Source organism: Hemiscyllium ocellatum, chromosome 1 (assembly GCF_020745735.1).
Source record: "Hemiscyllium ocellatum isolate sHemOce1 chromosome 1, sHemOce1.pat.X.cur, whole genome shotgun sequence".
Taxonomy (NCBI): Eukaryota; Metazoa; Chordata; class Chondrichthyes; order Orectolobiformes; family Hemiscylliidae; genus Hemiscyllium; species Hemiscyllium ocellatum.
In genome coordinates this window covers 24,043,819-24,104,766 of record NC_083401.1, presented here as the reverse complement: position 1 = coordinate 24,104,766, position 60,948 = coordinate 24,043,819, and the positions used below count along the sequence as shown (strand labels likewise).

The 60,948-nt window shown below is 43.5% G+C and overlaps 1 protein-coding gene across 1 annotated transcript; it reads right to left on the bottom strand.

Moving 5' to 3' along the window:
- Positions 1 to 10,280: 10,280 nt before the first annotated feature.
- rpia (ribose 5-phosphate isomerase A (ribose 5-phosphate epimerase)) lies at positions 10,281 to 38,587 on the bottom strand. The gene is made up of 9 exons (XM_060828318.1): positions 38,364 to 38,587; positions 36,138 to 36,198; positions 30,669 to 30,724; positions 23,403 to 23,462; positions 17,420 to 17,484; positions 16,284 to 16,352; positions 15,936 to 16,077; positions 14,159 to 14,258; positions 10,281 to 11,726 (listed from the first exon to the last, which is right to left on the bottom strand). Exons 1-9 carry the CDS (start codon positions 38,538 to 38,540, stop codon positions 11,629 to 11,631), a joined length of 828 nt encoding a protein of 275 aa, XP_060684301.1. The 5' UTR covers positions 38,541 to 38,587; the 3' UTR covers positions 10,281 to 11,628.
- Between the last annotated feature and the right edge of the window lie 22,361 nt (positions 38,588 to 60,948).

Sequence of the window (60,948 nt, the reverse complement as noted above, 5' to 3'; positions counted from 1 at the left end):
TGCAGATGACAATGAAATTGGAGGTGTAGTGGACAGCGAAGAAGGTTACCTCAGAGTACAATCAGATCTTGATCAGATGGACCACATACACACACACACACTCCTATAGACATACACACTCCCACATGCACCCTGTCACAGACTTAGACCCCTCTTTACACACACACACATATATACTCTCTCTCACAGACACACACAACCCCCCCCCCCCCACCACCCTAGACACACACACATATGCACACATATATATGTTTGTGGGGTGAATTTGTACTTGCAGAGTTACATTGTACTTTGTTCAAAAATTGTATGAATCCATATAAGACTCTGTTAACTATTTTTTAGATTAGAATCAGTCTAAACATTATGACAACAGCACACAGGGAGCTAACACCTTCAGCACATTAGCTGATCTGACACCAATTGTTAAAGTTCCTCTGAGAATGTAACTTTTAAAAAACGTTTTGTGGTTTACAAATGAAAGAAGTGAAACTAACATGGTCATTCTAACAGATGAGAGAATTAACAAACAAACAAGGTCTTTTTCAATGTATAATTTCAGTTACATCACACTGTGAACGTTTGCTATAAATTCTATGTCTTACAATTGTGTACTCCACAACCACCTGATGAAGGAGCAGTGCTCTGAAAGCTCGTGCTTCCATTTAAACCTGTTGGACTATGACCTGGTCTCGTGTGATTTTTAACTGAGTCATTTGCCCTGCCTTATTTCCCAAACGTAGGTTAACTTATGCTCCTTCTCTAGTAGGTCCACATTCTGAATCAGAATATGTGCACATACACACTTAAAGGCCTCTCCTTCCGATCTCTGAACATTATGGTACTTCGGGCCTGTTCCGCCATTCAACAAGATCATCTGATTTTAACCAGAACTCTACCCCAACCCTCCGATAATCTTTCATCCCCTGGTAATTAAGAATCTCTGTCTTTGAAACATATATGGGGAGCCAGTGCAAACAGAGAGGGCCAAATGGCCTTCTTATATTTTATAACAATGTTGTGATTCTGTGGATAACGGGGCTATAGTTCCTATTCCTAGGGAGCTGAAAAGACTTAGACTGACTTCCTAGAGGACTGCAATTTTCATTTCCTTGTAAGACCAAGAAGATAGGGTAAGGGATGGGCTGGATGGAATGCTTCTTGGTATGGACCTGATGGGCCAAATGGCCGGTTTCCATGCTGTAGGAATGCTATGATTCTAAAAGGATTCTCTCTCTCTCAACTTAAATGCTGGAATTCAATCATGGTCAAAATGAATCAGACCTACAAAACCTTAACAAATCTGCAAAACTAAGGATCATGAAGGAACCATCAATTATTGGTAACCTCCACTCCAACAGCAGCAACAGTCAACATTTTTTTAATACTTTTATTTTGCCTCTCATTTCTGATGTGGGCCCTGTTACTAATCCTTCCCATGTTTAATAATTAATGAACTCATGCTGTTAACTCAAGAAAGCTTTGATGAACTGGCTCCTTTCAATATGTATATTAATTTAGGTCTTTCCACAAAGGAAAGGATTGTTTTCAAATTAAGCTTGTTGCAACCAACCAAACATGAGGATGGGCAAGTGAAGAAAAGGAGCCATTTCATCCCTTTTACCCAGAAGCTGAACATGGAAAGTACAAGCAGGAGTGGACCATTCAGCCCTTTGAGCCTACCCCGCTATTTAATATGATCACGGCTGATCATCCAACTCAGTCTCCTCTTCCTGCTTTTAACCCATACTCCTTGGTCCCTAACTTCTACTTGAAAGCATTCAATATTTTGGCTTCAGCCACTTATGGTGACAGTCATAGAGTCATCCATGACGGAAAAAAACCCTTCGGTCCAACTCATCCATTCTGACTAAATATCCAACACTGAACTAGTCTTATTTGCCTGCATTTGGGTCATATCCCTCCAAACCCTTCATATTCATATACACAACCAAATGCCTTTTAAATGTTGCAATTGTACCAGCCTCCACCACTTTCTCTGGTAGGTCATTCTATACACTCATCACTCATCACAGTTGCCCCTTGGATCCCTTTTAAATCTTTCCCCTCTTAAATTTATGCCCTCTAGTTTTGGACTCCCCTACCCCAGGGAAAAGATCTTGGCTATTTACCTTTTCTATGCCCCTCATTATTTTTTAAATCTATATAAGGTCACCTCTCAGCCACTGATGCTCCAGAGAACAAAAGCCCCAGCCTATCCTGCTACTCCATATAACTCAAAGTCTTCCAGTCCTGGCAATGCCATGGTCATGGATGGGGTGGCATGGTGGCTCAGTGGTCAGCACCGCTGCCTCACAGCACCAGCAACCTGAGTTTGATTCCAGCCTCACGTGACTGTCTGTGTGGAGTTTGTACATTCTCCCTGCGTCTGTGTGGGTTTCCTCCCACAATCCAGAAATGTGCAGGTTAGGTGAATTGGCTGTGGGTAAATTGCCCATCGTGTTCAGGGATGTGTAGGTTAGATGCCTGAAGAAGGGCTCATGCCCGAAACGTCGACTCTCCTGCTCCTTGGATGCTGCCTGACCTGCTGCGCTTTTCCAGCAACACATTTTCAACATTAGTCAGGGGTAAACGTAGAGTAATGGGTGGATTACTCTTCGTAGGGTCAGTCTGGACTTATTGGGCTGAATAGCCTGATTCCACACTGTAGGAATTCCATAAACATCCTATTAATTTATTTCTGCACCTTTTCCAGTTCAACAACATCCTTCCTGTCCAGATTGACTGTTTGATGTAATTTCTTCTCATTTCGGTCTGAAATGGGAAATCCAGTCTCCTTCAAGTACGGTTAGAATTTTGTTGATTCCATGAGACACCCCCACCCCTCATATTTCTAAACTCGAGTGAATATAACCTAACTTAACTGCAATCTCCCTTTGTGCATTAGTCCTGCCTCCCAGGAATCAGATTCTCAAACCTTTGCTGCACTCCTTCCAATAAAAAAAAATCCAGATCAGCAACATTCCTGCTAAACTATGCACAAGGTTTTGTATAGTATACAGCATGCATAATACCAGCAAGTATAAAAGAAAACTCATGCACACAATAGCAAAACCTGAAGGGGCATTTTCAGCATCAGTAATTGTCTTTCCTCTGCTTAGGAATTCTAGAACTGGGGGCACACTCTGAGAATTAGGACTAGACTGATCAGGAGAGATAGGTAAAAACAAGGTCTGCAGGTCTCTGATCAGGAGAGATGTTAGGAAGCACTTCTACACACAAAGGGTGATAGAGGTTTGGAACTCTCTTCATCAAACAACAGTTAATGCTTGTTCAGTTGTTAGTTTTAAAATTGAGATACATACATCTTTGTTAACCAAATGTATCAAGGGGTATGGGCCCTCTTTAAGATGGCAACGCCAGCACAGTAGATAGTGTTTGGGCTCCAATCACTCCAGGCAGACTACATCCTTCTCTCTTTCTCCTTTTTCTTCCTTTTTTGTTTCTTTTCTTCCTTTTTTGTTCTTATTATGATCTTCTGACTATCAGAGCAGCATTGGGGGAACATTGGCTACAGTGGTGACGGTGTCCAGAGTGGGAACTCCTGGCTGCGGTAGGCCCGGACTATGGACCTGGCGGGTCATCAGCCACAATGGTGACAGTGCCCAGAGCAGGCATTCTTGGCTGTGGTAGGCCCAGACTGTGGACTTGGTGGGCCACCAACTTGCGGGGGTGATGGTGCCTGGAGCGTGCATTCCTGGCTGCAGCAGGACTGGACTGTGGACTTGGCGGGCCATCAGCTGCTGTGATGACAGTGCTGGAGTGGGTGCTCCTGGCTGCAGTAGGACTGGACTGTGGACTTGGCGGGCCATCAGCTGCCGTGGTGATGGTGCTGGAGTGGGTACTCCCGGCTGTGGTAGGCCCAGAGTGTGGACTATTGACAGGATCTTCATTGCTGCATTCAGAACGAAGACTTATAGAGGCCCAGGCCACTTGCAGAGAACTTGCAGAAGTCCTGGAGCTGTGTGTGTAGACCCCTTCTACAGAAAATGAACTCTATTTATATAATTTCTTTATATTTTTGGTAACTCAAAATGATTCTGGATGGTAACACTTTGCACTTTGTATTCTATGACCTACCTATACTGCAGGCAAAACAAAACTTTTCACTGTACATAGGTACATTTACTGTGACAGTAATACATCAATCTTTTCATTGCATTTTTCTAGATACATGTGACAATAAATAACTCACTCACTCACTCGAAGATCGGTATATGAAGACGTCCACAGATCAGTTATGATCTCAGTGAATGGTGAAACAGACTCGAGGGGCTGAACGGCCTACTCCTATCCCTATGTTCCCTCACTGAGATTAGAGGCAGTATGAATGAGAAAATAATTTGCAGAATGTGGTTGTCTCTAGTTGCTTCTGTTGGTGTATTTACAATTGGTATATGCAGCGTGCAACATTTCAAACCCTCACCTCAAGATGCTCCTCAATCAGGTGAAGCGTTTAATGACAGAATGACCCAGAGAAATGTTGAGGTGTGCGCAGACTCCGTTCAAATGAGGGAAACAGTGACCACAGACTGTGTCATCCTGCTGTCCCACTGACCATTACATTCAAAGAGCTTGGGAAGTTTCACTGCGACTGTACAAGTTGCTGGTGAGACCAAATCTAGAGTACTGTGAAGATTTTTAATCTGCTTATTTAAGGAAAGATATTGTTTCATTGGAGGCAGTTCATTAGGATGATCCATATGGAGGGATTGTCTTCTGAGCAAAGGAGAAAGAGGACTCTACTCACTGGAGTTTAGAAGCATGAAGGTTGATCTCATTGAAACAGAAATGATTCTGAAAGGGCTTGACAGGGTCAATGCTAAGAGGATGTTTCTCTTCATAGAACAGTCTAAGGGACATTGTCTCAGAATGAAGGAGTGCTAACTTAAAGTTGAGATGAGGAGGATTTTCTTCCCTCAGACAGTTGAATGCTTTTGGAACTCTTTGCCACCGAGAGCTGTGGGGGAAGAGTCCTTGTGTATATTTAAGGCTGAGATGAATCGATTCATGATCAGTTGGGGAATCAAGGATTCAGAGGAAAATGCAGGAAACAGGACGGGAAACGTCAGATCAGCCAGATCCTGCTAAATGGCACACTTTTCGGAGTAACCTCGTTGTAACAGTGGGGAATAAATATCACATTCCTGGAACATCGATAATTGTAAATTGGGAATGTGTGTATGGAGGTTGGAAGGGGTTTTGACTTAGTTCAGCTCAGCACCCAAGCCTCTGACTCTGACAGAGTTCAGTCCCATTCCATAAATCTGATCAATTAGACTATGCTGACACATGGGTGCAGATGGAGAAAGTGCTTCGTGGTCAAACATAGTGATTTTTATTGGAGCTGTTAATCACAGGCCCTTTCACATGGACAATAACAAATCTCCAGGACAATTTGAAAAAGCGTGGAAACTCCAATGGATTTCTTGTCAATCTTTATTGTAATGGGCGATCTGGTCATAATTATCACATTAATGTCCGTGAGATATAAATTAGGAGCAGGTCGTTTGAACTCTCCCATGCCTGAGGCTCCAGTATTCAATAAAGTCCCCATAATTCCAGAGGACTCATAGGGCTGTTCTCTCTCGTGAGAGATGACAGCTGGTGGTTTATCTGAAGGTTCACCATGCCTCAGGCAAAGGGAGAGCTTGAGAAGGAGCGTACTTTATAGAAACCTCAGGTAGGTGCAGGAATTGAACCCATGTTGTTGGCATCACTCTGTATGACTCTATGACAATCCAGCCAAGTGCACCAACTGATTAAGGCTGATCCAGTTGGGATCTCAATTCTACATTCCTTACCTAACCCCAGTCACCACTGACGTCCTCATTCCTAATGAAGGACTTATGCCCGAAACGTCAACTCTCCTGCCCCTCAGATACTGCCTAACCTGCTGTGCTTTTACAGTGCCACCCTTTTCGACACTGACACTCCAGCATCTGCAGTCCTCACTTTCTCCCAAAAACTCTTCCTACCTCTACCTTAATAACATTCAATGACTCAAAGTTTGGGAGAAGATTTGTAGCTCGGGTGCTCGTTGTTGTGGTTCTGTTCGCCGAGCTGGGAGTTTTTGTTGCAAATGTTTCGTCCCCTTTCTAGGTGACATCCTCAGAGCTTGGGAGCCTCCTGTGAAGCACTTCTGTGCTGTTTCCTCCAGCATTTATAGTGGCCAATATACCGGCCACTGCAGCGGACAGCAACTGACAACCGGAAGCGACAGAGACAAGCCATTATAAATGCCGGAAGAAGCGCTTCACAGGAGGCTCCCAAGCACTGAGGATGTCATCTAGAAAGGGGACGAAACGTTTGCAAGAAAAACTCCCAGCTCGGTGAACAGAACCACAACAATTAATGACTCCCCATCCACCAGTCTCTGGTGAACAGATTATTGCTGTATTGCATTTGTTCATAATAAAATGGGCTTCACCAGCTAGATCAGCACTTATCTAGCCCATTCCTAAATGCCCAGAGTTGATTTAATCATGTTGCTGTAGATCTGAAGATGGCAGATTTCCTGCCCTGAAATGATATTAGTGAATGAGGTGGGGTGGGGGTGGGGGGGTTCACAACCACTGGCAGTGATTACGTGGTCATCATTACTTTACCTGTTAGTTCCAGATTTGCACTTTTTAAAAACATTGAACCTTCCCTCCATCAGCATCATTCACCACTCGTCAGAAACTGAAGCAGTCTATGTTGAAATAAAGCAAGACCTGGAGAACACCGAGGCTTGGCCGCAAATGCGGCAAGTAACACTCATGCCATATAAATGCCAGGCTATAACTATCTCCAATAAGAAATAAAAACAATCTAACCACCACCTCTTAACCTTCAATGGGGTTATCATTACTGAATCTGACCCCCAATCAACATTCTGGGGGTTACCAGTAATCTAAAACTCAAATGGACTCACCCCAAAAAGTTCACCTTCTTAAGGGCAACACTGTAAAAATTGTTCATTCAGAGGATGAGGCTAGGCCAGCATTTATTTCCCATCCCAGAGGGCAGTTGCTGCCATGTAAACCATGTTACTTAGATTAGATTACTTACAGTGTGGAAACAGGCCTTTCGGCCCAACAAGTCCACACCGACCCGCCGAAGCGCAACCCACCCATACCCCTACGTTTACCCCTTACCTAACGGGCAATTTAGAATGGCCAACTCACCTGACCCGCACATCTTTGGACTGTGGGAGGAAACCGGAGCATCCAGAGGAAACCCACGCAGACACGGGGAGAACGTGCAAACTCCACACAGTCTGTTGCCTGAGTCGGGAATTGAACCCGGGTCTCAGGCGCTGTGAGGCAGCAGTGCTAACCACTGTGCCACCGTGCCGCCCATATTGCTGTGGGTCCAGAGGTCAGACCAGGCAAGGATGGCAATTTCCAGCCCTAAAGGGTATTAGCAAACCAAATGGGTTTTATGTGGCAAACAACAATGGATTCATGGTTATCATTTGACTCTTAATTCCAGATTTTAATTAAATTTAAATCCCACCATCTGCCATGGTGCGATTTGAAACCAAGATCTTCCAACATTACCTGCGTCTCTGGATTAATCATCAAAACAGGTGTGGCAGTGGAATAACACAGTGGGTCAGGCAGCATCTGAGGAGCAGGAGAGTCGAAGCTTCGGGCATAAGCCCTTCATCAGGGATTTGGGGTGGTAGAGGCCCAAGGGGGGGCTGAGAGGAGGGACGTGGGGCTGCTGCCCCTCAGATACTGCCTGACCTGCTGTGCTTTTCCAGTGCCACACTTTTTAACTGATCTCCAGCATCTGCAATCCTCGCTTTCGCTCTGGATTAATAGTCTAGCGATAATACCACTAGGCTATAGCCTGCCCTAGGAGTGGGCAATAAATGCTACCATAGCCAATGATATTCATGTCCTGTGAATGGATTTTTAAAAAGAAAATTCACCATCTGTCACGGTGAGATTCAAACTCATCTCCCCAGAAAATTATTAATCTTACCAATACTGGCATTGACAAATACATCTGCATTCTGGATTAGTGGTGCTGGAAAAGCACAGCAGTTCAGGCAGCATCCAAGGAGCAGTAAAATCGACATTTTGGGCAAAAGCCTTTCATCAGGAATAAAGGCAGAGTGCCTGAAGGTTGGAGAGTATCTCTCCAAGTGGTAGTGCAAGTAGGTGAGCAGATACAGTGGATCATGTCAGTAGGAAAAGGGGTGCAGGGAAACATTTCAGCATCCATTGCAGGAAGGAGGCTTGGTCTGGTCTTCATGGGGTGGGGGCAGTTGTTTTAGTTAGTGTTGTGGAGAAAATATAGAGAAGCACCAGGAGATGCAGAGAGTTCTTCAAGAAGTAGGTCTTTTATTTGCAAAACAAAAAACCCTGACACTGAGAAAGCTGATTCCCGAATGCCCACAAACCTCAGGGTCCATGGATTTTTATATCTTTTCTCATCATGTTTCTGTTATCAGCATGTCCAACTATATTAATCAAAGTACCTCATTCTAGCTACACAATACACCAGTGATGTTAGTTCCCATTATCTCTTTAGTTGTACTTTCTACTTGATGTTATTCTAATGTCATGGTTAGATATTTATTATCACTTCTGCTAGTGATCTTTCATTGCAGACTAACCTATCATGATAGATATTCAGGTATTCCATCTATTACAATAGCCTCCTGTCTCAAGCTGATTCTACTATTAATTAGATATTTTAACGTCATGTCCCAAATATTTACAGTCCCAATCCTGTCCTAATAACTTAACAGAGAAACTTGCTTTATTACTTGTACTATCACATCTCACCATAGTGACCTTTCAGCCTTAACCTTACTCTGCTAATTGGAGTAAGAATGTTCCACTATGGTTATCCCATCCTGCCTCCACAGAACACAGGTTGCTAGTAGTCTTCATGCTTTAACCCTTCCCATGCTTTCATGCTCTTTATTTTCCATATTAGCCAGAAGTTCGATCAGGTTTTAATCCTGTGACTTTTCCTGGCTAGTGATTAAGCAGGTCAGAATCCGCGAGGTCTTCAATTCTAACCCAGAATTCAGGGCTTTCGATGAGGATTCCAAATGCTGGGTTATCACCCATCGAACTTCAAAGAGGTCCCACCAAACACTGTTCAAAGCAAGTTCATTCACCTCTCTCTCTCTCACCCACACACTGTCTGGACAGGAAAAGATCTGGGAATGAAAGGAACTCAACAATATATGACTCATTGCAGAATAGGATTGAATGGAAATTATCCCAGTCACAGCAATGACAGGACCAACATTTCCTCCACCCCCCCACCCTGCTCAGTCTCAGGGTAAGGGTACAACTGGAAAACCCAATACTTATTGCCCATGTGAGCTCTCTCGATAAGATGGTAATGAGAGTTTACCTTTGAATGTTTGCAGTGCATAGAAGAACTCCTATAGAATTCCACCATACTGATATTAGATTAATAACACAAATATATGAAATAGGAGATGTAGACCATTCTGCCCATCAAGCATGCTCTGCCATTGAATGAGGTCTCTTTGTGATTTAAATTTCACATTGCCATCTAGCTCAACTATCCTTGATTTCCTTGCTCAACCTCGAATCTATTTATGCCTACCTTATATTAAAAAAATCACATCCCACCACAATGGAGTCATAGAGATGTACAACACAGAAACAGACTCTTTGGTCCAACTCGTCCATGCTGACCAGATATCCTAAACTGATTTAGTCCCACCTGCCAGCATTTGGCCCATATCCCTCCAAACCCTTCCTATTCATATACCCATCCAGATGCCTCTTAAAATGTTGCAATTGTACCAGCCTCCTCCACTTCCTCTGGCAGCTCATTCCACACACGCACCACCCTCTGAGAAAATATTGCCCTTAGGTCCCTTTAAACATTTCCCATTTTACCCTAACCCTATGCCCTCTAGTTCTGGACTCCCCCACTCAAAGGAAAAGAACTTACTTGTTTATCCTTGCCATGCCCCTCATGATTTTATAAACCTCTATAGGGTCACTCCTCAGTCTCCAACATTCCAGAGTAAACAGCCCCAGCCTGTTCAGCCTCTCCCTATAGCTCAAATCCTCCAACCCTGGCAACATCCTTGTGAATATTTTCTGAATCCTTTCAAGTTTCACAACATCCTTCCGATAGGAAGGAGACCAGAATTGCACGCAATATTCCAAACATGGCCTAACCAACATTCCATACAGCCGCAATATTAACTCAACTACTTAAAAAAATTTTAAAACCACACTCTAGAAATAAATGGCCAACACCACAAAATACCAGGTGAACAGGATCACATTCTTTTTATTTGACGTATAAACAATTTATTTGACTATCCAGTTAAAAGTGTTGCACCAAAATAAAATATCCATGCAAATTGTCACAAAAAGATGTAGAACTCTAAGATAACATACATGTATATATATTTTTTTAATTACTCGGTAAAATGTGAAACCTCAGAGAACACACCAATCATAAAGTTGTTCGAGGCCAAGTGTTGCAACACAATGTTTCACATAGAGCATGAAGGTGATTGGCTTTTTAAGGCAGTCACATGACCAAGTTGATTCGGCTCAGGGATAATAGTAGAAATTCCCATCAATGTCTGAAAGTACCAAATAAAGGACCAGCAAATGCTGATGCCAAACATGCAAGTGTGCACCTGGGCTTTTACTGGACTGGAGTGCACATTTTCTAACAGCACTGTAGGTGTACATACTTCACATGCACTGTTATTGTCCAATGCAGCAACTAACCACCATCTTCTCAAGGGCCATGAGAGATGGGTCATAGATACTGGCCATGCCAATAATGCCCACATTCAGTGGAAGGATACCAAATAACTTCATGGGACTAGGATGAACTAAAGTTGTCGCCCCATTATCAGAATCCCTCTCTTACATAAAGAAAATAGGTTAACTTCCCATTCTTCAGACTCTTGTATAGAGGTGATGACGCACAGAATTGCCCGGATCGTCAGAGAGATCATGGAGAATGGAGGACCACAACAAAAGTTAAAGAGTCTTGTCCCATATTACTACTGCATCTCCCCACCACCAACACATGATCACCTTCCTGGCCCACCCAGTAACCTTGATCTGCGAGTAGAGCTTGAAACAGGTTGCTAGAGGTGCTGCAAATGTGTTGCTGGTCAAAGCACAGCAGGCCAGGCAGCATCTCAGGAATAGAGAATTCGACGTTTCGAGCATAAGCCCTTCATCAGGAATAAGGTGCACAGACCCATACACAGTTCACTGTACTTCACATACAGTTAATATCTGAACTAATTATTCCATAATGATATAGTCAAAAGCAAAGGGAAAACCTATTAGGACTCTGGATTTCACAGTCAAGAAGTTAACTGCCTGGTCACTTCAAGGAGAGCTGCCAGGAATTGATATAATGCCTGAACCATAACCAATTCCTCATCCCTCAAATATAAAGGCAGATATTATTCATTACATGAGCCAAGACTTGACCCATGCCTATTTTCTTTAATATAAAAACAAATAATAGAACAATATTTTTCTGTTTAAAAAAGTGTTAATAAGGTATTTGGCAGAACAATTGATTTAAGGCAAGGTGATCTTCGCAAGTACAGGAAGCCCCAGCTCCCCTCACTCCTCATCATTGAGAGTCTCTGTCTCGGAAACAGACAGATCCATCTTCCAAGCCAAAGTACACCCTTTCTGCCATGCCGATGAATAACCCCGTCTCGACCACTCCTGCAGGGGGACAGAGCACGTAGAAGTTAGAAGCATTTCACAGACATTTCAGGACCTTATTCTCTTCCTTCATAAAGATGTTTCAGGATATGAGCTAGCATTTATTGTCCATCCCTTCAAGAAGAGGGTGGTAAGTTACCTTCCTGAACCACGTGTGGTCATCAGACCCACAGTTTGGGAGGGAATTCCACGATTTCGACACTGGGACAGTGGAGATGATCTTGAAGGTAATGGACACTCCAATGCATCTTCTACCCTTTACCCTCAACTCTCGAAGGAAATTGGAAATCCTACAATGCGTGCCAACAACCAGTCGCTCAAAAGTAGTCTAGATAATGCAAGTTATTTATCTAAATTTGAGCATAAGCAACCAGCTGAACCAACTGGACAGCATCCCAGTTAAATCCCCTCACCTTCCAACGTCTCCACATTGGGTTCAGGTTCGTCAGACTGCCACAAAACTCAGACAGGTTCACTATGAGGAAAGGAAATCTGCCGCCTTTATGCAAGCTAGTGACTCAAATCCCACACCAATGTCAACCCTTAACTGTTCTTTGAAATGGTCTAGAAAGATGCTCAATCGCATCAACTCATGGAGCAATAACCAGGGTGACACTCCAATCCTGAGAATTGATACAAACGTAACTGAGTTTGCTGGACTCTAAATTAATATAGATTAACCACAAAACAGGGGTGGCAACCATTTAGAAGATGCAATTAGTTTGGATGTGGTAGCACAGTGGTTAAGGTATTTGAGTAGTGATCTGGAGGCCAGGGTAAAAACTCCAGAGACAAGTTCTAATACCTCCACTGCAGCTTGAGGCAGCACGGCAGGGTGGGGGTGGGGGTGGGGGTGGGAAGGGGGGGTGAGATTTAAATGCAATTAAGAAAGAAATCTGGAATCAATCTCAATAACAAAATGACTCAATTGTCAATAATTGAATGACAAATTCCTTTCAGAGAATGAAATCGGACTCCCTTACTCCTGGAGGGCCTACATGTGACTCCAGACTCTCAGTAAGGTGGTTGACCCTTAACAGGTCAATCAGTTCACTGGGGCTTCAGGGATGAGTGACTATTGTTGACCTTACATCCCAACAATAATAGAAAGAAAAATGTCAGTATCTGCTAAGAACTGATACAGAAACAGACACAGTAGCGCACTTAGACCGAGAAAGAATGAACATGCAAAATAAAGCCACAAAAATTTATACACGAAAAAGTAGGAGATGGTTAGCATACAAAAAGAAGGAAGAAAATATGCATACAAATAACAGAGGGGGAAATAGTTCACAATAATCCTCCAGATCCAGATCAACCATTTGCCTCAAACAAACAATCAGAATCACCTAATATACAAGAGGCCTGAATATGTAGCATTGCTGACTGTACATTACCTACACTTGTCCCATGTTCCCACACTAGGCCCATAGCCTTCAATGTTATGGCATTTGAAGTGCTCGCTCAAGTACTTTTTAAAGATTCTGAGGTTTCCTGCCTCAGCTACCCTCCCAGACAGTGCATTCCATCACCCGCTGGGTGAGAAAACTTTTCCTCAAACCCCTTTAAAACCTCTTGTCTCTCACTTTAAAAATTATTCCCCTTGTTACTGACCCTTTGACTAAAAGGAACAGTTGCTTCCTATCCACCCTGTCGGTGCCCTTCAATCTTATGCATCTCATTCAGATTCCCCCCTCAACCTTCTCTGCTCCAAAGAGAACAATCTGAGTTTATCTCACCTTTCCTTCGTAGCTGAAATGCTCCATCCCAGCCAATAGCTGGTGAATTTTCTTCTCACACAGAGTATAATCACATCTTTCCTACAGTGTGGTGACCAGAACTGCACACAACTCCAGCTTAACCAAGTTCTGAGCAACTCCAACATCACTGTCCTTCTCTTATAATCTATGCCACAGCTGATAAAGGCAAGCATCCCATATGCTTCACCTACCCAATTAATCTGTCTTGCCACCTTCCAGGATCTGTAGACAAGCACCCAAGTACATGCTGTTCCTCGGAGCTTCCCAGTGTCCTGAGTACTCATCAAGTACTCCATTGTCTTGTTTTTTTTTCTTCACCTCACATCTATGAGGGTTTAATTCCATCTGCCACCGATCTGACCAGCTTACACCTTCCTGTAACCAAACAGTTTCCTCCTCTCTGCCAACCAAAATCGGTGTCACCTGCAAACGTACTTAGCAATCCTCCCACATTCTCAACTCGAATTATTTATGAATCCCTCAAACAGTAAGGGACCCAGCACAGATTCCTGGGGTACACACACTGCTCCAGTCTTCAGTGTTTCTGTACATCGCTCAACTGTTACTAGCAGGCAGTTAACCACACTACTAAAACTCACTCTGAAAGTGACTGCAAACTGCTAAGCCATTAAAAGAGTGTATCTACACTTAGAATTTAAGCAATTTCCTTACCTGGAATCATTTTAATGCCAACATTCACCTTTCTCCAGTCAGAGACATTATTAAACTTCCAGTCCAGAATGAAATTCCCATTATCTGTCACCACTGGTCCCTAGGAAAAACCAAAATATTGAAACAGTTCAATTCTCTCAAGTCCTGGACATTGAAAACACAAAGAGCACACTCAAGATCCCTGGTTGGCACTTGTCATTTCACAAGACATTAACCAAGGCACAGGTGAGAATACCACCCAATGTGACCCTAAAGATGGGTGAAAATCCCAATGAAGCACAAAATCTAAGAATGACAGCAGTGCAGTGCTGGGGGTAGTGGTATACTCTGGATCAAATATTCATCTGAAGGTCCAGTTCATATGGAAATAAAAGATCCTATATCAGCGAGTAGAGGGTTCTATACTGCTGACCAAGTGATCTATGGAGATGTTTCACATTAAGACAGTGGTGCAGGGGATGAGCAATCCAGAAGCCTAAGCCAAATGTTCTGGACAGGAGATATGGGTTCACATCATAGCTGGTAGAACTTAAACTCAGAGATATGGAGCTAGCTTCAGTAATGGTGACCACGAACTTATTAACGTTTGTCGTACAAACTCATCTAGTTCACCAATGTCCTTCAGGAAGGAAATCTGCTATCCTCACTTTGTCTGGCTTGTATGGGACTCCAGACCTGCAGCAAATAGACAGAGTCTCAACCATCCTCCAAACAAAGTTAGAAATCACACAATACCAGGTTATAGTCCAACAGATTTAATTGGAAGTGTGCTTCCAATTACACCTGTTGGACTATAACCTGGTGTTGTGAGATTTTTAACTTTGTACACCCCAGTCCAACACCGGCATCTCCAAATCATCCTCCAAACAACCTGAGCAAGCCATTTTAAGGCATGTTTAATGGCAATTAGGGATGAGCAAGACATGCTGGCCATGCCAGTCGCATACAGTACAGAGCTGTACAGCACAGAAACAGACCAGTCAGTCCAACTCGCCCATGCCAACTAGATATTCTCTATTAATCTTGTCCCACTTGCCAGCATTTGGCCCATACCCCTCTAAACCCTTCCTATTCATTCTTGAGTATCATAGATATCAAGGGTTACAGGGAGAATAGGCTGAGAAAAACAGAGTTGAAAAATGTGGTGCTGGAAAAACACAGCAGGCCAGGCAGCATCCGAGGAGCAGGAGAATCGACGTTGTGGGCATAAGCCCTTCTTCAGGAGCCCTGCTCCTTGGATGCTGCCTGGCCTGCTGTATTTTTCCAGCACCACATTTTTCAACTCTGGTCTCCAGCATCTGCAGTCCTCACTTTCTCCTCCTCGAGAAAATTATCAGCCATGATTAAATGGTGGAGCAGACTCAATGGGCTGAATGGCCTAATTTTTGCTGCTATGTCTTATGGTCTCATATACACATTCAGATGCCTTTTAAATGTTACAATTGTATCAGCCTTAACCACTTCCTCTGGCAGCTCATTCCATACATGCACCACCCTCTGCGTGAAAAAGTTGCCCCTCGGGTCCCTTTCCCTTCTCACCTTAAATCTATGCCCTCTAGTTTTGAACTCCCCTAGCCTAGAGAAAAGTCCTTGACTATTCACCCAGCGCATGCCCTTCATGACTTTGTAAACTTCTACACATGTACCATTAAAGAAAAAAAAAGCTTAAACAAGACCTACTTCTCTTTAAAGAGAAAGATCCAAATACTAACGTGCCTGCTCTGATCTAGAAGAGAATTCTTGGTTTCGAGTGGGTTCGGCTAAGGTCTGTACTTACAGCTTTACTGACAGCCATTCGCAATTCTGCTTCCCCACCAAATTTAGCAGCAATTGCCTTGGTTACTGGCACATAAGCCATCGGGATGACCTCAATCGGAACGCCTTTTTTCCATTTTTCACCAAGGTTTTTGGAATCCTTCCTTGAAAAACAAAATTCGAAAGATGACATGGCACAAAACAAAAATCGGTGGAAACTACGTGAATTCAAACCACACTGGGGTTGAAAAGTCTTCACCTGAATCCAGAAAAGACTTTGAACCACTGGAAGGATTGCCATTTACAAAGACACTTACTCTTTGTAGGTGCAAAAAGAAACCGGGGCCTGATGATCCAGCGAGTCACTCACCTGTAATCTGCAACCACAATGAACCTCTTGGCACAGCCAGCAACAATCTTCTCCTGAGTCAAGCACCCTCTGATGGAAAAGGCCAGGGGAGAAAACAGTGTTAGATTCAAAACACTTTCTTCTATCATCCCTGTCCAGAAACTTCCCGATGGACTGAACAGCCTCCTCTAGCGCACTGACACCTCTGCAACGCTGTGGAAGATTGTTTGGCCAAGCAAGCCAATTGTTTCATAAAGAGCAGCCCAGGCCTTTTTGCCTCAAAGCATCGGCTCCGAGCTCTGGTCACACGCAGAGAACTCCTATCATGCAACATGCTTATAGCAACCCTCAAACTTCCCGGGGGAATTTGCTGAAATTGGAGAAATAAGAAATCACTCCCACAGTGAAAGAATGACTGGAAAAGTCACACCAAGGAGATTAAGCAATGCTAAGGAGGAATTCTTGAGCATTATTTATAGAGGTTCACAGAAAATCTAGACTGTCGGACTGCCATTCAGCCCATCGAGTCCACACCAACCCTTTGAAGCGCATCCCGCTCAGACCCACGGCCAATTCCCATAACCCCATACAGGGCAACCTCGACTATCAGAGCAACACTGGCAGAGAGTATTCTATTCAGATGATTAAATGTTCGGATAACACAGTTTACCCAAGCATCGGGACCTTGAAATCTCGTTCGGATAATCAAGGTTGTTCTGTATTTACCACGGCCAATCCACCTAACCTGCACGACCCTGGATACCAAGGGCAATTGTCAGTCTACTTAACATGCCCATCTTTGGACAGTGGGAGGAAACTGGAGCATCCAAAGGAAACCCACGCAGACACGGGAAGCATGTGCAAACACAACGCAGAGTCACCTGAGGGTGGAATTGAACCCAAGTCCCTGGCGCTGTGAGGCAGCATGCAAACACACAGCCACTGTGCCATCTCTGTTAATGTCTCTACGAAGTTAGTTTGATTAACATTATGGAAGGATTCAACAGCAAAGCCCCTCACACAAAAGAGTGGATGGTCTTTAGTCAAATGGAAGAGGATGGGGCTCTGCAACCATTCTTGTTGCTAGGAATATCCCGCACTTTTTGATAAACAGCCGGCCCTTTTCCATACCTAATTTTCAAAGAGCAAACACTCACCCTCCACCTTTGATTAAGTTCAGATCACAATCCACTTCATCTGCACCATCAATAGCAACATCGAGCTAACAGAAAATAAAAAACATGTCAATCCCGTTAATGCACAGCAATGCCACTGTCCATGCAGATGGGTTAACATGTTATACAAGGCACTTTTGTTAAGATGAAGAGGCAGAACTCGGCCATTCAGCCTAATGAGTCTGCTTCCTCGTGCAATGAGATCGTGGGTGATCTGGTAATCCTCAACCCGACTTTCCGGCTTAACTCTCGGTCCCCCTACTGACTAAAAATATGTCTGTAACAGCCTTGAATATGCTTAACAACCCAGCACTTCAGCCCTCTGTGGTAAAGAATACCACACATTCACTACCTTTGGAGAAATAATTCCTTAACGCTCTTAAACGTGTGACACATTCCTGAGATTATGCTCTCTGGTCTGAGACACGTCAAGAAGAAAACAACCCTTTTTAAAAAAATACAAATTTAATTCATTTGTGAGATGTGGGCATCGCTGGCTGACCAGCATTTATTGCCCATCCCTAGTTGCCCTTGAGAAGGTGGTGATGATCTGCCTTCTTGAACCGCTGCAGTCCACCTGCTGTGGGTTGACCCACACTAACTCTCAGGATCTACCTTGAAGAAATCCCTAAGAATCTTGTATGTTCCAATAAGGTCTCGTATTCCCGTAAATACCAGTCAGTACCAGTCCAATCTACTCAACACATTCTCATAAGGAAATCTCTCCACATCTGGAATCAACTTTGAACTTCCTCTGTACTACCTCCAATGACAGTATATCCTTCCCACAGATAAGGGAACAAAACTATTCACAACATTCCAGCTGTCCTCCGGCTACTGTCTGCGTAGTTTGAACAAAGAACAGCTTTAGTTGGGTGGTCGCTTTACCCAAAAACACGACTCAGGTAGTGCCTCCCACCCATCCTCCTCCTTTAACCAAAGCAAAACGTTCCGTGCATCGGTTGGTAAGGGGACAAGAGTTTCCTTTTGTGTTCCATTTGTTTTTTTTTTCCCAGCAGTCTATTTGGGAATTTAGAATAGCAGGAATGGAGGTTAGGGCAGTTGAGCGTTCCTCCTGCAGTACGTGGGAGGTAAGGGTCACCTCTGGTGTCCCTGCTGACTTCATTTGTGGGAAGTGCACCCAACTCCAGCTCCGAGAGAACGGTGTTAGGGAGCTGGACATGGAGCTGGATGAACTTTGAATCATTCAGGTGGAGGAGGGTGTTATTGAGAGGAGCTACAGGGAGGTAGTTACTCCACAGCCACATGGGTTACCATCAGGGGTAGGAAAGGGACCTGGCAGGCAGTGCAGGGATCTCCTATGGTGGTTCCCCTCAACAACATGTATACTGTTCTGGACACTGTTTGGGGGAGGGGAGAACAACTTACCAAGGATAAGCAATGGGGCACAGGTTTCTGGGGCAGGGTCTGTCCCTGTTGCTCAGAGGGGGAAGGGGGAAGAGGAGATGAGCTTTAGGAGGACAGATATGAGATTCTGTAGGTATGAGAGAGACTCACAATTGGTGTGTTGCCTCCTGGAGTTTGTGATTATTCTGGTCGGGTTTTCGAGACTCTTGAGGGGAAGGGTGGGCAGCCCCAAGTTATGGTCCACATAGGCACCAACGACCCAGGTAGGAAAAGGGGTGGGGATATAAGGCAGAAATTCAGGTGGAAGCTTAGAGCTAGAACAGAGTTGTCATCTCTGGTCTGCTGCCCGTGCCATATGCTAGTGAAACGAGGAACAGGGAGAGAGCAGAGCTGAGCATGTTGCTGCAGGGATGGTGCAGGAGGGAGGGTTTTCGATTCTTAGATAATTGGAGTTCTTTCTGGGGAAGGTGGGACCTCTACAAACAGGATGGACTTCACCTGAATCAGAGTCGTACCAATATCGTGGGGGCGTGTGGGATGTTTGTTGATGTTTAAACTAATGCAGCAGGGGGATGGGAAAAGAGGGGAGGGGGTATGGCATTGTTAATCAGGGGTAGTATTACTACAGCTGAGATAACATTAGAGGACTCATCCATGAGGTAGTTTGGGCTGAGGTTAGAAACAGGGAAAGAAAGGTCACTCTTTTGGGAGTTTTCCATAGGCTCCGAATTGTTGAAGGGATGTAGAGGAAAGGATAGCAAAGATGATTCTCGATAGGAGTGAGACTAACAGGGTAGTTGTTATGGAGAACTTTAACTTCTTCAATATTGACTGGGAATACAATAGTTCAAGTAGTTTAGATGGGTCAGTTTTTGATCAATGTTTGCAGGGCTCCCTGACACAGTATGTTCAGGCCAATAAGGGGCGATGCCATATTAGATTTGGTACTGAGGAATGAACATGGCCAGGTGTTAGATTTAGAGGTAGGTGAGCACTTTGGCAATAGTGACCATAATAGCAATGGGTAGGAATAGGTATATAGCACAGGGAAAGAGGTATAACTTGGGGAAAGGCAATTATGAAGGATTAGGCAAGATTTAGGATGCATTGGATGGGGAAGGAAACTGAAGGGAATGGACACACTCGAAATGTGGATCTTATTCAAGGAACAGCTACTGTGGGTCATTGATAAGTATATACCTATCAGGCAGGGAGGGAGATGTTGAGAGAGGGAGCCATGGTTTACTAAAGACTTTGAAGATCTTGTCAAGAGAAAGGAGGCGGCTTGTGAGGATGAGGCGTGAAGGGGGTGCGAGTGTTATAAGTTAGCCAGAAAAGATCTAAAGAGAGGGCTAAGAAGAGCCAGATGGGGAAATGAGAAGTTGTTGGTGAATAGGATCAAGGAAAACCCCAAGGCCTTCTATAGATATATCAGGAATAAAAGAATGACGAGAGTAAGATTACGTCAAAGGCAGTAGTGGAAAGGTGTGTGGAACTAGAGGACCTAAGGGAAGCGCTTAATGAATACTTTTCGTCAGTATTCACATTGGAAAGGGCAATGTTAGTGAGAATACGGAGATATAGGCTACAAGATTAGATGGGATTACGGTTGACAAAGAGGAGGTTTTAGCAATTTTGGAAGATCTGAGAATAGATAAGACCCTGAGGCCGGATGGGCTTTATCCTCGGATTCTCTGTGAAGCCACGGAGAAGGTTGCAGAGCCTTTGGCTTCGGTCTTTATGTCATCATTGTCGACAAGAGTTGTGCCAGAAGTCTGGAGGATAGCAAATGCTGTTCCCTTGTTTAAGAAGGGGAGTCGGGGCAACTCTGGTAATTATAGCCAGTGAGCCTTACTTTGGCTGTGGGTAAGGAGTTGGAAAAGGTTATAAGAGACAGGATTTGCAATCATGTGGAAAGGAATAATTTGATTAGGGACAGTCAACGTGGTTTTGTGAAGGGTAGATTGTGCTTCATTAACTTTAGTGAGCTCTTCGAGAAGGTGATAAAACAGGTGGACGAAGGTAAAGTGGTTGATGTAGTGTATATGGACTTCAGTAGGCTATTGTACAAAATAAGGAGTTTTGGGATTGAAGGTGATTTAGTGGTTTGGAGCAGAAATTGGCTAGCCGAAAGACAGAGGGCGGTGGTTGATGGGAAATGTTCAGTTACTAGTGATGTGTCAAAGGATCTGTTTTGGGGCCGCTGATGTTTGTCATTTTTATAAATGATTTGGAGGTGGGCGTTGAAGGATGGATTGGTAAATTTGCAGATGACACGAGGTAGGCAGAGTTGTGGATAGTGCTGAAGGATGTTATGGGTTACAGAGGGATATAGATAAGACGCAGACCTGGGCTAAGAAGTGGCAAATGGAGGTTAATGTAGAAAAGTGCGAAGTAGTTCACTTTGAAAGTAACAGGAATGCAGAGTCCTGGGCTAATAGTAAAAGTCTCAAGAGCAGAGAGAACTCGGTGTCCAGGTGCATAAATCCCTGAAGGTTGCCACCCAGGTTGATAGAGTTGTTAAGAAGGCATACGGTGTGTTGGCATTTACTGCGAGAGGGATTGAGTTTGAGCCATGAGGTCATGCTTCAGCTGTACAAGACACTGGTAAAGCCGCACATGCAATATTGTGTGCAGTTCTGGTCACCACATTGTCAGAAGAATGTGGAAGCTTTGGAAAGGATGCAGAGGAGATTTACTAGGATGTTGCCTGGTATGGAAGGGAGGTCTTATGAGGAAAGGCGGAGGGAACTGGAGGCTGTTTTTGTTGGAGAGAAAGCGGCTGAGAGGTGACTTAGAGACATATAAGATAATCAGAGGTTAGATAGAGGGACAGTGAGAGCCTTTTTCTTCGGATGGTGAAGATTAACACACAAGGGGACATAGCTTTAAATTGAGGGGTGATAGATTTAGGACAGATATCAGGGTAGTTTCTTTACTCAGTAGTAGGGGCATGGAATGGCCTGCCTGCGACAATTAAGGGCATTTAAATGGGCATTGGACATACATATGGATCATGATAGAACGACGTAGGTTAGATGGGCATCAGATTATTTTCACAGGTCGGCGCAACAGAGGACCGAAGAACATTACAGTGCAGTACAGGTCCTATGTAAAACCTTACCACTTTTATGTTCCATTCTGTTTGAAATAAAAGGAGAAAGTGAGGACTGCAGATGCTGGAGGTCAGAGCTGAAAATGTGTTGCTGGAAAGGCGCAGCAGGTCAGGCAGCATCCAAGGAGCAGGAGAATCGATGTTTCGGGCATGAGCCTATCCTGAAGATGGGCTCACGCCTGAAACATTGATTCTCCTGCTCCTTGGATGCTGCCTGGTGTGTTTGAAACAAAGATCAACATTCTATTTGCCTTCCTATTACCCACAGAACTTGGATGCTAGTTCTTTGCGATTCGTGCAGGAGGATCCCAAAATCTTTTCTTGCTGCAGCTTTATCCATTTAAATAATAGTCAGCTCTTCTATTCTTCCTACCTCACATTTCCCCACATTTTATTCCCCTCGGTCATTATCACTATTCACCTTCCCAACTTTTTTATGTCAAGTTTAAGTTCTAAACAATTCTTGCTTCAGCTGCTTGTCAAAGTGCAAGGAGAGCCAAATACCAAAGGGGTTATGCTTCAGTTATGCAGGGAACTGGTGAGCCTACATCTGGCACACTGGTCACCTTATTTATGAAGGATATGAATACAGCGGAAACAGTTCAGAAAAACTTCACAGGATTAATGCCAGTAATAGGTGGGTTGTCTCATGAGGAGAGGTTGGACCAGCTATGTTTGCATCCATTGCCTCTTGGTTCTCTGAATTTCAATGACTGAAACATACAAAATGGAGAGAATGCATCCTCTTTCAAGAGAAACTCAAGACAAAATACTAAAACACAAGTTGGAATTTCATCTCAAGAGACTTATAAATCTTTGGGGATCTCTTTCTGAAAAAGCTGGAGATAGCGGAGACATTGAAAATTTTTTAAGGCTGAGGTCGATGGATTCTTGTTAAACAAGGAATTGAAAAATTAATCAGGGTTTGGTGAGAATATGGGAGGAGGTTGTAATCAAATCAGCCTTGAGCTCATTAAATGGCAGAGTTATCTAAAGGGGCAAATGGCATACTCTGGTTTCTTGCTCATACGCTTATAAGGAATGCAGGTATATTTTGAAGTGAAGATAGTTGACAATTTAGAGGGGAGTTTGGAATGGATTGTGTTCCCACATAACTGCTGTCCCTGTACGTGGTAGTGTTCAAGGTCCTTGATGGATGAAAAGTGGACAGTTTCATTTCAAGTTCACGTGTATAGAGCACTTCTGTGTAATACAGTTTTGCCTGATTTATACGCTGCTGAAGAATTTACAAACGAGCATTCTGCTTCCTGCATACACTGTTCGTATTACATACGACCTGATTGCTTGTATCTGAATACGAAAGCAGAAATAGTTATTCAGTATGAAGTGACGATCTCTTTCAAAAAGGAAACACTAACTCCATTCCTTTCTCCACAGATGCTGGCTGACTGCTGTGTTTTCCTGTCGATTTCCTGCAGCCACAAAGCAGCACAACTAAAAAGTCAGAAAAACATGCCCTACCTCCGGGTGTCTGTCCAGGTCACTGAGAGTCAACTGATGCTGTAGGATGAGCTGACGAGCCTGAAGGAGATGAATGAAGACCGATACAGTTAGACACACCATTGTTCTGCCATTCTCACTATCTGATCACTTCATCTGAACTATCAACATCCTTTCCCCCTTCGCACTCTATACTCCAACACCCCTCCCCCCATTAACCCTGCCTCTTCCACACTTCATGTCATCTCTGATGAAGAATCATCTAGACATGAAATGTTAGCGTGCTACCTCTCCATGGATGCTGCCTGACCTGCTTTCATTTCCAGCATTTGTTGTTTTCAGAATAGGAGCCAAGAGATTGGGCTACAGTCCTACAGTGAGAAAGCTGACTAGCAGAACACTTGCACGGAAAGTTCTTTTACAGTCAAACGGTCCACACAAATCTCATACAAAAGGTACCCACTCTGAGATAAAACAATTATTTCAATCAACCTGCTGTGAAATCTCTGATAAACCTGGGTCTTGAACAAGGACTTTCGGGCTCAGGGTTAAAGATGGTACCACTGCACCGCAAGGCTCTTTTTGGAGTTGTAGAGATGTACAGCATGGAAACAGGCTCTTCACTCCAACTCATCTATGCCAACCAGATACCATAAATTAATCTAGTTCCATGTGCCAGCACCCGGCCCATATCCCTCTAAACCCTTCCTATTCTTATACCCATCCAGATGCCTTTTAAATGTTGTAATTGTACCAGCCTCCACCACTTCCTCTGGCAGCTCATTCCATACACGTACCACCCTCTGAAAAGATTGCCCCTTTCCTTTGAAATCTTTCCCCTCTCACCTTAAACCTACGCCCTCTAGTTTTTGGACTCACACATCTAGGGAAAAGTCTTTGGCTATTCAACCTATCCATGGCCCTCATGATCTTATAAACTTCCATTAGGGCATTTCTCAACATTCAACATGCCAGGGAAAATAGTCCCAGTGAGATTACAACTTTCCTGCCAGAGTCTCAGGCATCACCAGAAACATTTTGAAATTTGAAAGAAGATTAAGGTTGATATACAGCCTCTTGGCCTTAACTTTCATTCCATTCAAGACAAACTCTGGTAGTAATTCAGAAGTTACAACTGACCCAATGCCTGAGAGTTAGGGAGAGATTATCAATGGCTCATAACCATCAAGTGACCCAGTGGAAAAGGTATGGGCAGACAGGTGATGACTTTTTTAAAAGAAAAATCAGCTCTCTCTTTCACAGTGAGACTCGCAATGCCCAGGTCAGCCAGGAACAGGCTTCAGGTGAGAAATTGAACCCAACTGGGGAGTAACAGCCGCCCAATTATTATTCAATTCATTAGTTTGCAGAAAAAAAATAAAAAGACTGATGGGTGGTCACTTCAAAGTTGACATTTGCACTTTTTTAAAAAAGAAATAAAGTGTTCCATCAACAAGGCAATGACAGCCAGCTGCTTACAAACTGATTTGCATTCTACATCATATTCTGTTACTGCTTATGTTATCACAAGAGTCAAACGGCTTCTCCAAATACAGGAGGAACACACATGACAGATGTACAGTAAACTGATGGTGAAGGGTTTACCTCACAATAACTCCTGATCATGCACCCCTGCAACATGACTCAACCCTTCACATGCAATGAATTACTCAGAGCATAAAATACTACAGCACAATACCTTTCGGCCCACCACATCTTTGGCAATCATAATAATACTCCAAACTAATCCTATCTGCTTGTACATGGGTTGTATTCTCTGCTTGTTCATGTGTCTGTTTAAACACTTCGAGGAAAAAGTGAGGTCTGCAGATGCTGGAGATCAGAGCTGAAAATGTGTTGCTGGAAAAGCTCAGCAGGTCAGACAGCATCCAAGGAACCGGAAATTCGACGCTTCGGGCACAAGCCCTTCATCAGGATTCCTGATGAAGGGCTTGTGCCCGAAGCGTCGAATTTCCGGTTCCTTGGATGCTGCCTGACCTGCTGAGCTTTTCCAGCAACACATTTTCAGCTCTGTTTAAACATATCTGCTTCTACCACCTCCCCTGGCAGCATGCTCCATGAACCTACCACATGGTGTAAAAACTTGCCTTGCACACCACCTTTACATGTTCCCCTTCTCACCATAATCCTATGTTAGCGAGTTTTGAGAAGATTTGTTGTGCCCAAGGCCTATTGAAGATGTTACCTAGTAAGGTAACGAAATGTCTGGAAATTAATCCACATCCTTAATCCTATGTTCCCAAATACTTCACATTTCCAACCTGAGAAAGCCACTACAATTATACATCCTTCTGTCTCTCAATTTTCTATACTTCTATCAGGTCACCCCTTCAGCCTCTGACACTCTATCAAAAGCAATCAAAGTTTGTCCAACCCTCTTATAGCTAATATACACCAACCTGAGTAACATCCTGGAAAACCTTTTCTACACTGTCTCCAAAACCGCCACATCCTTCCAGTAGCATGGCAACCAGAACTGCACACAATACTCCGAATTTGGCCTAATACAGTTTCAATGTAATTTGCCAAATTTTATACTCAAAGCCCTGACCAATGCCATAGACCTTCTTTGCCACCTCACCCATTTGTGTTGCCACTTTTCGGGAGCTATGGACTTTGACCTCAGAGCCTGCTGTATATCAAAGCTGCTAAGAGTCCTGTTATTTACTGTATACTTTCCTCTTGCATTTAATCTCCCAAAATGCATCACCTCACATTTGTCCAGATTAAGTTCCATTTACTACTTCTCCGTCCAGTTTTCCAACTGATCTATACTCTGCTTCATCCTTTGATGTCCTTCCTGACTATCCAGAACTCCATCAATTTTTGTTATTTGCAAACTTACTAACCAGACCAACATATTCATCCATGTCATTTACATATATTGCAAATAACAGAGGTTCTCGCATTTATCCTTACATAACACCACTGGTCACAGATGTCCAGTCAGGAAAACAGCCCTCCACAACTACCCTCAGTCTTCTATGCCCAAGCCAATTTCGCATCCAATTTACCAACGCACTACAAGTCCCATGCAATTTGGTCTTCTGATCCAGCCTACCATGAAGAACCTTGCCAATTGCTTTAGTGAAGTCAATGTAGACAACATTCATTGACTTATACTCAATCATCTTTATCACTTTCCCAAAATCTCAGATTTGAGAGACAAGACCACCCTGCATAAAGCCATACCGACTGTTGTGAAAATGTCCATTCTTCTCAAAATGAGAAGACCCTGACCCGAAGAACCTTCTCCAATAATGTCCCTACCACTGTCGTAGGGCTCACTGGCCTGTACACATCTGTATTATCCTTGTTACCCTTCTTAAATAAAGAAACATCATTGGCTATTTTCTAGTCCTTTGAGTTCTCGCTTATGATCATTCGGTATTCAAAGACTCCATCTTGCCTGTAGAGCAATCTCACAAAAGCAGAGACATGATTTTTTTTAATATCACTCACAGGATGTGGGTGCCGCTGGCTGCCGAGGGTAATTAAGAGTCAATCACATCACTGTTTGTCTGGAGTCACAGGTAGGGCAGATCAGGCAAATACAACAGCTGTCGTTTTTAGTGAACCACTTGGGTTTCTTCCTGACATTCAACAACGGTTTCACGGTCATCATTAGACTCTTAATTCCAGAGTTTTATTGAATTCAAATTTGACCATCTGCCATGGCGGGTTTCGAACACAGGCCCCAGAGCATTACCTAGGTCTCTGGATTAACCGTCTAGCGATAATACCACGAGGATATTACCTCCTCAGCCAACTGAATGACCAATTAATCTAGTGTTTGGTAACGGCCAACTGTCATCTTGGATCTATGCCCATTGTTGAAGTGCAAGACAAGACACTTCCTTGTGGACAGAATTTATTGACTAGTCAGACATAATTAAAATTAGATTTTCAGAAAAAATAAGTTACATATGTTCATGTTTTTGGGGTGGGACATGTAACAGAATGGTATTGTCACTGGGGCAACAATCCAAAGGATCAGATAAATGCTTTCGGAACTACACCTTAAATCCCACCACAGCATCTGGAGAAATCGGAGTCCAAGAAAACTGAAATTAAAAAAAACTAGCCTGATAACAATCCATTGTAGATTGTTGTAAAAACAAACCTGTCTGGTACACTAAGGCCCTTGAGGGAATTAAATGTCATCCTTACCTTGTCCTGCCTACAAGTGCCTCCAAATTTAAAGCAATGTGGTTGACACTCAACTGTTCTCTGACAAGCCACACAGTTCAAACAGCAATAAAAGATGGACAATCAGTACTGACCCTGCCAACAATACCCATAGGCCTTTCGTTCACACTTGGACCAAGATTGAAATGAGGTCAGGAGCAGAGTGGTGCTGGCAGAAAACAAACTGAGCATCAATGTGCAGGCTACCCTTCAGCAAATGGACAAAACAGCACTTTCAACAATCCCATCACACGATCAGAATGCCAGTCAGTCTTCTGCATTTTGCTATTCACAAGCTGCCAACACTTCCCTTCTCTTTCCCACGAGCCCTGCAAACTCTTTCTTCAAGGCCTTATCTATTTCCCTCGAAAGCCATTAATGAATCTGCCTTCTTCAGACTCTCAGACAGTACAGTCCAGGACCTAACTTGCTGCATACAAAACATTTCTATCCTACTGTGTGTCCTTTCGCATTCACTGAAAATCGGTGCCCTGTCTACCTCCATCCTTCTGCCAAGCAGAACAGTTCCTCATTATGTATTCTTTAAATAGTTCTCATAATAAACATTTCTATCAAATCTCCTCTCGACTTTTTCCCTTCTTAGGCAAACAGCAGTAACTTTTCAATCTATTCACGCAACCAGAGCTCCTCATAGAGCTTTTTGTTTAATCTTTGTATGTATCCTCTCCATAATATTCACGTCCTTTCAAATGTTGCCGGAATGGATACAGTATTCAACTTGGACAACCAATGTTTTCCAAACATTCACCATAACTTGTTTGGGCAGCATGGGGGCTCAATGGTTAGCACTGCTGCTTCACAGCACCAGGAACCCAGGTTCAATTCCAGCCTTGGGTGACTGTCTGTGTGGAGTTTGCACATTCGCCCTGTGTCTGCATGGGTTTCCTCCGGGTGGTCCGGTTTCCTCCCACAATCCAAAGCTGTGCATGTTAGGTGAATTGGTCATGCCAAATTGGCTATATAATGTTCAGGGATGTGTAGGTTAGGTACATTAGTCAGGATAAATGTAGAGTAATAGGGTGGGGGAATGGGTCTGGATGGATTACTCTTCAGAGGGTCAGCATGGACTTGTTGGCCAAATGGCCTGCTTCCACACTGTGGGGATTCTATGGAACTTCTTGACTTTTATAGTCTTGCTTACAAGGCATAGATTCCCATTTGTTTTGAGCCACTTACTGAACCTGCCATCCCACTTCAATGATTTGATTTGATTTATTCTGGTCACATGTATACAGGTCCAGTGAAAAGCTTGGTTTTGCAAGTAGTACAGGTAGATCACAGCAAACAAAGATATACAGATCAAAAAGTGTTTAGACAGAGTGGTGAATACAGGTTACACTACATCGGAAGTGTGTGAAGCAAGATCAACATTATTTGAAGTTAGCAAGTCCATTCATCAATCTAATAATGGCAGGGAGAAAGCCATTCTTGAACCTATTGGTGTGTGTATTCAAGCCTCTGTATCTTCTGCCTGACAGAAGAGATTGTAGGAGAGAATTACCGGGGCGAGATGGGTCTTTGATGATGTTGGCAACGAGAAGTATAAATGCAGCCCATTGATGGAAGGTGGGCTTCCATATGGTCTGGGCTGTGCACACCACCTGCAGTTTCTTATGGTCATAGAATACTTAGAGGGAGGCATACAAGGTTACACTGCACAAGAGGTGCACAAAGCAAGATTAACATTATTTGAAGCAAGAGAGTCCATTCATCAGTCCAAAAACAGCAGGGAAGCAGCTGTTCTTTAACCTGCTGGAGAGTGTTCAAGCTTCTGAATCCTGCAAGGTTTGTAGCTCAGGTTGAGGTTTAGGGTGTAGAGTTGCTCACTGAGCTGTAGGTTTGATATCCAGACGTTTCATTACCTGGCTAGTTAACATCATCAGTGGCAACCTCCAAGTGAAACAAAGCTGTTGTCTCCTGCTTTCTATTTATGCGTTTGTCCTGGATGGGGTTCCTGGGGTTTCTGGTGATGTCATTTCCTGTTCATTTTCTGAGAGGTTGATAGATGGTATCTAGATCTATGTGTTTGGAGTGCCAGGCCTCTATGAATTCTCTGGCATATCTTTGCTTAGCCTGTCCCAGGATATCCTCTGAATCCTCTGCCTGACAGATAGGTTTGTAGGAGAGAATTGCTGGGATGGGAGGGGTCTTTGATGATGTTGGCAGCCTTTCCGCAGCAATGAGCTGTGTAAGTGGGGTCCATGGATGGGAGTAAAACGTGAGGTCTGCAGATACTGGAGATCAGAGCTGAAAATGTGTTGCTGGTTAAAGCACAGCAGGTTAGGCAGCATCCAAGGAACAGGAAATCCTGCCTAACCTGCTGTGCTTTAACCAGCAACACATTTTCAGCTCCATGGATGGGAGGTTGGCTTCTATGATGGCCTGATTTGTGCACATATAACCGTAGATTATGCTCTTCGTGCATTCCCTTAAGAACTGTACCTTCTACTTTATATCACACCTCCTTGTTCTTCCTGTTAAAATGTATAATTTCTCAAATCTCTCCATATTAGAGAATCAGAGTTATTTGGGGGGGGGGGGGGGGGGGGGGGGGGGGGGGGGTTTGCAGCAGGGGTGAGGTTAGATGGAAATGTGGAATTCAAAACAGGTATAGATCAGCTGCAATCTTAATGGATGTCAGAGCAGGCTCAAGACTGCACTGTTGGAGGGTCTATGTTTGTTTTGGATGGGATGTCAAACCAAGACCCCGTCTGTTCTCATTATTTCAAAAAAAAAGGGCAGGAGAATTAATTGTGCAATATACACTCATCAAGTAACATCACTAAATTAAAAAAAAACACTACTTGGGCAGCACATTGTTCTCTTTGGAAGTATGTTATGTGCACATTAGTGAACGGACCAGCCATAGTACACCAGTGACTGAGCTTTAAAGCTACGTCACTGACCAGGAAGTGTGTTAAGATGGAATCATGAACAGCACTGAAACAAGTCAAACTTTATCATCAGGCCATTGCAGGAACTTCAATTTGTGTTTCAAATATCGATAGAGGAACTGCACTGAATGTTTGTGCTCTAGAATATTAACTTCAGTCTCACCTGGAATGAGGTAGGTACACAGACTATTTTCAGATTTTCATCTTGGACCCGTTTAGCTGCAGAGAATTGAAACAAGTTTTTAAAAATAGGAGAAACCACCAGAAATACCAGTGTGTTCTCTTCACATAAAAGAGGGGTCAGTATATGGACTCAATGGATTTAATTTATCAAATACACAAACAACCCTATGAATTAACCTTACACTAATTATTCTTTAAAACCATGAGTACTTCAATTATACCAGTCAGATACCTGCAGTAGGTAAGATGTTGTGAAACTTGAAAGGGTTGAGAGAGATTTATAAGGATGATGCCAGGGTTGGAGAGTTAGAGGTACATGCAGAGGCTGAATAGGTTGGGGCTATTTTCCCTGGATGATTGGAAGCGGAGGGGTGACTTTATAGAGGTTGATAAAATCATGAGGGCATGGATAGGGTGAATAGTCAAGGTCTTTTTCCTAGGGTAGGGGAGTCCAAAACTGAAGTTGAGGTGAGGAGAAGGCTAAGATTTAAAAAGGACCTAAGGGGGCAAGTTTTTCACGCAGAGGGTGGTGCACATATGGAAAAGCTGCCTGGGGAAGTGGAGGAGGTTGGTACAATTATAACATTTAAGAGGCATTTGGATGTATATATGAATAGGATGGGTTTAGAGGGATATGAGCCAATTACTGGCAAATGGGACTCGATTAATCTAAGGTATCTGGTTGGCATGGATCAGTTGGACTAAAGGATCTGTTTCTGTGCTGTACAACTATGACTATGAAAAGAAGATGAAAAGGGAAGTGGTGGCTTTTCAGACTGCAGGAAGGTATATTTTTGGGTTGTGTTGGAGCTTCTGTTTTTCATCATTTATATGAAGCAGCGCACAATTTCAACATCTGACGACAATACAAAACGTGAAAGTACACAGCAACAGACTTGACTAAAGGGAATTGGCAAATTAGATCAAGGGATAGGTCTAATTGCATGGTAGGCATTTCAGGAGATATTTTAGAAAGACACATTCCAAATGAGAAAGAAAGATTCCAAGATGAGAACCCACCATCTGTGAATAACTAAAAAAGTCAAAGATTGCATTAAACTTTAAGGAAGAGTTGATAGATTGTTATTATTTACTGCAAGGGAAATTGTAGACAAAAGTGAGGTGGTTATTGTTTGTGCAGAGCATTGGTGAAGCCACATTGGGAGTAATGTGGATAGTTTCGACTACTACATAAGGAAAGAAGACTACTTGCCGGAGGCAATTCACAAGACATTATCTGGGATGTCTGTGAATCTGTGGAATCCCCTGCCCAGTGAAGCAGCTGAGGCTGCCTCATTGCTTGGTAGAGATAGATAGATTTTTGAACATGAAGGAATTAAGGGTTATGGTGAGCTGGGGCGGGTAAGTGGAACTGAGTCCATGAAAAGGAATGAATGGTGGAACAGACTTGGTGTGCCAGAAGGCTGTTATGTTCTTATTGCCAGTTGTCTTATGAGGAAAGGTTAAGCTCGTGCCTGCTGGAGTATAGAAAAGCAACAGGCCATTTGATCGAAATACAGGATCTTGGGGTGTCTTGGCAGGATAGACATGGAGGGCGCACCTGCTCTTATAGGAGAATCGAGAACTTGGGGTCACTGTTTAAAAATCAGGACAGGGTCAGAAGTCACATGACACCAGGTTATAATCCAACAGGTTTATTTGAAATCACAAGCTTTCGGAGCGCTGGCCCTTCGTCAAGTGATGTGACTTCTGATCTTGTTCACCCCAGTCCAATACCAGCACCTTCACATCTCAAAAATCAGGAATCATCTACTTAAGGGAAAAAAAGGAAACGTTTTTATTCTCCGAGAGTTGAGTGTCATTGGAACACTCTTCCACTAAAGATGGTGGCAGCAGGGTCCTAGAACATTTTTAAAGGCATTGTCAGATAGATTCCTGAGAAACAAGATGAAAGGTTATCAGGAGTAGACAAAAATAGGGAGCAATCAGATCAGCCCTGACCTTATTGAATGGCAGAGCAGGATGAGGGGCTACTCTACTAAACCATTTGTTCATATGTACTGTCACAGGAAGTTAGTGATAAACTTCAGGAGGGCCTCAGAGTATGGGAGCGGCTTGGCAGATTAAATATAATAGAGACAAGTGTGAATAAGAAGAGTTGAGAGAGACAATGAAAAAAAAGGATACAATTCTAAAGGAGTTAGAGGAACAGAGCAGCCTGCACAAACAATAAAGGTTGCTGGATAGGCTGAGAATTCCATTCATGAAGCATATGGCATCGTAGGTGGCAAGAGTTGAAGGGGTGATGATGCTGTATAAGATGCTGGCTCAGGCTCAAGTCGGACATTGTGTCCCGTTCTGGTTACCAAACTTCACCGCAGACCTGAAGGTGTTAGAGGGTGCAGAAACGATTCGTGAGCACTAGCTCCAGGGATGAAGAACTTTAGCCACCTGGACAAACTAGGGAAGTTGGGGCTGTTCCTCTCAGCGAAAAGAAGATTAAGAGGAGATTTGACAGAAGTGCTCATGAGGAGTCTGAGGGGAGTAGACAGGGAGATAAGATTTTTGTTAGGGGGAGAAAGAGCTAACCAGAGGACTTTGACTGAAGATGACTGGCAAAAGCAGCAGTACTCAAAAGAGGACCTTCTTTTAAAATGCAAGTGGTTAGGATCAGAAATGAACTGCCTGAATGGGTGGTGGAAGCAGGATCAATCTAAGCATTCAAAAAGTAATTGGATACTTGTCTAGTACAGAAAAGAATGGTCAGCTTACAGGAGAGTGGGGCTCGCTGAATTGCTTTTATCATCAGCTAACACCGTCCTCCTTCCACACTGCAGCCATTCTAGTTATTAAAATATAAACCAAAATTTATTGTTATGTTAAGGAGAAGACAGGGAAATGTTTCATTGGTGAATTTGAGGCTGTGATACTGGCAAGTCATGCATTTTTAAAAGAGATGCATTTAATGAGGTTTCATCCCTTTGTGGGAGATAAGGCTGCACAGGCTAGATGTGCAAACAATGCACCTGACATTGAGAAGTCCAGAACTGGGGGTCACAGTCTAAGAAGAAGGGATAATCCCCTCAGAGGAAGGATTTCTTCACTCAGAGTGTGAACCTGTGGAATCCTGAAGAAGCTGTTGAGGCCAATTCATTAGATGTATGCAAGAGGGAGGTGGACATGGCCCTTGAGGCTAATGGGATCAATGGTATGGAGAGAAAGCTGCAATGGGATACCGAGACTGCATGATCAGCCATGATCGTATCGATTGGTGGAGCAGGCTCAAAGGACCTATTTTCTATGTTTCTATATTAAATGTACACTGGCAGCCTCTTGTCAGTGTATTCAATGACAGATATCCACACTTAAAAGAAAATCAAAGTTAGGATCTAACAAGCCAGTTTTCAGTCTGACTTGTCCAGTACCAATATCAGCTGGGACTGCAACACACGATATCTTCACTTTAACCATCTCTGCTTTAGTAAATGCAATCCTAAGTTTTCCAAGTCTTTCACCATAGCTGTATCTTATCTTTCATAATCACTTCAGTAAATTGACACAGCATGGCTCCGATATCCTTTCTAATCAGTTATTCTGCCTAGCTCACTCAGATGACCAGGACTGGAGGTGGGGGGGTGGGGTGTCTCTGTAGCCCTGGCTCTTGCTCATCAGTTTGGTAACCCTTGCTGTGCTGTGGGATTGGGTTGTTCATTCCTGACCCCACACAGCATCACCTGAGAACCCACCAACTCTCATTCTCAGGCTCACTTCTGGGGAATGGTATTCTGTAAGCAAGGAGCAGCAGCACACCACAAGGCAACACCTTCAAATGAAAAGACAAACTAAGCAGTTAAAAAAAAATCTACTATATCGACAAAGCATCGACAGAGATTGTTACCTGATGTTACTCATCAACCAGGATTGCCCAAGTTCCATCTTGGCACCCAGGTTTGTCAATCTGCTGCTGTGGGCAGTATTATCTAGTTTGTATTGCAGGAAGGGCCTTGAATCATTGACCCTTTAGTGAGCATACAAAGGGATATGACATCGGGTGTGGTGCTAAGACAAAGTTTTCTGTGAAAGTCAATGTAAAATGGTGGACTGGCCGATCCCTTCAGAACTCACTGCGCCCACATTTCCTTCCCTCAAGGACAAAAAGAAAATCCAGTGGTTAACTGATGTTGTTACAGGCTGTTAGCAATACCAGTTTTTAATGCATATTTATTTAATAAACATGATTTAAATTCCCCTGCCACTATTTTGGCATTTGAGCTCAATTGATCTTCAGAGTGTTAGGGAATCAATTAGCTCAGTTGGCTGCATGGCTGGTTTGGGGTGCAGCAACGCTAAGGTGGGTTCAATTCCCATAGCAACTGACGTCACCACAACCTTGTCCCTCAACTGAGGTGCAGTAACTCTTAGGTTAGGCCTTCAAATGAGAAAGCAGCCCTGTGGTCCGGTAGGACTATAGCGACTTTGTTTTTTCTTAAAACTTTCATCTATTTATTTTGGAAATGGGCCCCAGCACCCAATATCGCATGCTTATAAATAAATTCGTTAAGTTCCTGCTGTAGGAATGTGTCAATTCTGGGCACCACACCTTAGGAAGGATGTCAGGAACTTAGAGAGGGTGCAGAGGAGAGTCACTAGGCAAGCCCCAGAAACAAGAGACTTCAGTAGGGTAGATAAAATTACAAGGAGAAATCACCGAAGGCTTTACAGATTAAACATATAAAAACTTTCTCCCTGCCACCAACCCCCTTCCCCTACCATGGGTGACGTGGTGGCTCAGTGGTTAGCACTGCTGCCTCACAGCACCAGGGACCCAGGTTCGATTCCAGCCTTGGGTGACTGTGTGTGGAGTTTGCACATTCTCCCTGTGTCTGCGTGTGTTTCCTCCAGGTGCTCCGGTTTCCTCCCACAGTCCAAAGATGTGCAGGTCAGGTGAATTGGTCATGCTAAAAAAAGTGCCCATTGCATTAGTCAGGAGTAAATGCAGAGTAGGGAATGGCTCTGGGTGGGTTACTCTTCAGAGGGTCGATGTGGACTTGCCGGGCTGAAGGACCTGTTTCCACACCGTAGGGAATCTAATCTAATCTACCACGGGCAGGGACTAAAAGTGTAAAAAATAATTGGCAAAAGAATAAGGGGGGAGGCCAGGAGAATTTACACATATGTTGAGCATGTGGGGAGAGTGAGCTGGCAAGCACATAAGATTATACTTGTACAGCACAAAAGAGCTATAAGTATAATACAGCTGTTTTAAAAAAAAAGGGGTGGAGATTGCAGAATAACTATATTGGAATAAACAGAAAACTTGTGTCAACTATCACTTAACACTTCACTAAATAAATTCACAAAGCTAAGGGTGAGATGTTGGTGGGGGGAGTGGGGTGATAGGGGTTAGGAATTATGAAACAATACTTCTTTCAGATACAGTAGCAGGGACAGCAACAACAAAATAAAGGCTATCAAAATTAGCACCCACCTATTCTGTCCACAGCATACACTATCGTGGATCCACTTCCGATCCCCAATGCTTGGTTGTTCTGAGACAAAGAGAACAAACAGGGTCAGTCTTTGCAGTTTCAATTGGCATTGTATTGTTTGTTGTCAGGCGTGACTGCTCTCACTGTAAATATTCACCAACAAAATAAACTAGGTCCTAGAAGTGTAATTTTCTGTAATAGTGTGTTGAATGGCACACAAAAACAGCAGTCTCCAATTGCCAACCCAAGGCATTCCGAACATCATGACCATGCTCCTGTATGCACATGGAATTGATGTAGACACTTGTGATTATCGCAAATTTTAACACTTAGTTAATTGACTTGTGGGATGTGGGTGTCGCTGATTGGCCAGCATTTATTGCCGCTCCCCAGCTGCCTTTGAGAAGGTGGTGAGCTATCTTAGTTAAATTAAATTGAGAGTTGAACAACTGGCTCAGTAGCAGTCCTTGATAGCACACTTGGCCAGTTATCAGTTCACCGCTTGCTCCCAATGATATGTCAGTCTAGTTACTGCACTCCAAGTTGACCTGAATGATCCTCAGTGCCACCCATTCTGGCCGACGTACCTGTATCATTTGGACAAGTTGGTACTTTTTGTGATTTTGGTTTTTTTTTGCCTTTGCTAATATGTTAAAAGGTTGGCACGTTGCACTAAAAAACCGAATCATAATTCATTGAATATAACCGAGAACAGGGAATTGCTGCAGATAGAGTATAAGAGCAGAGTGAAGCAAATGCAATGGGACACTATATGATCTGCAATTTAAAGTAGAAAAGTCAGCCTATTGCATTTCACACAAAGTGATGTCCAGAAATAATTTAGATTGCATGGTCAAAAATCTGGGAAAATGAAAATCCTGTCTCAGTCCTAAGAGTAGCAGATCATAGATGTGGGACCTGCAGTACAACAAACCAACCAAAACTAACCAACTTTCACCTTACGTGTGGATCTGCACTTGCTGCAGAAACACTGGGAAATCAAAGTCTGCACTGTCAGAGGTGCTGACTTTCCAGGTGAGACAAGCAAAACTGCAGATGCTGGAATGCAAAGTAGACAAGCAGGAGACTGGAAGAACATCACGCCAGGCAACATCAGGAGGTGGAGATGTCCACATTTCAGATGTAACCCTCCCTCATTAAACCTAGGCCCTGTGTGACCACTCAGTTTAATGCCAAGAGCTAGGGAGTTCTGCATGCTATCCTGAACAAAGCCTATCCTTTGTCCAACATCAGTGAAATGAGTTGGCCCATCATTATCACTTTGGGAGCTTAGCATATTTCCAACAATGTAACTACACATGCTACATTTCAAAACATTTAACAGGATGTAAAGAGCTTTAGGACATTCTGGTGTTGTGAAAGATGCCGAAGAAATGGATGTTTTGTTCCTTCCTTGTTCAATATTCGTACAATGGGTTGGTAGGATCTGTCAGGGGTTTAGCTTTCCGACCTCCTGGTTCGGAGAGGTATAACAGCAGAACCTTCATAACCTATCCTAATGGAGACAACACTGTGGAGGGGTGTCTCTCTCTCTCGCTCTCTCTCTCTTTCCTGGGCTGTTATAGAGCAGTTCCCACAGCACAATTGAGGCACGACTAAATTTTAGGCAGTGCATGCAGTTGACAGGAGTACAGAAGTCTGGCTCATCTAAATAGCTCAGTCAAATCTTCATTTATACAACTCACACTAAACAGAAGTTAGGTGATAAAACCCACAAAAAGTCAGTCCTTCACAAAATGTGACTGGGGCCGTAAGTACTCAAAGGTGAACCTCTCTTTACCCCTTTTGCATTTTACAAGATTTTCATCAAGCGTAAATGAATCTAAAGATCGGTCCAAACTCTCTCTGGCACCCTGTGCACTTTTAAAACTGGATTTCAAGACTTTATGAAAGGAGGGAGAAGTTTGCTTTCAAAACAAAAACACCACATATAAAACACATTTCTGAATTCCCCAGACCTGCTTAAATGTTGGGTAGTACAATCAGGAATCTAACGCAGGGTTGAACAAGCACACCATTACTTTAGTTCAGGGTGATAGCCATCCATAGGAAATACATTATCAACCCTCCACTCTATCCCCACCCCGTGTAGTTCAATATTATCCTGAGAAAACTGACAAGTTTGTGAAATAGCATCACAACAGTTGACTTAATGCAATTTTTTTTTGAGAAACATGAATTAAAATGCATTTGTGATTGCTCACTTGCACGTGATTATCCACAGCCATGTAACCAGCTTTCCTTTTTGCCTCTTCCTCCATGCCTTTGCTGAACTTCCTCTTCAGTAAACAGAGCTGCTGCTGTTGCTGCCAACCCCGGGGAGCCGCTCTGAGTCCGAAGCGCAGCTCCAAGGAGCAGAGACCAGGAAGCCTCAGCCACATTGCCCCTCCCTTCCCCACCTTACACAGCACAGCAGAGCGACTCGGGACTGTGCTGCAGCCTACAATCAACCCCCTTCCTCAACTGGGAAATGTAGTCCTCCATGCTGAACAACTAAAACTACACATCCCAGCCTGCACTGCCTTGCATTGCAATTGAATTGCCACTACAGCTGAATTTCATATTTTTTTTGCAGCAATTTGTTTTTCTGGAACCGTTACTGTTTCATGCATTCTAGAATATATTTAGTGATCATTTGGATAAAAATAATGTGCAAGGGTATGAGTGAAAAAAGCAGGAGATTTGGCTCGAGGTAATGATGCTTATTTGAGGAGCTAGTGCAAACATGATGGAGCAAATTGCACTATCACTTATGGTTCTGCTTTATTTTAGCATGTAATCTGTTGGGCAAAGTGGTGCAGTAGTTAGTGCTATTGCCTTAAAAGGTTGCAAGGATCTGGGTTCAATTCCAGCCTTGGCTAAATCACAAGATATAGGAGTAGAATTATACCATTTGGCCCATCAAGACTACTCTGCTATTTGATCTGGGTGATATGCTCTTCACCCCACCCCCCTTTCTCCTATAACCCAATTAAAAATCTAACTCCTCCTTAAACTTACTCACTGACCCAGAATCTACCACACTTTGGGGTGGCGAATTCCAAAGTTTCACAACCCTTTGGGAGATTACGTTTCTCCTCAACTCTGTGTTAAACTTGCTACCTCTGACCCTAAGACTATGATCTCTCATCCTAGAATTCCCCACGAGAGGAAGCATCACATTCCTGGTGAAAAGCTTATGCTTGAAACATTGATTCTCCTGCTTCTCAGATGCTTTTCCAGCACCGTACTTTTTGACTCTGATCTCCATTATCTGCAGTCCTCACTTTTTCCCAAGAGGAAGCATCCGTCTATTTTATCATCTTAAATACTTCAATTTAATCTCCCCTTGCTCTTCTAAATTCCAGAGAGTACAGGCTTAAACTGTTCAATCTCCTTCCATACAACATGCCCCTCATCTCTGGGATCAATCAAGTGAACCTCCTCTGAACTGCTTCCAATACCACATCTTTCCTCAAAAAAGGGAACTAAAACGATGCACAATACTCCAGGTGCAGTCTCACCTGAATGTGTGGGTCTCCTCCAGTTGCGCTGGTTTCTTGACACAGTCCAACAACGTGCAGCTTAGGTGGATGGCAATGCTAAATTACCCTGTGGAATCCAGGTGTGTGCAAAGTAAGTGGATTGGCAGTGGTAAGTGGTGAATTGAGAGTGTGGAGCTGGAAAAGCACAGCAGGTCAGGCAGCATCCGAGTTGCAGGAGATTCAACATTTTGGGCATAAGCTCTTCATCAGGGCTTTCTCATTCCTGATGAATGGCTTATGCCAGAAACGTCGATTCTCCTGCTCCTCGGATACTGCCTGACCTGCTGTGCTTTTCCAGCATCACACTCTGGACTCTAATCTCCAGCATCTGCAGTCCTCACTTTCAACTGATGGTAAATGTGGAGTCATGAGAATAGAGTCATAGAGTCACACAGATGTACAGCATGGAAACAGACCCTTCGGTCCAACCTGTCCACGCCGCCCAGATATCCCAACCCAATCTAGTACCACCAACCAGCAACCAGCCCATATCCCACCAAACCCTTCCTATTTATATGCCCATCCAAATGCCTCTTAAATGTTGCAATTGTACCAGCCTCCACCACATCCTCTGGCAACTCATTCCATACACGTACCACCCTCTGTGTGAAAACGTTGCCCCTTAGGTCTCTTTTATATCTTTCCCTCTCATCCTAAACCTATGCCCTCTAGTTTTGGACTCCCTGACCCCAAGGAAAAGACTTTGCCTATTTATCCTATCCATGCCCTTCATAATTTTGTAAACCTCTATAAGGTCATCCCTCAGCCTCCGACACTCCAGAGAAAACAGCCCCAGCCTGTTCAGCTTCTCCCGATAGCTCAGATCCTTAAACCCTGGCAACATCCTTGTAAATCTTTTCTGAAACCTTTCAAGTTTCACAACATCTTTCCGATAGGAAGGAGACCAGAATTGCACGCAATATTCCAACAGTGGCCTAACCAATGTCCTGTATAGCCGCAACATGACATCCCAACTCCTGTACTCAATTCTCTGATCAATAAAGGAAAGCATACCAAACGCCTTCTTCACTATACTATCTAACTGCAACTCCACTTTCAAGGAGCTATGAACCTGCACTCCAAGGTCTCTTTGTTCAGCAACACTCCCTAGGACCTTACCATTAAATGTATAAGTCCTGCTAAGCTTTGCTTTCCCAAAATGCAGCATCTCACATTTATCTGAATTAAACTCCATCTGCCACTTCTCAGCCCATTGTCCCATCTGGTCCAGATCCTGTTGTAATCTGAGGTAACCCTCTTCACTGTCAACTACACCTTCAATTTTGGTGTCATCTGCAAACTTACTAACTGTACCTCTTATGCTTGCATCCAAATCATTTATGTAAATGATGAAAAGTAGAGGATCCTTGTGGCATTCCACTGGTCACAGGCCTCCAGTCTGAAAAACAACCCTCCACCACCACCCTCTGTCTTCTACCTTTGAGCCAGTTCTGTATCCAAATAGCTAGTTCTCCCTTTACTCCATGAGATCTAACCTTGCTAATCAGTCTCCCATGGGGAACCTTGTCGAACGCCTTACTGAAGTCCATATAGATCACATCTAATGTTCTGCCCTCATCAATCTTCTTTGTTACTTCTTCAAAAAACTCAATCAATTTTGTGAGACATGATTTCCCATGCACAAAGCCATGTTGACTATCCCGAATCAGTCCTTGCCTTTCCAAATACATGTACATCCTGTCCCTCAGGATTCCCTCCAACAACTTGCCAACCACTGAGGTCAGGCTCACCGGTCTATAGTTCCCTGGCTTGTCTTTACCGCCCTTCTTAAACAGTGGCACCACGTTTGCCAACCTCCAGTCTTCCGGCACCTCACCTGTGACTATCAATGATACAAATATCTCAGCAAGAGGCCCAGCAATCACTTCTCTAGCTTCCCATAGAGTTCTCGGGTACACCTGATCAGGTCCTGGAGATTTATCCACCTTTAACCATTTCAAGACATCCAGCACTTCCTCCTCTGTAATCTGGACATTTTGCAAGATGCCACCACCTATTTTCCTACAGTCTATATTTTCCATATCCTTTTCCACAGTAAATACTGATGCAAAATATTCATTTAGTTTCTCCCCCATTTTCTATGGCTTCACACAAAGGCTGCCTTGCTGAGCTTTGAGGAGCCCTATTCTCTCCCTAGTTACCCTTTTGTCCTTAATATATTTGTAAAAACCCTTTGGACTCTCCTTAATTCTATTTGTCCAAGCTATCTCATGTCCCATTTTTGCCCTCCTGACTTCCCTCTTAAGTATACTCCTACTGCCTTTATACTCTTCTAAGGATTCACTCGATCTATCCTGTCTGTACCTGACATATGCTTCCCCTCTTTTTCTTAACCAAACCCTCAATTTTTTTAGTCATCCAGCATTCCCTATACCTACCAGCCTTCCCTTTCATCCTAACAGGGATATACTTTCTCTGGATTCTTGTTATTTCATTTCTGAAGACTTCCCATTTTCCAGCCGTCCCTTTACCTGCAAACATCTGCCTCCAATCAGCTTTCGAAAGTTCTTGCCTAATACCATCAAAATTGACCTTTCTCCAATTTAGAACTTCAACTTTTAGATCTGGTCTATCCTTTTCCATCACGATTTTAAAACGAATAGAATAATGGTCGCTGGCCCCAAAATGCTCCTCCACTGACACCTCAGTCACTTGCCCTGCCTTATTTCCCAAGAGTAGGCCAAGTTTTGCACCTTCTCTAGTAGGTACATCCACACACTGAATCAGAAAATTGTCTTGTACGCACTTAAGAAATTCCTCTCCATCTAAACCTTTAACACTATGGCATGTCCCAGTCGATGTTTGGAAAGTTAAAATCCCCTACCATAACAACCCTATTATTCTTACAGATAGCTGAGATCTCCTTACAAGTTTGTTTCTCAATTTCCCTCTGACTATTGGGGGGTCTATAATACAATCCAAACAGGGTGACCATCCCTTTCTTATTTCTCAGTTCCACCCAAATAACTTCCACGGATGTATTTCCTGGAATATCCTCCCTCAGCACAGCTGTAGTGCTATATCTTGTCAAAAATGCCACTCCCCTCCTCTCTTGCCTCCCTTTCTATCCTTCCTGTAGCATTTGTATACTGGAACATTAAGCTGCCAGTCCTGCCCATCCCTGAGCCATGTTTCTGTCATTGCTATGATATCCCAGTCCCATGTTCCTAACCATGCCCTGAGTTCACCTGTCTTCCCTGTTAGGCCCCTTGCATTGAAATAAATGCAGTTTAATTTATTAGTCCTACCTTGTTCCTGCCTGCCCTGACTGTTTGACTCACTTCTGTTCTCAACTGTACCAGTCTCAGATTGATCTCTTTCCTCACTATCTCCCTGGGTCCCACCCCCCACCTTACTAGTTTAAATTCTTCCAAGCAGTTCTAGCAAATTTCCCTGCCAGTATATTAGTCCCCTTCCAATTTAGATGCAATCCGTCCTTCTTGTACAGGTCACTTCTACCCCAAAAGAGATTCCAAAGATCCAAAAATGTGAATCCTTCTTCTATACATTAGCTCCTCAGCCATGCATTCATCTGCTCTATCCTCCTACTCCTGCCCTCACTAACTCGTAGCACTGGGAGTAATCCAGATATTACTACTCTCGAGGTCCTCCTTTTTAAATTTTTGCCTAACTCTGTGTAATCTCCCTTCAGAATCTCAACCTTTTCCCTCCCTATATCATTGATTCCAATGTGAACAATGACCTCCTGCTGGCCCCTCTCCCGCATGAGAACATTCTGCACCCTCTCTGTGACATCCTTGCTCCTGGCACCAGGGAAACAACATACCATTCTGCTTTATCTCTGCTGGCCACAGAAACGTCTGTCTGTACCTCGGACTACAGAATTCCCTAACACAATTGATCTCTTGGAAGCCCTCGTTGCATTAGAGCCAGTCTCAATACCAGAAACTTGGCTGTTCCTGATACATTCCCCTGAGAATCCATCACCCCCTACATTTTCCAAAACAACATACCTGTTTGAAATGGGTATATCCACAAAAGACTCCTGCCCTCGGTGCCGACCTCTCTTACCCTTCCTGGAGTTAACCCATCTATGTGACTGTATCTGAGACTTGCCCCCCTTCCTATAACTGCCATCCATCACATACTGTTGCTGTTGCAAATTCCTCATCGCTTCTATCTGTCTCTCCAACTGATCCACTCAATCTGATAAGATTCACATCCAACAGCATTTATGGCAGATATAATGCGCAGTAACCTTTAAACTCTCTTTAAACGCCCACATCTGACAAGAAGTACGTATCACTGCAAAGGCCATTTTTGCTCCTTCACAATCTACAGACCCAGAAAATAAACCATCTTATTCCTCTTCAAAACACTGCACCAGGTTAAATTAATAGCTATGGCTTATATTTTAAGTTTAATCAAGAGACTTATCTCCAAAAATATATAATCAAGAAAGAACCAACAGTACTCACTAAGGCAGCCTTTCTCTTGGACAGACTTAAAACAACAATTAACTTATCTGATTCTGTGTTGCGAACTTTACCCAAACCGGTTCCTTCAAGATTAGTTGTGAAATTCACTGTTTGTTAATTTTTCCAGATGCACTCCGATGTCCAGTGACACATGACTTCAAAAACAGCAAAGGCAGTAACTGTGCAGGTTTTTTCTCTCTCTCTCTCTCTCTCCTGCACTGTCCTCACCATGTGCTTCCTTTGTCTGCTATTCTCCCTTTTAAACTGCTGTTGTTTAATTTTTTTTTTCCAAAGTTCCAAAACAATGCAACAACATATAAAACAGTAATTGTTGTGCCTGGAATTCGAGTAAATCACCTCCAGCACCTAAAATACCTCAAAAAAAGGAGCAGCTCTTACAGCCAGAAATTTTTTCCATCCTCCATCTTGGATAATAAGGTAGAGGGTTGGGTGAGATGGTCTTCAGAGGGTCATTACAGACACAATGGACCAAATGGTGTCTTTCTATGATTCAACGTGTTAAATTGGAAAGTTGGATTTTCAAATCAACCTGCTCAGAGATGCTATTATACACCTCTGGAGTTGGGGGTGGGGGGAGGTCTTAAATCCTGGATACCACCACTGACCACAAGAACCTCTAAAGGGTTAGACCTCATCGCTATTAGTGTTCACTCACTTGTTCGTGAAAGGATATTACTATTTGGAACAGACCACAATTTTGACAATACAGTTGTGCCTTGAGAGGGGAGTATTGCACAGAGAATAGCAACAGGATGCAATCCTAACACCCTTTACAGCCAGTGAAGTTATTGCTGTAGTGTAAAAACCACCAACTTGGAAAACCAGTACAAACAGCAAAATCATAATGACCACATAATCCGCTTTTGTGATATGAATATAATTCAGCTGAATTTCCAGAATGGGAACACATCGACCACATCCCTTGCAAACATTTGGTACCTCAGTTCCAAAATAGAAGTGATAACATTAATGAATATTTCCTAACTAACTTGTGTAGAGATGTTGTTACACACTCCAGAAGCAGGTGTGATTTGAATCTCAGTCTCTTGGTCCATAGATAGAGTCAGTACCACTGCACCGCAAAAGCCCAGACTGATGTTTGCCTAGAAATCTCCGAGTGTTCCAACTCCAAAATCTTTACAGTTAACGGATCATTTCTGCAGAATGTTAGAGCAGTGACTATATTTACATCATCAGCTGTATAACGCCTGAGGTGATGTAAGAAACCAGAGCAAATGTACATTTCAATTTTCTTTTACCATCATTCCAACTGATTCAGAGAAAAACATAGTTAAATTGCTGGTTATTAAAAGCAAAATATTTATCTACTGTTTGAAAGGAAAGGCCATAGCACGCAAGCTTTAGAACAATATATATTGAAGCCAGTTAATAATCACTAATACCTGGGATAATGGAAACAATAAAGTTATTCTCCCCATTACAATAGTTCTCAGGAACTATCTCACCCTACTGGAAAGGGACTGAATGTTCCATCCTATTGAGTTTGTATAAAGCAACAATCAAAGGGAGAGGTCAAAATATAACTTCGGAACCTGAAAGAGGTGGATTGGATGACGTCATCTGTGGGCAGTCACAGAATGTTTACACTGCAGAAGGAGGTTATTTGGACAGTTGTTTTGCTCTTTACAGGAGCAGTGCAGCCTGTCCCACTCTCGCTGCCACAAGTTACCATCAACTGCTCTCTTGGTGATCCTCTCACACGGTGAGAAGTGAGGAGTGCAAACTCCTACTGACCAGTAAGGGTCCAGAGCCAACGGCTATCCCAGCTGAGGTCTTCAAAGCTGGAGGTCAGTACCTGAACTCTTTCAGTATATGTAGGAGCAAGGGAACATCCTACCAGACAGGAAGATGCCTCTGTTGCTCCACTGCGCAAGTGGAACTTGTCAAACTCACAGCAATTATAGCGGAATCTCAGTATTCTCCATCACCTGCAAAATCATTATTGAAATCCTTTGAACTGCCAGGATCCCACAATCAAGATCTGTTGCTAGCAAGTGAGAGTGATTTCAGAAAAGGTCAAGTTATCACCGATGGGATGTTTGCAGTTAGAAAGCTCCAGCAGAAATGCCACACACAGAATAAGGACCTCTGCGCCACTTTATAGAATCCTTACAGTGTGGAAACAGGCCCTTTGGTGAAACAAGTCCACACCAAACTTCTGAAGAGTAACCCAACCAGACGCATTCCCCTACCCAATATTTACCTTAAGCCTGAACACTATGGGCAACCTAACCTGCTCATCTTTGGACTGTGGGAGGAAACCCTCGCAAACATGTGGAGAATATACAAAATCCACACAGACAGTCACCTGAGGCTGGAATCAAACCTGATGCTGTGAGGCAGCAGTGTTAACCACTGAGCCACTGTGCCACTCCTGTTGACTTGACCACGATCTTTAATGCAGTGAATGTGAAGGCCTTGGGAAGGTCATGCAGAAATTCAACATTACTGAAAAATTCATGGTGGCTCAGTGGATAGTCCTGTTGCCTCAGAGTAGCAGGGTCCTAGGTTCGATTCCAGCCTTGGGTGACTGTTAGTGTGGAGTTTGTACATTCTCCCTGTGTCTGTATGGGTTTCCCCCAGGTGCTCTTGTTTCCTTCCACAGTCCAAAGATGTGTAGGTCAGGTGAATTGACCATGCTAAATTGCCAATAGTGTCAGGTGCATTAGTCAGAGGAAGATAGGTCTGGGTGGGTTACTCTTTGGAGGGTCAGTGTGGACTTGTTGGGCCAAAGGGCCTGTTCCACACTGTAGGTAATCTAAAAATAAAGCTCCATAGATCCATGACAATATGCTCATTCTAGCAACATCGCTGTCTGTAAGTGCTTCTCTTCTTTATGACTAGACTTCTCAACAACCTGATTTTTTTTGCCCTGTTAATTTACTGTCGTCCCACCCGCCCAGCAGGTGTTTTTGCATTTGCTCACAGAGCTTCAATATGTTTGCTTACTTGCCAAACATCTAACAGAATGCCCCTACAGATCCTCCCTTCTAAGTGGATTCAGTCAGTGCTTTGTGGGAATAGTCATTCAAGCCCACACTGCGTCTTCTGCACTTCCTCACAGGTCTGGAGTAATGGCTTCCGGAGTCTGGAGCTGCTGTTTGATCCTTGTTGGTCTTTCCACCTGGTGAATTCACCCTGAAAAGCCACCTGGACCAATCAGAAACAGGACACAGTTAAATGGAGGAATAATGAGCCAATATATGGAGGAGGTAGAATCTGTCAAGAATTCCCTCTTCAGTCACAGATTCAGTCTGTCCCAGCTTGTGGTTCCAGCACTTCCGCTGACACACTGCCTTCCTCCTGCTCTTGCTGCATCTCCACAGACAGAAGCTACAACTGGGAAGGAACAGGTAGGGAACCTGTGATTGGAGGTGATGCAGCGATGAAGGAGAGTCATTGCTGGACTCGAAACGTTAACTCTATTTCTGTCTGCACGGATGTAATTAGACCTGCTGAGCATCTCCTGTTTTTATTTTGGACTTCCAGCAATTGCAGTATTTAGCTTTCCTTGTCATGGATGATGACCCATTTCACTCTAAGATTTTACCTTCTGCAGAAGTATGAAACTCAAACTTTTAACAACCTCTGGGATAGTGCAATGATTAAACAAAAAGGAAAAGAGAAATAATAGAAGCCTGGAATGGACCATAAATCAAGAAAGGAACAGGATTGTGAGTTGGTGTATGCTATGCTGGCACAGTGCTCCTTTCAGAGGCGAGTCATGTAATTACTGATGAATCACAATGCTGAGTCATCAGCCAGCTTTGTTGACCAGTTCAGAGTTGTTTTATGCCTTTACAGAGGTCATGCCTGTAGGAAAAAACCTCCCTCTATTGGGTTGAAATACACGATGGATTCACATGTTCTTTAGTTCTGGCTAGAGCCTAATAACAGCCCAATACACAATAAAGACCAGACCCAGAGAGCCAACTACCCCAAACACAGAGACAGTACTTAGCAGAGAGGAAGTCTTCTGTGTGGGGCCAGTGGTGAACGAAGTTGGGGACTACGGAGGCGGTGGGAAATGAGAAGGGTCCTGTCCAGATTGATTTCGCTTTCCACAAACACAGCAAACCTGTTTGTGCCGAGTGAGTTTCTGTTTTGTTCCACCAAATAGTTAACAGACAAGAATGGCTGTTGCACGTTCCAGGGTTCAAATGTTTTAGTAGGATCAGACATGGGGGTAAAAAAGGGGGAGGCGTGGCATTACTTGTCAAAGACAGTATCACAGCAGTGGAATGGACGATGGAAGAGGACTTGCCATCTGAGGTAGTTTGGGCTGAGGTTAGAAATAGGAAAGGTGAGGTCACCCTGTTAGGTGTTTTCTACAGGCCTCCTAATAGTCCTAGAGAAGTAGAGGATAATATTGCGAGGATGATTCAGGAAAAGAGTGAAGGTAACAGGGTGGTTGTTATGGGGGACTTTAACTTCCCAGATATTGACTGGGAGAGCTATAGCTCGAGTTCATTAGATGGGTCGGTGTTTGTACAATGTGTGCAGGAGGGTTTCCTGACACAATATGTCGACAGGCCAACAAGAGGGGAGGCTATATTGGATTTGGTTCTAGGTAATGAACCAGGCCAGGTGTTAGACTTGGAGGTAGGTGAGCACTTCGGGGACAGTGACCACAACTCGGTGACTTTTACTTTAGTGATGGAGAGGGATAATCGTGCGCCGCAGGGCAAGAGCTATAGCTGGGGGCAGGGAAATTATGATGCAGTGAGGCATGACTTAGGTTGTGTGGATTGGAAAAACAGGCTTCAAGAGAAGAACACTAATGAGATGTGGGGATTGTTCAAGGAGCAGCTACTGCGTGTCCTCGATAGGTATGTACCAGTCAGGCATGGTGTAAAGGGCCTTGTGAGGCAGCCGTGGTTTAGTAAGGAATTAGAGTCCCTTGTGAAAGGGAAGAAGGCGGCATATGTAAAGATGAGGCGTGAAGGTTCAGTAGGGGCGATTGAGAGTTATAAGGTAGCCAGGAAGGAGCTAAAGAGGGAGCTAAGAGAAGCGAGAAGGGGACATGAAAAGTCTTTAGCTGGTAGGATTAGGGAAAACCCAAAGGCTTTCTATAGGTATGTCAAGAATAAAAGGATGACGAGGGTAGGTATCGGTCCAGTCAAGGATAGTAGTGGGAAGTTGTGTGTGGAGGCGGAGGAGATTGGAGAGACATTAAATCAGTACTTTTCATCAGTATTCACTCAGGAACAGGACACTGTTGCTGATGTGAATATGGAATCACAAATAATTAGAATGGATGCCCTGGAAATATGCAGGGAAGAGGTTTTGGGAATATTGGAAAGGATGAATATAGACAAGTCTCCTGGGCCTGATGGCATTTACCCCAGGATCCTATGGGAAGCTAGGGAGGAGATAGCAGAGCCATTGGCCTGGATTTTTATGTCGTCATTGTCAACGGGAATAGTACCAGAGGACTGGAGGATAGCGAATGTGGTCCCATTGTTCAAGAAAGGGAGTAGGGATAGCCCGAGTAACTATAGGCCAGTGAGTCTGACTTCAGTGGTGGGCAAAGTCTTAGAGAGAATGGTAAGGGATAAGATTTATGAACATCTGGGTAGGAATAACGTGATCAGGGATAGCCAGCATGGTTTTGTGAAGGGCAGGTCATGCCTCACAAACCTTATTGAGTTCTTTGAGAAGGTGACTAAGGAAGTGGACGAGGGTAAAGCAGTAGATGTTGTGTATATGGATTTTAGTAAGGCGTTCGATAAGGTTCCCCATGGTAGGCTAATGCTAAAACTTCGGAGGTATGGCATTGAGGATACATTAGAGGTTTGGATTAGGAATTGGCTGGCTGGAAGGAGACAGAGGGTAGTAGTTGATGGATTATGTTCATCTTGGAGCGCAGTTACTAGCGGTGTACCACAAGGATCTGTTTTGGGACCATTGCTTTTTGTTATCTTTATAAATGATCTAGAGGAAGGACTTGAAAGCTGGGTAAGCAAGTTTGCGGATGACACAAAAGTCGGTGGAGTTGTGGATAGTGAGGAAGGAAGTGGTAGGTTACAGCGGGATATAGATAAGTTGCAGAGCTGGGCGGAAATGTGGCAAATGGAATTCAATGTAGCTAAGTGCGAAGTCGTTCACTTTGGTAGGAATAACAAGATGATGGATTACTGGGCTAATGGTAGGCTACTTGGTAGTGTGGATGAGCAGAGGGATCTTGGTGTCCATGTACACAGATCTCTGAAAGTTGCCACCCAGGTAAATAGTGCTGTGAGGAAGGCATATGGTGTACTGGGCTTTATTGGCAGAGGAATTGAGTTCCGGAGTCCTGAGGTCATGTTGCAGTTGTATAAGACTCTGGTGAGGCCTCATCTGGAGTATTGTGTGCAGTTTTGGTCGCCATACTATAGGAAGGATGTGGAAGCTTTAGAACGAGTGCAGAGGAGGTTTACCAGGATGTTGCCTGGAATGGTAGGAAAATCTTATGAGGAAAGGCTGAGGCACTTGGGGCTGTTCTCATTGGAGAAGAGAAGGTTTAGGGGAGATCTGATAGAAGTGTATAAGATGATTAGGGGTTTAGATAGGGTAGATACTAAGAACCTTTTACCGCTAATGGAGTCAGGTGTTACTAGGGGACATTGCTTTAAATTAAGGGGTGGTAGGTATAGGACAGATGTTAGGGGTAGATTCTTCACACAGCGGGTTGTGAGTTCATGGAATGCCCTGCCCGTATCAGTGGTGAACTCTCCTTCTTTATGTTCATTTAAGCGGGCATTGGATAGGCATTTGGAAGTTATTGGGCTAGTATAGGTTAGGTAGGACTCGGTCGGCGCAACATCGAGGGCCGAAGGGCCTGTACTGCGCTGTATCCTTCTATGTTCTATGTTCTATATCGGATGGACTTGATTATCTTGGTTTATTACTGTCGATTAATAATTGTTTTAGGCAATAAACCAAAACTATTCAGATGGCAAGAATTACTGAAGCATCATCCACCATAAACCAGTGTCTTCCCCGACTGTTGCTACTGTATGAACTTTATTCTGTATGATTTGTACCAACTACATGAAATGTTGAAATATGTGGTCCCTTTGGTGAACAGAACAGAAGGAGAGTCATGCTAGATTTGAAACATTAACACTGCTTCTCACTTCATAGATGCTGCTAGACCTCTGGTGCAAGGTGTAAGACCAAGTCACAACTGTTTAAAATTAAAAGGTGCCTTCCATTTAAGACAGAGATATGGTGAAATCCTTATTGACAGAGAGCCATTAGCCTTTGGAACACTTACATTCAAAAAGCAGTGGAAGGCAAGTTTTTGAATATTTTTAAGGCATTGGTGAATAGATTCTTGGATGAGCAAGGGGATGAAAGGTAATTGGGGTTAGCAGTTTTGCAGTGGCAAATTGTCTAACCAATTTCAGTTCTTTGAGGGGTAACGTGCTGTAGGTAAAGGTCTATATATTGTTCTTAGATTTGCAGAGGGCATTCAATAAGGTGCCATGTCAAAGCTTATTGCAGAAAGTAAAAACTCATGGAGTAGGGGATAACATATTGGCATGGATAGAAAACTGACTGGTTAACAGGAACAACATACTAGCTGATCGTTTTCAGGTTGACAAGATGTAATAGAGTGGTGTGCCACAGGTAACAGTGCTGGGACCTCAACTGTTTTTAATATATCAAAATCATTTTGACGAAGGGATACATTTGTCAAATCTGCTGACAACACAAAGATAAATAGGAAAGTAAGTGATGATGAGGATATAAAGAGGTTACAAAAAGACATATGCAGTTTAAGTGAGTGGGCAAAGTTGTAGCAAAAGGAGTATATTGTGGGAAATGTTGAAACTGTCCATTTTGACAGGAAGAATAAAGAAGTGTTGTTTTATCTTAATATTAAGAGACTGCAGAGTTCTGAAATGTAGAAGGATCTGGGTGTCCTTGTTGATGGATTGCAAAAGATTAGTATACAGATACAACGAGTGAAGAGGAAAGCTAATCATACATTATCATTTGTCAGAGGAATTGAACACTGACAAAAGCTTAAATGGGACTGCATCTGGTCACCTTATGTCAGGATGTCAATGTATTGCAGGCTTTCCAGAGTCAGTTTACTAAACAAATACTTGGAATGGACAGGTTATCTTTTGAGGAAAGATTGGACTGGCTAGCACTGTATCCATTGGTTTTTAGAAGAGTAAGATCTTGAGGGGCTTTGACAGGGGAGATGTAAAGAAGACGTTTCCTCTCGTGGGAGAACCTAGATGAGTTTAAAAATCAATGGGCGCCCATTTAAAACAGAGGTTACACTCAATGTTTCCTCTCAGAAGGTTCTGAGTCTTTGGAACTTTCTCCCTGAAAAGGTCGTAGAAGCAAAGTCCTTGAAGGTTTTAAAGCGGAGGTAGATGGATTCTTGTTAAGAACATGGATGCAAGGTTGTCAGGCTTGGGCAAGTATGTGGAATGGAAGTTGCAATGAGATGGAGTTGAGGAACGGTGGAGCTGGCTCAGCTGGTTGAAACCCCTGCTCCTGCTCATGTGTATGTATTAAACCTCTGATGTCATAGTGACATCAGACCACAAGGAACTGAAATCTGAGTCTGTAAAGTTCTGGACACCAGTAATCTCTGACCATGCCTTGTAAATTTTGTTGATATTCACACAGGTGAGTTACCACACCACCTACCTTTAGTTGGCATCTATAAGATGAACGGCTGAAATTCAACAATCCTTAGATAACACCTTCCCAACCCACAACCACTTCTATTCAGAAGGACAAGAGCAGAAGATACAGAGAATACCATCACATGCAAGTCCCCCTTCAAGCCATGCACTATTCTGACTTGGAAATATATTACCGTTCCTTCAAAGCTGTTGGGCCAAAATCCTGGATTCCCTCCCTAGGGGCATTGTGGGCCTACCTGCAATGCTCAAACTGCAGCGATACAAGAAAGCAGCTCACTATCACCTCCTCCTCCAGAGTGAGTAGGGATGGGGAATAAATGCTGGCCCAGCCAGCACCATTCATGTCCCACAACTGATTAAAAAATATTTCTCCTTGTCAAATCCCATCTTAATTTTTAATACCTCCATTAAACATCCTCTTAATCTTTTCTGTTCTAATGATATTAACCTTAAAAATTCACTTCACATAAATTAGTTCCCTCAATCCTGATATCATTCCAATTTACACAGAACATAGAACAGTACAGCACAGAACAGGCCCTTCAGCCCATGATGTTGTGCTGATCATTGATCCTCATGTGAGGTGATTCTAATGTATGAACCTTCAAATTTCTGTGACCATATGCATGTCCAACAGTCTCTTAAATATCCCCAATGACCTCACTTCCACAACTGCTGCTGGCAACACATTCCATGCTCTCACAACTCTCTGTGTAAAGAACCCGCCTCTGACATTCCCTCTATACTGGCAATCTCTGCCCTGGGAGAAAGATTCTGACTATCAACTCTATCTATGTCTCTCATTATCTTGTACATCTCAATTAGGTCCCCTCTCTTCCTTCTTTTTTCCAATGAAAAATGTCCGAGCTCAGTCAACCTCTCTTGGTAAGATAAGCCCTCCATTTCAGGCAGCATCCTGGGAAACCTCCTCTGAACCCTCTCCAAAGCATCCACATCTTTCCGATAATAGGGTGACCAGAACTGGACACAGTATTCCAAGTGCGGTTTAACCAAAGTTTTATAGAGCTGCAACATGATCTCACGGCTCTTAAACTCAATCCCCCTCTTAATGAAAGTCAAAACACCATATGCTTTCTTAACAACCTTGTCCACTTGAGTGGCAATTTTAAGGGACCTATGTACCTGCACACCAAGATCCCGCTGTTCCTCCACACTGCCAAGAATCCTGTCGTTAATCCTGTACTCAACTTCCAAGTTTGACCTTCCAAAATGCATCATTTTGCATTTATCCAAGTTGAACTCCACCTGCCACCTCTCAGCCCAACTCTGCATCCTGTCAATGTCATGCTGCAGCCTACAACAGTCCTCTGTACTGTCAACGACATCTCCAACATTTGTGTTGTCTGCAAACTTGCTAAACCAACCTTTAATCTCCTCATCCAAGTCATTAATAAAAATTACAAACAGTAGAGGCCCAAGAACAGAGCCCTGTGGAACACCACTCACCCCTGACTTCCAGGCAGAATACTTTCCTTCCACTACCACTCGTTGTCTTCTGTTGACCAGTCAATTCTGTGTCCAGACATTTCCCTGTATCCCATTCCTCCTGACCTTCTGAACAAGCCTACCATGGGGAACCTTATCAAATACCTTACTGAAGTCCATATACACCACATCCACCACTCGACACTCATCAACTTGTCTAGTAACATCCTCAAAGAACTCAATACGATTGGTGAGGCATGACCTGCCCTTCACAAAGCCGTGCTGACTGCATTTCATCAAGCCACGCTCTTCCAGATGGTCATAAATCCTATCCTTCAAAATCCTTTCTAACGCCTTGCAGATGACAGACGTGAGACTGACTGGTCTGTAATTGCTGGCAATTTCCCTATTTCCTTTTTTGAAGAGAGGAATTACATTTGCCTCCCTCCAGTCCTCAGGTATGACTCCAGTGGAGAGCGAGGATGCAAAGATCTTCGCAAGCGGTGATGCAATCACATTTCTCACTTCCCAAAGCAGCAGAGGACAAATCTGGTCTGGTCCTGGCGACTTGTCAATCTTGATGCTTGTCAATATTTTCAACACATCAGCTTCCTCTATCTCTATCTGTTCCAGCATGCTTACCTGCTCTTCGATGGTTTCATTCACTATAAGGTCCTTTTCTTTAGTAAAGACAGAAGCGAAAAACTCCTTTAGGGCTTCCCTACCTCCTCAGACTCTATACACAAGCTCCCTATGCTATCCCTGATCAGCCCTACTCTTTCTTTGATCATTCTCTTATTCCTCACATACATGTAAAATGCTCTTGGATTCTCCCTAGTCCTTCCTGCCAAGCTTTTTTCGTGCCCCCTCCTGGCTCTCTTCAGACCATTTTTGAGCTCCTTCCTCGCCTGCCTGTAATCCTCTAGAGCTGAGCAAGACCCTTGCTTCCTCCACCTTACGTAAGCTGCCTTCTTTCTTTTAACGAGAAGCTCCTCCGCTCTCATCATCCAAGGTTCCTTTATCTTACCCCTTCTTGCCTGTCTCAGAGGAACACATTCGTGCATCACTCGCAACAACTGTTCCTTAAACAGTCTCCACACGTCTATAGTGCCCTTTCCATGGGACAATTGCTCCCAGCCCATGCTTCCCAATGCACGTCTGATAGTGTCATAGTTTCCTTTTCCCCAATTAAATATCCTCCCATTGTGCCTGCTTCTCTCCTTCTCCTTAGCTATGTAGAATGTGAGGCAGTTGTGGTCACTATCACCAAAATGCTCTCCCACTGCAAGATCTGACACCTGCCCCAGCTCATTGCCAAGCACCAAATCCAAAATGTCCTCTCCCCTCATTGGCCTGTCGATGTACTGAGTTAGGAAACCCTCCTGAACACACCTTACAAAAACAGCTCCTTCCAAACCATATGCTCGAGGAAGGTACAATCAATATTAGGAAAGTTAAAGTCACCCATTACAGCAACCCTACTACATTTACACTTTTCCAAAATCTGCCGACCTATGCTTTCTTCCATCTCCCTGCTGCTATTGGGGGGCCTGTAGTAAGCCCCTCATGAGGTCACTGCTCCCTTACTGTTCATTATTTCCACCCATACTGACTCAGTAGGCAGACCATCCTCGACAATGGTAACTTCTGTAGCTGTGATACCCTCTCTGATTAGCAGTGCTATATCTTTCTGCATTCTCTACAATGTACATTCATTTTCTTTGAGGTTTGGTTTTGTGCAGCTCATCTGGCCATCAACAATTTGCTCACAAGCTGTAATTTTATTGATTTGGTTCAATCCTGATGAACTAGCAAACCCTGTGTTTCAACACACACACACACACACACAAACTGGCTACACACAATAGCCAATGAATTTGCAACATCATGGCCATTATTAGAATAATTTATTCATTTTTCAGCTATGCACAATCTATTTCCAAAGTTAAAAAAAATATCCTGTTGGAGTAATTAATGAAATAAACTTTTGGTCACAGTTGCATCCATCCCTTCTCCACCCTACTCAGCAAAATTCACTAAATGTTAAAAGTCTCTGCATTCACTAAGGGTTTATATAGCTCCCATGTCCTCTCCACAATAATGTGGTGGGAAGCCCACAGTAGAGGTCACATACTGAGTGTCTATCACTCCCCACCAATACCTTGGGGAAGGTCTGAGATAAGAGCCAATCACCACCCTTGCAGGGTGTCACCTGATACAGGTGAGGAAGTTACCAGGCATGTGGTTCAGGCAGTGACAGAGAGCAGGAGAAGCAGGCCTAGCACTGTGGATGCAGTTACTGGCTGGAATGGGAAAGGCTTCTGGCTGGCTGGGTGAGCTCAATGTGTGGGGTGAGGTAAGAAATCTCATAACCCAATTCAGACTACTCTCCCACCACACACCCATTTTTATAAACCCAGAAGGGCGATCTAGCAGCTGTTCCGCAAATTAGAAAACAGTTTCAAACTTTTCCTGTCTGAGATCTGCCATCAGGTCTGGGTACCAAAAAGCATTAACTTCTGAACTTGGGGAATCCAAACTGAAATTTAGCACAGCTTTCAAAGATCTTGCAAACTGTTTTGATTTATTTATTATAAATACAGTAAATAGCCACTTTCTGGCACCGTCTTAAAACACAAGAAAAAAACAAAAAAAAGGTTTGAAATGCCAAAGGAATAACCAGTGTGATGCTGGAAAAGCACAGCAGGTCCGTCAGAGTCCGAGGAGCAGGAGAGTCGATGTTTTGACCATAAGCTCTTCGTCAGGAATGAAGAGCCTGTCCTCAAAATGTTGACACACATTCCTGATGGACACCTTATGCTCGAAACATCGACTCTCCTGCTCCTCAGAATCTGCCTGACCTGCTGTGCTTTTCCAGCGCCACACGTTTTGACTCTGATCTCCAGCATCTGCAGTCCTCACTTTCTCCCAAAAGAAAAACCAACAAAGTTTGTCTCATCTCAATAAAGTTATGTGAGTCTTTGGAACAGCTCCTACTTTGAGCTCAGCTGTTGGCCTGATCCAGGCTCCTCCATCCAAGTAGCTGAGTCCATGCTTCTAAACTAGTGACCCTGCTGCAAACGCGCTTCACCACCGTCACTGGAACAAAGAGTTGTTACTCTCCAGCTCCATCATGCCTCCCAATGCCGCCACCACCATGAGTTGTTGCTGGACCAACCTCGCAGATGCAGCCACTGCCAGTGCCGCAGGGTCCTGCACTGGAACCAAACCTGCAGCTGTCTGCCGCCTTCTCTGTCAGGTGCCCGGGCCTAGCCGTGGACTTGGCACCTTGGATCAGCCTGTGAGTCTGGACAAGCAAGTCCTCCATGGAAGTTCCATGGCTATAGAGCACAATATTTGTTTTTTTGTGTTTGTGTCTGTCCTTTAAATAAGGAGAAATTGTATTTAATTTAACTGCATTTTGAAGAGGTAACAGAAGGGCTCAATGATGTTGATATTGCGTAGATGACTTTCAGCATGTGTTTCATTGAATGACACAACAGACCTGTCAGAAAAGTTATGGTTCATGGAATAAAAACGTACAGTGACTGTGTGGAGACAAAATTGGCTGAGTGACAGGAAACACAGAGTAATGGTCAATGGATATTTTTCAGGCTAGAAGGTTTGAAGTGGAGTTCAATGAGCAGATGGCAAAATCTTGGAAGAATCGTAAGTTGTGAGGTAGACTAGATAAAACTCCAAAAGAACATCGACAAGTTGCTGGAGAGGGCAGATAGGTGGCAGGTGAGATTCAATGGAAAGAAGTGTGAGGTGATGCACTTGGTTGGAAGGAGGTTGAAAGACAATATCACATCGCAGGTACAATTCGAAAGAGGGTGCAGGAGCAGTCAGCCAAGTTGTATATGTGCACTGATCACTGTTAGCAGGTTGAGGGAGCAATAAACGTGCATCCAGTATGCTTGGTCTTATTACTAATGGGACATAAAATACAAGAAGAAAGAGGTGGTTGAACTTGTATCAGACACTTGGTACAGCTCAGTTGGAGTGTTGTGTCAGAGCACCAAATTACAGTTTCTCTTTTTCTTTATCTGATGTGGGTGTTGATGTCTAGGCTGATATTTATTGCCCACTTCTAAATGCCCAGAGGGAAATTAAGACTCAGCCATATTGCTGTGGAGTAACATGTAGGTCAAACCAGATAAGGATGGCAAATTTCCTTCCCTAAATGACATGGGTAAAGTAGGTGGGTTTTTATCGAGAGTTTGGTGCTGGAAAAGCACAGCAGGTCCGGCAACATCCAAGAAGCAGGAAAATCATATTCCTGTTGGAGGCCTGTGACCAGTGGTGTGCCACAAGGGTGGGTGCTGGGTCCACTGCATTTTGTCATTGCTATAGATGATTTGGTTGTGAACATTAGAGGTATTATTCATAAATTTGCAGATGACACCAACATTGGTGGTGTAGTGGAGAAGGTTACCTCAGAGTACAATGGGATTTTGATTAGATTAGATTAGATTCCCTACAGTGTGGAAACAGGCCTTTCGGCCCAACTAGTCCACACTGACTCTCTGAAGGGTAACCTACTTCCCCCTGACTCACGCACCTCACCCTATGGGCAATTTAGAATGGCTAATTCACCTAACCTGCACATCTTCGGATTGTGGGACAAAACCAGAGCAGCCAAAGGAAACCCACACAGACACAGGGAGAATGTGCAACCTTCACACAGACATTCACCCGAGGTGGGAATTAAACCTGGGTCCCTGGCACTGAGGTAGCAGTGCTAACCACTGTGCCACCCTGATTATTCAGCAGTGATGTTGGAAAGTGCATCTACATATGAAGGATGATAGAACTTTGGAACTCTGTTTCACAAACAGCAGTGGATGTTAGATTAGTTCTTAACTTTAAACCTGAGATAGATTTTTGTTAAGCAAAGGTATTAAGGGGTATGGACCCAAGGCAATTATGTGGAGTTAGGCCACAGATTAGCCATGACCTCATTCAATGATGGACCTGGCTTTATGGGTTTAATGGCCTACACTTGTATGGTTGGCATCCTTGCAAGAGGATTTGCAGAAGGGTTAAAATCAACTAGGCAAATGTGAGGACTGCAGATGCTGGAAACTAGAGTTGAGACTAGAGTGGTTTAGATTCAATGGATCTTGATTAGATGAGCCAATGGGCTGAGGAATTTAATTTAGAAAAAACTGAAGTGTTGTATTTTGGAAAGGCAAATCAGGGCAGGACTTATACGCTTAATGGTAAGATCCTGAAGTGTGTTACTGACAAAGACACCTTGGAGTGCAGGTTCATAGTTCCTTGAAAGTGCAGTTGTAGGTAGATAGGATAGTGAAGAAGGCATTTGATCTGCTTGCGTTTTTTGGTCAGTGAATTGAATACAGTAGTTGGGAAATCATACTGTGGCTGTACAAGACATTGATTTGGCCACTTTTGGAGTATTGCATGCAATTCTGATTACCCTGCTGTAGGAAGAATGTTGTGAAACTTGAAAGGATTCAGAAAAGATTTATGAGGATGTTGCCAGGTTTGGAGGGTTTGAGATATAGGGAGAGATTGAATAGGCTAACACTGTTTTCCCTGGAGTGTCGAAGGCTGAGGGGTGACCTCATAGAGGTTTTGCAAATCATGAGAGACATGTATACAGTAAATAGACAAGATCTTTTCCCTGAGGTGGTGGAGTCCAAACCTAGACGTCATTGGTTTACAATGAGAGGGAAAAGATTTAAAAGGAACCTAAGGAGCAACTTTTTCATGCAGAGGACGATGTGTGTATGGAATGAGCTGCCAAAGGAAGTGGTGGAGGCTGGTACAAGTACAAAATTTAGAGGAAACGTGGATAGGTGCATAAATAGGAAATGTTTAGAGGGATATGGGCCAAGTGCTGTCAAATGGGACTAGATTAAAGTAAGATATCTGGTTGGCATGGATGAATTGGATTGAAGGGTTGGTGTACACTGCTCTTTTACTTTAAGGTGAAGGCCATCAAGGAATTTCCAAGGCCATCCTTGAAGTAGGAAGTGCAACAATGTTTCAGATTGATTGGACTCTACAGAAGTTATCATCACTGTGTTTTTCATCAAGCCGAACTTCCACCTTCAACCCCATCTTGTTACCTCAACTTTCCTGCCTAATTGATTAACATTTAATTGATTAATTCAGACTCTATGACATACATAATCACTAGAGCAGTTTGAATCGGTCCAGTTCATACATATGCAGAGCAAACAAACCCAAGTATATCTTACTTATATAAGATTACATTGACATATATTTGAGGCACTGAGTGGGCCTGCTAACTGCTGCCCACCCCCCCCATTAATTTCTGCAAAATGACCTTAGATGGTGGTCTTTCCCCACAGTGCTTTGATGGCAGCTGCCCAAGCTTTTATGTATCCCTCAGCACATAGTCCTGGGCCTTGGAATGTGCCAGTCGGCAACACTTGTTTGAGATGAATTCCTTGCTCTGGAAGATCAACAAAGAAAGACCAAAATTTCATAAAGACTAAAGAGTGTCTTTCACTGAGTTGGTGGTCCTCCAGGCACAGCTGATGTTTGTGTTAGTGTGCATCCTGCAGAACAGACTGGAGAGAACAGAGTCCTGCATCTTGGATTTACTTGTTAAAAACCACTACATACCTCTCCAAGCTTCCCTTGCGAAGGCAGGAAATGTGTGACAGT

Excerpts from the sequence above, each read along its gene's own strand:
- rpia (XM_060828318.1), bottom strand. The coding sequence starts at position 38,540 with ATGTGGCTGAGGCTTCCTGGTCTCTGCTCCTTGGAGCTGCGCTTCGGA. Across the intron at positions 30,725-36,137 it reads GTATGCTGTGGACAGAATAG|CTAAACGGGTCCAAGATGAA; the intron begins GTGGGTGCTAAT and ends AATTCTCTGCAG. Across the intron at positions 17,485-23,402 it reads ACCTGGACAGACACCCGGAG|CTCGATGTTGCTATTGATGG; the intron begins GTAGGGCATGTT and ends ATTTTCTGTTAG.